The 72,089-nt window shown below is 32.2% G+C and overlaps 3 protein-coding genes and 3 long non-coding RNA genes across 20 annotated transcripts; 3 read left to right on the top strand and 3 right to left on the bottom strand.

Moving 5' to 3' along the window:
* Positions 1-31,466: 31,466 nt before the first annotated feature.
* Positions 31,467-34,457, bottom strand: LOC107910281 (peptidyl-prolyl cis-trans isomerase FKBP16-3, chloroplastic). 5 transcript variants are annotated; one of them, XM_016838082.2, is made up of 7 exons: positions 34,262-34,457; positions 33,588-33,850; positions 32,870-32,953; positions 32,557-32,606; positions 32,411-32,459; positions 32,222-32,296; positions 31,467-31,736 (listed from the first exon to the last, which is right to left on the bottom strand). In XM_016838082.2, exons 1-7 carry the CDS (start codon positions 34,308-34,310, stop codon positions 31,710-31,712), a joined length of 597 nt encoding a protein of 198 aa, XP_016693571.1. In that variant the 5' UTR covers positions 34,311-34,457; the 3' UTR covers positions 31,467-31,709. The 5 variants fall into 5 exon arrangements, with proteins under 5 accessions (XP_016693571.1, XP_016693570.1, XP_016693572.1 ...); XM_016838081.2 differs by having other exon boundaries at positions 31,467-31,693; XM_016838083.2 differs by having other exon boundaries at positions 31,467-32,039; positions 34,262-34,419.
* A 764-nt stretch (positions 34,458-35,221) lies between these two features.
* On the top strand, positions 35,222-38,303 carry LOC107910280 (formin-like protein 1). Of its 2 annotated transcripts, XM_016838079.2 has the most exons (3): positions 35,222-36,062; positions 36,196-36,395; positions 37,416-38,303. In XM_016838079.2, the coding sequence occupies exons 1-3, from the start codon at positions 35,872-35,874 to the stop codon at positions 37,424-37,426; spliced, it is 402 nt and encodes a 133-aa protein (XP_016693568.1). In that variant the 5' UTR covers positions 35,222-35,871; the 3' UTR covers positions 37,427-38,303. The 2 variants fall into 2 exon arrangements, with proteins under 2 accessions (XP_016693568.1, XP_016693567.1); XM_016838078.2 differs by having other exon boundaries at positions 35,283-36,062; positions 36,196-38,303.
* Positions 38,304-40,547: 2,244 nt separating this feature from the next.
* LOC121214874 (uncharacterized) lies at positions 40,548-44,894 on the bottom strand. The gene is made up of 2 exons (XR_005910613.1): positions 42,638-44,894; positions 40,548-42,524 (listed from the first exon to the last, which is right to left on the bottom strand). It is a non-coding gene; the product is annotated as an uncharacterized lncRNA (long non-coding RNA).
* A 5,222-nt stretch (positions 44,895-50,116) lies between these two features.
* LOC107910278 (probable calcium-binding protein CML43) lies at positions 50,117-51,135 on the top strand. Its single transcript, XM_016838077.2, has one exon. The coding sequence runs from the start codon at positions 50,414-50,416 to the stop codon at positions 50,981-50,983; it is 570 nt and encodes a 189-aa protein (XP_016693566.1). The 5' UTR covers positions 50,117-50,413; the 3' UTR covers positions 50,984-51,135.
* Positions 51,136-52,036: 901 nt separating this feature from the next.
* LOC107910277 (uncharacterized) lies at positions 52,037-59,271 on the bottom strand. Of its 10 annotated transcripts, none has more exons than XR_001687579.2 (7): positions 58,997-59,269; positions 58,551-58,718; positions 58,370-58,432; positions 57,929-58,287; positions 54,494-57,822; positions 53,136-53,210; positions 52,037-52,187 (listed from the first exon to the last, which is right to left on the bottom strand). It is a non-coding gene; the product is annotated as an uncharacterized lncRNA (long non-coding RNA). The 10 variants fall into 10 exon arrangements; XR_001687581.2 differs by having other exon boundaries at positions 58,629-58,718; XR_001687582.2 differs by having other exon boundaries at positions 58,551-58,640.
* Positions 59,272-60,884: 1,613 nt separating this feature from the next.
* Positions 60,885-62,145, top strand: LOC107910276 (uncharacterized). The gene is made up of 2 exons (XR_001687576.2): positions 60,885-61,612; positions 61,810-62,145. It is a non-coding gene; the product is annotated as an uncharacterized lncRNA (long non-coding RNA).
* Positions 62,146-72,089: the final 9,944 nt, after the last annotated feature.

Here is a 72,089-nt window from a genome sequence, read left to right as displayed (position 1 = left end):
GTCAGAAAATTTGCCTAATGGGTAATTGAACTTGAAAATTAGACCTAAGATTGAAAATTGAGCCCAAAAACCCAAAATCGAGACCTAAAAACTGATCGAACTGGACCTGGTATGTGAAACTGGGTCAATAGTCCAACCGGTGGTAGGACTAGGCTGGTCGAGTCTGTCGGAACGCCGACACCCCCATGGCGCAGGAAAAATTAATACATTCGGCGATCCAACCCATAGATCCATGTGTGAGGAACAAATCGGGGTGAAATAAGATTTTGAAATTACCGAAGCTTTAAACTGAATAGGCAGCGACGCCTCGACAACGAGTATTCTGTTCTAAAATCGAACCAAGCCGCAACCTTTAGTGACTCCGGCCTCTACGCAATCCACCCAGTTGACAATGAACGGAATAAATCCCCAAAACTATTATTTTTGAAGAAGACTTTGCTTGACGGCTGCTAGACTCTTTAAGCAAAGGAAAAACGGGATTTTATATTTTTTTAGGGTTTTTTTCCTTAAAAAAACTCTTTCTCCTCCCTCTTATAATTGGTATATCTTTATATAATGAATCATAATTCATTAAATAAATTAAATAAATATAACAATGTTTTAAACCGAAAATTATAATTACATTAATTATAATAATGATTTCGGTAAACTATATTTATTTGAATTTATATACGAACCAAAATCATATAATATGTTCTCATTATGTGTACAACAACCTTGTACATATAATATGTTCAATATTTGATTACCCAATTAAATTAATTCTACAATTAATTTAACTCATGTGACAACCAAACACAATACCAACTATATTTTGTTCCGTTCATTTCAACCATAGGGTGTGATTCTGTAGGTTCTTGTAATGTTAGTTGTAATACTAGAACGATTCTAATGTTACAAACAATGAGTGGTATCTAGCAATGCATCATTGTTACCCAAGTTACAAGAAATCATGATTCGACATAACCTTTTTGTGATTAACCTTTCATGCATTAATCCTTAAGTCCTTTATCTCTGGGTTGGACACAATTTATGGAATAGTCATACTTGCATAGTCCATCTCATGTTCCTTGATATCTTGAGTAGACTATGATATACAAATAAGTACAACATCTCATATCAGCTTATTTGAGCATGGATATGCATTTCTAGTCTCACTCAATCAAGTGGCCTAAGATATTACTCCCATTATGTAGAAGGGACTTATCCTATATCGATAAACCAATCCCTCTACATAGATCTTGGTATATCCAACATCAGCCTTTATAGAACAACCAGTTACGGTGTACGTTTGACTGTATCAAAATATACAACTCACGATGTTGGGATAATGATGATCTCAAGTCTGAGGATCATATACATATTAATCACTATGAGTAATGTTGTGACAATTACATAATAATCCAAGAAACATACTCATAACGGGTCAGTCCAATATGTTGTTCTCTAACATACATATTCATGCATTGATTTTCTCACTCCATATCAATGACAACTCTTTATCATCAATCAACTACATGTTAGTCTTAACGCATTATTGTTGTCCTAGCCAACAACAATACTTGACTAAGGACCCATTTTTAAGAATAATCATATTATTCTCAGGACATTATTATAAAACAGTTTATCTATACACACAGAAAAGAAACTGAAATACTAATGGTAACGCCTTATATGAATAAACATGATAAACCAAGTATGTTATTACAACCATCTCATGATTGATCTTTGGGCATACTTTAACAGAGTCGTCACTAGCCTGGACTGGACGGAATCGACTCAGGGTGTCATGAGAGTGTCGCACCTACGATGACACCATCAGAGACAACGGTGCCGACGGCGGTAGTGATGACATTCCAGTGATTGGCGGATGGTCCTTCGGCAGTTGAGTAGTGGAGGAATCACTCCTACTGGACTCTATCGAATAATTTGATTTCAAGTTAATTATTCTAAAAATAATATTATTTTAATAAATTTAATATTATATTTAATTTAATACTTATCTTGATAGTATTTTATTAATTTAATATTAAAGTGATTATCCTAATAATAATTTAAATTTAATATTTATCTTATAGATAAATACTCTATTAATTTAATAGATTTAATATTAAATTTAATCTAATATTTATATTGACAAGTATTATATTAATTTAATATTAAAGTGATTAAGTTTAACCATAGTTGAACTCTCTGAACTCTTTCTATATAAAGAGAGCCTTAGGTCATTATTTTTCACACTTGAATTCAAGAGAAAGTTGTAAAGAGAAAATTCTCTAAAGAAATTATTTCAAAAAAATTCTACAGATATTTTTCTTATTTACAACTTGACCCCCAAGTTTAGAGAAATTGCAATATTGCAAAATTACCATATTGGTAATTTTGTGGAATTTTTTTTATTCGAAGCGAGCCTACGCTTGACAGACGTAAGCTTAAGGATAGCAGAGAAGACTACTTGGTGGAAGCGTTCATCTTAGACAAATCGAAATGTATGATTTTGATTAAGTATTTATTACTTTAGATATCACGACCAATTTCTTATTTTTGGAAAAATTTTAAAACCTTGGTTTTTCTCTTAAACTTATTTTTCGTTGCATTTTTCAAACCCGATTTTTCAATAATTGGTATCATGAGCTAGGTTGTTCTCATCTATAAGTATAAACAGATAATCAAAATAAAATTTTCTTCTTCTTGAATGATTCAATTACATAGAAAGTCACATTATTTAGATCTTATGCATCTTTTGAGTTATATATAGGAATGAATGCGATATTATATATTTTTTATATAATTTTAATTTTTGTCAAGGTTGTGGTTCTTAAGAAATAAATCGTGGACTATCATCTCCACGCATGATTTTTTTTAATTTATAGAATTCTTGTGAGCTAGAAATAGACATATGACTTAAATGTAATTTTTCCAAAAGGAATCTATAATGAGGAGAAGATGAAACAATGGCGGTTGGAATGCCTTATGGTGAAAAACTGTGTGATTTTTATTTTTTTCATTTATTTTTCTGAAATAGAACCATGGAAACCTTGGCTAACGATTTTATTTTAATTACTCATCTCATTATATAATTTTTTGTTTTATAATTGTTTATAATATTTATATTATGTTATATTATAAGTTTGATATATGTATGTACGAGATGACCTATAGTTGATCGATTAAAAAAATAAGAAGTGTGGTAATAAGAATATAAATGTGTTATATTGTTCTATTCACTTCTTTAAGTTATTCGATTGCTGTAAAAAAATGTGGTAATAAGAAGGTGCATGTCTAGGATTGGCTCTGGCAAGGAAAGAAAACCGGTGGAGAATAAAATTTGTTTGTTTTTATGATTGATTTATTCTTGTGAATAAATGACTGTGGATATTATAAAATTGCTATAGCATGCCATGCATTTATTGAAAACATGACATATAGATTAGGTAAGAATGCCACTAGAACTATTGTATGATCATTCTTAAAATCTGGGATAAAAACCTTTCATATTTTCAAAATATTGAGTGGGAGAAGGTCCTTGAACAAAACCTATGACCTCCATTGATGGTTCCTAAGTGATAGCATGATAAAGTTTTGAGTCGGTTCCTATCCTGGCTACACCCCAAGGTAAACTTTATCATGTGTGTTCACTGGATCATATTTCCTTTTAACGACAACTAGTCATACATGAATCTCAGTGAGATTGTCAAATTAAGTAAAATGTAAAAGTTGAAAATTAAATTTATTATTATACATTATATATAAATTATTAAAATAAATATTTTAATGAAAGGATTGTTTTGTTTGTTGATAATACGTTGCGATCAATTTACTCGATTTACATTTAGAGAAATTAAAATACAATTTAAAATATAGTACAAAGGATTTTCACCTTTTGTTTTTAAAAACAAATAAAAGAATATAAGTGTTGACGTTTTCTTATAAATACTTATCTACGTACGCATATAGCTGTTGACATTTGCTCTAAAAAATTTCTATGCTGAACTGCTTGTCATTTTGTTTGACCATATTTTTTCTTTTGGAATTCACTGGATCAAATTTTCTTTTAACAACAACTAGTCATACATTAATCTCAGTGAAATTGTCCCAAGATGACTAACAAATGAAAGCATGCTCATGATGGGTGTTGTGTCAATGATTACACGCTTAAGATCTTCTTTTTTTAAATAGTTTCCCAAGAAACGATGTAACACCCCAAATTTTGGGCCTAGAAGAAATAGGTTTTGAACAATGGAACAGTTAGGAGATTGCACATAAATATTTAGTTGTGCAAGGAAGTGACATAAATGAATGTTTGTTCTAGTGGTTAAGTGATTTAGGAGTGTTTAGAGGCTTATGCAAAATTTTTATTTTAAGTGGATAAAATCCTTGGATCTAGATATTAGGTTCTTAAATTATTGTGGTTAAAATATGATACAAAGGACTTGTTGGTCTAGTGGTAAGGGGCGTGTAGAGTGTACATGGGGTCTAAGGTTCGAGTCGTGGCGCATCAAAAAGGGAGTATTTATTTTGTTGCCTATTTCGTGTGGGTGGTAGAGTTGGATTGAAATACTGCTAAATGGAGTTTGAACTGGTCATAGAGAGAATTGATGAGGGATATTTGGAGAGATTTGAGGAGAGAATATTGGGATTTGGGGAGGTTGTTGTTGTGGAGAGATAATAGTAGAAAATTAAGGGATAGGAAGAGGATGGAGAGTGTGTAGCCGAATTGGAGGAGGGATTTTTGGGATTTGGGGTTGTTGCCGATTTGGTAAGAGTTAGAATTCGGGTTTCATTCCTTTTCTTTCAACCTTGGCCGAATACAGCTTCTCTCCTCCCTCACCATTTTTCTTTTCAGTTTTCTCTCCTAGTCAATTATCCCTTCTTCTCTTTTTTAAACTCTGGTGAATAGCTTTCGGATTTAGCAAGGGCTCGTTGATCAATTGGGAGCGCACAGTTTTTCTCTTCCTCTCCCTCAAGTGCTCTCCATTAGCCGAATACTGATATATTAATCCCGATTCTCTGTTCTTTGTACACTACATCTCTGATCTGTAATCTGTTTTATCATTGTTGGTAAGTGGTTGTGGAATGATAATGAGTCATCTGTTACTTTTTGAGAAACAGTATTGAGTGGTAAGTGGGGTGCAATTGAGATGGTTTGTCAAGTATGAGTCTAATATAAAGATGGTGACTTTTTTGTAGGTGGTGGTCGAGGTTGATTGGCACATTGCCTGGGAACCAAGGGTGTGATGATCATTGATTTTTGGAATAAGAGTGTTCAAAACAAAGGGAATCTGCAAATAGCATCAAGTGTGTAAACACCCCACTGTAACTGTAGAACGGCAAAAGCCAAAAAGTCGAAAATACGGCGTTTGAGACCACACGAGCGTGCGATTGCTCGTGTGGTAAGCCAAACCCACGAATCATGGGCGGTAGACTGTGGAGGCCTCATGAGCATTTTCATGGGCTTAGGCCGTAATGGGCCACATTGGGCCAAAATGGGTCATGTGGGCTCAATGGGCTCATGGGCCCCACACGGATGAAATCCACATTTTGTGGAAAATACTGGACTGGGCTATGTAGATCTCATAGCCGTGGCAAAATCTGGGCTGAACGGGCCGCACGAGCGTGTGGGCCCACTTGGGCCGAGTAATGGGTCTTGGGCCCATTTACAGTGTTATGACCATTTAGGTTATCTGAGTCGCCCGAGGTGACTGAGAACCTTTTGAGAGGTCGATATCTGCATCGAGTCCCTAAAATAGGGTAAAATGATCGAAATACCCCGTAGGATAAAATGACTAAAATACCCTTATAGGGTAAAATGACTGAAATACCCTCATTGGGTAAAATGACTAAAATACCCTTATAGGGTAAAATGATCGAAATACCCCCATAGGGTAAAATGACCAAAATACCCCATAGGGTAAAATGACCGAAATACCCCCATAGGGTAAAATGACCAAAATACCCCATAGGATAAAATGACCGAAATACCCTATAGGGTAAAATAACTGTTATACCCCTAGGAGATGAAATGATTGTTATGGCCTTATGTTATGTATGATTGATTTGGTCTATGATATGTATGACTATGATTGAGCATGACATTTTGCATACACGTATGATATTATGTCACGATATATTGCATGGGGTGGGTTGTTATATTTGGAGGAAGTGTACCGTACTGATAAGGTTGCACGGGTCGCCCAAGATGACTGTGGACCTACTGATGGCTATATGTCGTTTAATTTGCTGGCAGTTTTGTTGCAATACTATTTAGTGCCGCAACTGGTGCTAATCTGGGTGTGTTTGGCTAGGTGGGTCGATTTTATCCCCACATGGTGTTTTTGGCGGGACGAAGTGGTTTGTAGAGGCTGGATTGGGTAGGATTTCTAACTGCATATCTGCACTGATTAATGATTTTGTATTGTTACTGCATCGATTAATGATATTACATACTGTTCACTGCATGACTGATATATGTTACTGTTATGGGCCAAGGCCCCATTGATACTATTACTAAAATTGGGCAAAGGCCCTACTAATTACTGGCATTGTAATGGGCTCAAGCCCAATCATTTATTGTTATGGGAAAGGGCTTAGGCCCACACTGAACTGGATTGTTACTATAACGGGATCAGGCCCAAACTACATTTATCTACTATTTAATTGACTGTTCGCTTGTTAGGGGATTACACACTAAGTTTTCATAAACTCACCCCTCTGTTTAACTGTACAGGTAATCCCAGTTATAGGTGGGTCAATGCTGCGAGGGACTCGATGATGGCCACACAACCGCATCAACTTTCGTTTTTAGCCTTTGATTTATAAGTAACTGAATTTGGGTATTTTTATGTAAAAAGGCCTCTTTAAAGTTATAAACTTTAAATTGGGGTTTTTATTTATTTAGTTTGATATGAACTGCTAGTTGTAGAAAAAGACGGGTTTTCAAAAGGTAATTGTTTTCAAAGACACCACGTTTTCGTAACATTTCCAAAAAAAAACTTCCGCAATAAATGAGATTTTGGAAAATTTATAACGTTTTAAAATTAATTAGCTTTTAATGATTCACGCTTGGAAATGAACAACCCATTTTGGAATCACAGTTTAATAACAAAATGATTAATTGATTTTAAAGATTTCAACGACAACAAGTTTTACGCTAAACACCTCAATGTGACACCGCCAGATTCAGCCATAACTCCTGGGCCGGGTTTGGGGTGTTACAAACGATATTTAAGCTAGAGATGATGGCCAAACGTTAAATGATCATTGGCTCGTGTGGAGTCTTGAGAATTAAGATTCATGAACTGATTGGATGTAATCCATGTTCTTGCTAGTTAATCATGGGACCCCAAGGCGACATGATTGTTGAGTGTGAGAATGATCGTAGCAATGGAAAAATATTTTTCAAGGTTTTAATACAAGATGAATGCATTATATTACATTCTTGATATGTTGCTTAAATGAAAACATTTGCTTGATACAAAGATAGTAATTAGTGAATCTTTTTTGTTTTTCAGTTCAAATATGTCTCCTACTCCTCTTATTAGCATTCTTACTTAGAATAAATTGAATGGGGATAACTTTTGAGAATGGAGACGGAACTTACTCATAGTTCTCAGCTGTGAGAAACACAAATTCGTCTTTGGCAAACCGTGCCCGCTTGAAGCTCAACCCAAAATGAGAAATCATTGAAGAGATTCTAACTTGATTGCTCGATGTTATATTTTAGTAAGCATGAGTAGTATGATGCAAAACCAACAGGAGAATTTTCGTACAAATAAATAAATCATGAAAATTTTGGATGATTTACTCGAAAGCCAAGTTGCATTAGCTCGACAATCTACTATTACAAATTTGATGAACTCTTAACAGAAACCCAACACTCCGGTCAAAGACTATAAGCTTAAGTTTTTAGGATTCTTTGCGGAAGTAGAGGATAATGGGGTTGAAATATATGTGAACACTCAAACTGAAATATTGTTCAAATCATTAATAAAGGAGTTAGCTAGCTTTAGGGTTGCTTACAACTTGAGAAACAAGGGGCTTACCTTAACTCAGCTCATGAAGGATGTAACAACCCATACTCTGTCCAGTCACTGGGCCTGAGCTATAAGGTACTACAAGAGAATACAAATCATTTTATTACTTTTCATAGTCCAAATATCAATTTAAAATCAATTTATTTATATCTAATTCAATACAACATGCAATTCAATCAATTTTGGGTTTACATCGAGCTTAAGAAAGCTTAAAACCAACCCGATATCAATCAGGAATCAAATTACAATAAAAATAAAAAGATAGAAAAATTGTACAAACAAGTGTCACACGACTGTGTCTATAACACCCTTCACTCGTCTCCATAACTGGATTAGGGGTTATGGACTACTATAATAATTAACAAGACACAAATAAGCAATCTTAATTCAAAATTCGCTTAAAAACATTGTTAGAATGTAAACATCCTACATTCATGCTATTCATACAAATACGAACTTAAATTGGGCTTTAAGATTACAAAGGGTTAGACTCGAGCATGGAAAATGACCGAATTATAAAATTTTCAAAACATGAATAAAGTATCAATATATTTGAAATAGGTATCGATATTTTTATGTTTGGTATTGATACCAAATTAAATATCGAAACCAATTTGACATTCTGCCAAATTTGGAAATTTTGGTTTAAGACATTTAATCGATACCTTTTTAGAGGTATCGATATTGGTAAAAATTTATCGATACTTAATAAAAAGCACCGATACCAAATTGGCATTGTGTCAAATTTTAAACTATTCAATTGATTTGGTATTGATACATTGATCCAAACTATCGATACTTTTCTCAATGATGACAAAAATCATAAGTTGAAAGGTTCAATTCATGCTCAAACCACATCCCCCTTTTACAATACATACTTGCAAATATCACACCTTAAAACACAAGCATCTGAAACATTATGATCTCGTATGCAACAAATATAACATTAATCAATCCATAACTTACTCAAACATACCAAAACATAACAAAACATACCATTTCCTAGATCTAACCAAAATGTCATAGGGCACCATCACAAACAACAATCTAAACTAGAATTTAATTTTATTTCTAACCAAGTTCAAGCATAAGAAAAAAAATTATGTAAAGTAACAATTTGACATAATTTCCTACACCAAAAAATGTTCATAAACAAAATCACATCCATTAAATCATTTGCTAACAAGATAATCAATGAAAGTAACATTTCATGACATTCAAATCTCACATTCAATCCATATTACCACAACATCCAACCAAGCCATCACTAATTATTATTTCTATCACAAGTCACATATACCAACATTTCATATCATTCCATCTCATGCCATTCATAATCCACACTCAAGTTTTCATGCACAAACCATTAACGTCCTTACCATTTATCCATAAACCCATATACATAACTTGAACTAACACAAAACATATATGCTTTCATAAACACATATGTACATATTTCAAACACTCCTATTACATGCCACAAAACCAATTATACTAGTTTCAAAGTCTACCAAAATGAAGTTGGATAATGTGATCTCCAACTTGATCCGATTGCCCAATTCCACAAAACAAAATTTACAAGAAAACAGGAAATATGACACGTGTAAGCTTCGAAGAGCTTAGTAAGTTCATAGGTATAACTTACCTTGTAAACATAGTTTAATGTTTACCAAATTCATTAACTAGCATAAGTCATATCAACCAAAACCATTCAATAGGTGAGTTCTATATATACGAGTTATTTAATTGTTTCAACAATACAATATCACTCAATACCAAGTCATGATATAATATCGAAAAACACGAGCATATCACAAGTAATTCAACAAGAAATTTTTACAAGGTATCGAATAAAAATTATTCTGATATTAAACCATCAAGATCCAACCCGATGAACTATATGAACGGATACAGTTACGTGGCTAGCCACCCAAAACACACTAGAATGCTTGACCGAGCCAAACCAACCAAGAACACGCCTGTGCACCAAGTGCCTAGCCCGTAGGCTAACATCCCTCCCATAGGCTTTACATCCACCCCTAGAAACACCCAAGATTCACTGTAAACATAATTCGGTAATCCACAACAAATACTGGACTCTAGTATATTCAATGTAAAATAAACAAGCCAAGAACCATCATCTCATCACAACTAAATCTTATACAACACTCAAAAAGACATATTGGCAGGCCAATTGTATCCTATCCTATGTTCATTCTGGCTCGATACAAGTAATCGTATAACATTTTACAATTCAATTCACTTTCTCACATTGTACCAATTTCTAACAATTCAAATACATATATATACATATATATATTAACATGCCACAATTCAGAAATCAATATAATATTACCAGTTATACCAAATTAAACTGTATGAACTTACAGTGGTTAAACAACAGAAATGATAATATCAGGTACAAGTTAGTAATTTTCTCTTTTCCATGATTATCTACCGGTTCTTGAACTAAACATTAATTTTATTTCAATTATTAGTTCAAGATACTTAATAACATTCAATTTGATGTACATAAATTTCTATTAACATTTTTCAAAATTTTCCTAAATTTTTACACTTAGTTCAATTTAATTCCTAAAATTGAAACAAGCTTAATTTCAAAATTAATCCCTAACCCATAGTTTCGAATTCATTTCCATCCTTAATCAGCCCTCTAATTCTAAAATCTTACAAGAAAACCAAGAAAAGTTAAAGATTTTATCAATTTAGCACTTAAACTCAAAACTATTCAAAATTACTTTACAAAATAGTTTAAATCCATCAGCAAGCTTTAAACTCAAGCATAAACATGAAGAAAAGGTTAAGAACATCAATGTCAAGTTTTTAAAACTTCGACAGTTTCATAAAATAGTATTTGGGCTAGCTAGATTAATCTACAACGATATCAAAAATATAAAATTTACAGTAAACAAGTGAGAATTTAGCTTACATGCAAGGGACTTAGCTTAGCCAAAGCTTCCAAGGTTTAGAAATGGTTTTTTCGGTGAAGTATGAGAGAAATGAGGAAGATGATACATTTTATTATTTTAATTACTTTAATTTATTAAATTAAAACATATATATTATAATATAAGGTAATGTATAATCAAACATTAACATAAATATGACTAAATTTTCATATTAGACTATTTAAATATGCCTTTATATTCAATTTGCACTTTTAAACTCATAGCGATTGACTGTTGCAGTTTTTACAATTTAGTCCTTTTTCTTTAATTAACTATCAAATCACTAAAATTTCTAGACCAAACTTCAATACACCTGTATAGTAACTTCGTAAATATTTAATAAAAATATTGATAGGCTCGGTTTATAGAAACTAGATCCCAATACTTTATTTTCCAAAACCACTTGACTTTAGGGACAAACCACTTGTATTTATGTTCAATTTGCAAAAATTATCAGATAAAAATTAAATATAATACTATATTTGACACTCAAATATTAAATAACAATATTTATGGACTCACTCATTGGATTTTTTTATCCCAAAACTACTGTTTTTGACACCACTGAAAACGGGTTGTTACAACTCTCCCCTCATTAGGAAATTTCATCACTGAAATTTTTACATGTGAAAAGGTTTGTCTATTGTGACTTCATTGATTCCTCAGTTTCCCACGTAGCTTCTTCAATACCATGCTGATGCCACAAAACTTTTACTAACAGTACTGATTTTTTTCCTGAACCCGAGTCAAACCTCAAAAATATGCCAACGAGACTCGGACTTGGAAGTTAGGAAAATTGCTCGAATGGGAAGGACCATCTTGAAAAGGATCTAAATGGATGGAACCTCGAACTGTAGTAATTACAATATAAGAAACTGTAGCTTTATTAAAACTCCGACCCGCTTAACTCGCAAGTTACTAGAACCTTGGTATAGTGAAGTTGCCACACTCCGTGATAGGAAACGAAGCGATAAGACAATTTGAACGCAACAAACTTGAAAAGTTTGATAAGTACAATAGTTCAATGAAGAATTGAGAGAGAAATATCTCACAAATAAGTTTTGTATTAAATATGGCCTAACCTTTAAATGTTTACAAAACAACCATTTATAGGAAAATAGAAAAGAAGATGAATGACCAACATTTGGCCATTAATATAGTTCATGTACACAAATCGTACAATGAACCGAATGATTCGTGAACTCCCTTAAATGCATATAAATGGTTGTTCACTCCCCTTTGATGGTCCATGGACGTTCATCCCTTATATTGGCATGTATTTGGAGTTCATGCACCTCATTGAATGATATTCATGCATGAACTTTAACTTGAAGAGTCACATTTTTCCTTCCTTTGTTGTGCATGAATTCTTAGCATATAAGAAAGCTTCAAGTTCCTTGTATGATCACCAAAATTCTCCCTTCATCTCCTTTGGCCAAACATGCATTTGCATGGTTCATGTATTCTCATGAATAGGCGCATTAATGGCATGCATGTTCATGAACTTGTTGCATACATCTTGTAGATTCGTCCTCCCTGATGTGCATGCCTGTTACCATTCATTGTGCCACATTTTTAAAGACTCATCCCCCTTGTTTTTCATGCATGTGGCCATGCATGTATAAAATATATTCGATCATATTAATCTCCCCTTCAAGCCTCCATCCATGCATATTGCACATGCCTTTAATTAGACCAGACATTAAGTACATACATCCTTGTATTTGATGCTCCATATGAACGGTCACATGAACCCAAAGTAGTTGCATGTATTTGAAAATTCTTTGAACATTCTTTATGCATGCATTCGACTCTAAAGAAGGTACATGAGAAGCCTTGAAGTGACAAGTTGAATAGCCTCTTACAAACACATATAAATAGGAATTAGAACATTGCAAATAATCACACTCATGAATTCGGCAAAGACTCAACCAATTCACTTAAGCTAAAACTAGACTCTTAACATGACAAGTGACTTACACAAATAACAAACACACTTGACACAAACTTAACATCATGATAAAGTGGCTTTCACTCATATGACAATAATAATAAACATACTTATTAACTTGAAAACACAATGACATATGAAACACTTAATTAAAACACAAGATAAAATATGTGAATTAAACTAAAATGCAAACTTATTAAATTTAAATAAAAAGCTTGAAAAGATTAAAAGTCTTAAAGTAGTCGATTGGTTGAATTAGGCCCATCAAAAAATTCATCCAACACTTGGACTAGACTAGTTATCATAAGCTTTGGGCTCGACCCAATTTTGAATGATAAGTTTCATTTTGCACTTGGGCCATTCACGTTTGGGCCAATCTCGACATCTTCGAGCTGCATCATTACATGATGTAACTAGAATCACATCAAGTTCCCGTTTATTCTAAAGTTTTTTTGCCTCTTAAGTTAAAATCGCTATTAGTTTCTCTGAATAAGACAGACCAGGCTGTAATTCAATTTCGCTAGAAGAAATCACATGTGAGGTATCTAATCTATATCGTCTCAACATCAAAATATGAAAAATGTTGTGGATATTTTCGAGTTCAAAAGGTAAAGCCAATTTATAAACTGTAGGACCGATTCTTTCAACAGTTTCATACGGCCCGATAAACTTCAGAATAAGTGTAACACCCCTAACCCACATCCGTCACTAAAATAGGGTTTCAAAGCATTACCGAAGCTTACCGATCAAACAGACATAAATTCAAACATTGATATCATATAATATTCAAGTCAAAAATCAATTAAATTCATACATAATGTCCCTTATTTGAGCCATCGAGACCCAAAATATGTGTTAGAAACAATTCGAGACTAATTCAGAAACTCAGAGCGTTTTTCAAAAAATATTAAAAATTTTCAAAGCTGCAGGATTCACACGACTGTGTGGCCAGGCCGTGTGACTTACATGGCCAATAGACACGTCCATGTCTTAGACCGTGTGGGCATTCGAAATAGGGACACACGGCCGTGTCCCAGCCCGTGTCTACACCCGTGTAACTCTTTGACTTGGGTCACACGACCAAACCACACGCCTATGTGCTAGACCGTGTGCCCTTTCGAAATGGCCTCGCATGCTCGTGTGCTAGCGTGTGTCTCACACGGCCCAGTCACACGCCCGTGTGTTTGGCCGTGTGGACTCAAAATGTACCTTAAACAACAAGTTTACCATTCCCTGCAAGCTTGGACAATAAGAAACTAAAAAATCATTCATTTAACCAATTCAAAACACAATCAAACACCTCCAAATAATATCAAAATAACCAATGTACCCTTATCGGTACCACAATTATATCATCAAAACATATCGTCAAAACATCATTTAAATCCAATTTATAAACATGCCAAAATTTGTCAATTTAGCCTATCTCATATATATACTTAAAACATTAACTTAAATTCACAAGCACATACTAAGCTTTTATTCCATTTACCATACTATACTATAGCTTCAAACACAAGCACATGTTATATATATATTAAGCCAACATTATACTTAAAACCTCATATACATTTCATCCACAAAATAACTAACATTTAGACACCCTAGGTACATGCCGACACAAAAGGAAAAGCATCACCACGTTTGAGTTCAGGGTCGTTGTTGGATGCTGAATCAGCGATCAAAATTAAGTACCTAACCTGCGCACGGAAAAAAAAAACCGTACGTTGAGTAAAAATCAATGGTATTTCTATAATCCGAATATTAAAAGATAAGAAATTACAAATATACAATTGAAATATAAACACATATTAGTATTTAAATATTACAACAACCATATCATATTTCATTTAAATCACAAAAATCTCAATTCTCATACTTGCTATATAAATAGCTTTTCAATATTTATTTCACATTTCATTATACAATTGCATTGTCCATTCCTTATTCATTTCATGAGTATATAACTCATATATTCCATATATTTGCAACATATTTCACATTCTATTTCACATACCATGCCATTTCAATATCAATTATAAAACTTTATTATTCATTTACCCCTATTAACACAACTCGAACTCGGACGGACACACGGATCCAACCAAAACACACCAGTTTGGCACCCAGTGCCTCATCGGATAATTCGAAGTAATAAATTGACACACATTGTCTCATCGGCTAAACCGAAGTAAATTGGCACCCAGTGCCTCATCGAATTAATTTGAAGTAGTAAATTGACACCTAGTGTCTCATTGACTCGAAGTCGAAGAAATCCCTAAACTCTTCCAATCCTATGGCATGCCATCTATATCCGACTCAACCGATACAGTTAATAGGGTTTAATTTCACAATTCAAAAACAATCAATATCCAATATCAATTTTTCATATAATCACATATATATATATATATAAATTCAATTTAATATCAAAATGCCAAATACTTACCTCAATCACTTACCATAAACATTTAATCAAAATACAACAATTAATAACCAAGTTCGGATTATAGAAATACAAACCAGAAATTTTGAGCTATTCCTCGTTGACTTTATCTTTTCCATTTTTAGTCAAAGATTCCGGTACGACTTTAGCTACGAAATTAAAAAAAATTAAAATTCATCTATACAATACAATACAATTCAATCTCATATTTGATATTTCAATTTTTACTCAATATTTGCCTAAATTCTGATTTAGTCCCTAAACCGAGACTAACTTTTATTCTTCACATTTAATTCTTTATTTTCATGCAAATTCCACTTTAGACTAAATTTAACTCGCTATTTTCACTCAAATTCCTAAATTTTGAATTTTTCACAATTTAGTCCCTATTACTCAAAATTTACAATTTATTCTACAATTTAATCCTTTTTCATTTCTAACTTAAAAATCTATCAATTTAATCCCTAATACAAGAATTATTCAACATAGACAACACTTAAAAAACTCAATAATTTCTAAAATTTTGGCATGGGTCAAGTAGTATTTAACATCGGGATTCCAAAAACATAAAAATTACAAGAAAAATAGACTAAATTGACTAAACAATTGAACTTCGAATAATTGAAATCGCTAGCTTTGTGTCTTTCTCCTTCCTTCTTTCTTTTTTTTTCCTTTTTTCCTTCTTTCCTTTCTATTTTCGTCTTTAGCTTGGCTTTTTTTTATTCATTCATTCATTACTTTTGTTTTATATAATATATACAAATACTTAATACTTAAGGTTTTTATATTATAATATATATTTTACATTCACAAAAAAAGCTACCTTATGCCGCCTCATAAAGAAACAATGGCATAATTACTTCTTTAGTCCCTTTATTTTTTCTTTAATCTATAATTCAACTTTCACCCTATATGCAATTTAGTCCTTATACCTAATCACTCTTAATTCATGTAAATTCTCCTAACCAAAATCTATTTAAATACTCAACTAACTTTGTAAATATTTACGAGTTTGATTTACGAAAACGGAGTCTTGAAAATGCACCTTCTGACACCTGTGACTATCGGGTCGTTAGCCTAAGTTTACCTTCTCTGCCGAATCACAACACTTTTTTTCCATAGTGAAACTTTTAAAAACACTCAGCCTCTAACAAAAAATTTTATATCTTTTCTTTTCAAGTCTAAGTATGATTTCTAACGATAAGATGCAACTTTCAAGATATTTCGAATAACACAGACTTTATGTTTAGTTTCTTGAATCAAGTCTGTCTCAACTAACTTGTTTTTGCTCAATTCTGACCAGTGTAACAGAGTTCTACATTTCCGTCAATATAAAGCCTCAAACGATTTCATTTTAATGCTAGATTGATATTTGTTATTATAAGCAAATTCAACCAACTGCAAATATTTTTTCCCAGCAATCTTCACACTCAATGATGCAACATCGTAACATATTCTCTAGAATCTGTATTGCCCGTTCTGACTGTCTGTTTGTCTACGGATGAAATGCTATATTGAAGTGAGTTTAGTACTCAGATCATCGTGAAGTTTACCCTAAAATCTAGAGGTGAATCTCGGGTCTCGATCAGAAATAATAGCCAAAGGCACTCCAAGTAATTTGACAATCTCAGACACATACAATTTAACTAGTTTTTTGAAAGTATAATCTGTTCTGATTGAAATAAAATGAACCAATTTCTGCAGTCTTTCACCAACAACCCAGATCAAATCTTTCTTTCTCAATGTCAAAGGTAGTCTAGATATGAAATCCATAGTGAATCACTCCCATTTCCGTTTAGGAATCATAACAGGCTGTACCAACCTAGACGATACCTGATGCTCAGCTTTCACCTATTGGCAAACCAGATATTTAGCTAAAAATTCAAAAATTTCCCATTTCATTCCCGGCCACCAGTACATCTACTTTAAATCACAAAACATTTTAGTAGTACTGGATGAATTGAATACGTACTAATGTGAGCCTCTGATGATATATCTCATTTTAATTCCAAATTATTCGAGACACATAATATATCACAACATACCATCGACACCAAAACTGAATTCTCTAGACTGATAAATTTGAATCTGTTCTCATTTAGCTAGCAGCTTCGGGTCATCATTTTGCAACTCTCGAATCCTCTGAAGAAACAATGGCCTAGCTTTCAATTATTCTAAAATAGAACCGTCAAGATTCAAAATCAACTAACCGTTTAACGTTCTCGGGCAAAAAGTTATTTCTAACTTAACACATCAGCTACAATGTTAGCTTTTCATAGGTGATAATTAATTACTAAATCATAGTCTTTTAGTAGTTCGAGCCATCATCGTTGTCTTGGATTCAGTTCTTTTTAAGTCATCAAATATTTCAGGCTTTTATGATCGGTATATACGTGACATTTTTCACCGTACAAATAATATCGCCAAATCTTCAAAGCGAAAACAAACACATTCAATTCCGAATCGTGAGTCGGGTAATTCCTCTTGTATGGCTTTAGCTATCGAAAACCATAAGCTATAACCTTTCTATCTTGCATCAATGCACAACCTAACCCACTGAGCGACTCATCACTGTAAACAACATATTCTTTCTCAGATTCAGGCTGAGTCAATACAGGAGATTCTATCATTAAAGATTTCAACTAATGAAAGCTCTTTTGGCAGCTATCTGACCACACAAACTCTTTTTTTTTTCGATCCAAGTATTGTTTACTACCATACATCCTTTTTAACTCAGATCTAAAGAAATCCCAACTTACTCTATCACTGGGTACCACCGTTTTCAAAGTCAACCACTAGTGATAAGCCTCATTTTAAGCAAAAATACGACACATCTAAGATAATCATCAGGGGAACAGGTTATTTCGTCGAAAGCTCGTTGTCTGTTTTCTAGCCAATACTTAGCCCTAGCTGGATCATCATCAATTTTACCTTTTAACTTTTCTAGACCATAGTTTCTAATTTTATTGATAGGAGGTCATCGACTCGTTTAAGTTATTTCAGGACAAGGGGGTGGAGGTTGCTGAGTCGTAGGATTGGCTTGCATGAACTCTAAAACCACTGGCCCATTAGACCAGAAAAAACATTTTTTACTTCACTTTCAGATATTTACATAATTGGTAGATTGTGACTTACTTCCTACTCGAAAGTCGGGACATTACTGTTTACCTTATTAGTGGAAGCACAATTGGATTGTACTGACATCTTTAAATCTATCAGAAAAAAAGGTTAAATCAGATCAAATAAGATCACACTATCACAGGTTTATGTGGTATGTAATTTCTAGACTCTAGACAGGCTACGTTCAGTTCGAGAATCGACTAAATCGTAGCTTTAATACACTAAATGTAACACCCCTTACCCGTCTCCATCATCAGATTAGGGTCACGAAATGCAGCAATCAACAAGTAAAAAATATGCAATCTTAATTCAAAACTCACTTTAAAACATTTTTAGAATGTAAACATTCGACATTCATGCTATTCATACAAATATAAGCTTAAATCGAGCTTTAAGATTACAAAGGGTTAGACTCGAGCATGAAAAAGGACCAAATTATAACATTTTCAAAACTTGAATAAAGTATCGATATATTTGAAATAGATATTGATATTTATATGTTTGGTACCGATACCAAATTAAATATTGATACCAAATTGACATTCTGCCAAATTTGGAAATTTTGGTTCAAGACATTTTATCGATACCTTTTTGGAGGTATCGATATTTATAAAAATTTATCGATATTTATAAAAAGCACTGATACCAAATTGTCATTCTATCAAATTTTAAACTATTCAATTGATTTGGTATCGATACCCTGATCCAAACTAACGATACTTTTCTCAATGATGACAAAAACAATAAGTTGAAAGGTTTAATTTATGCTCAAACCACATCCCACTTTTACAATACATACCTACAAATATCACACCTTAAAACACAAGCTTATGGAACATTATGATTTCGTATGCAAAAAATATAACATTAATCATTCAATAACTTACTCAAACATACCAAAACATAACAAAACATACCATTGCCTAGATCTAACCAATATGCCATAGTGCACCATCACAAACAACAATCTAAACTAGCATTCAATTTTATTTCTAACCAAGTTCAAGCATAACAAAACAAGATTATGTAAGGTAACAATTAGACATAATTTGTTGCACCAAATAATGTTTACAAACAAAATCATATCCATTGAACCATTTCCTAACAAGATAATTAATGCAAGTAACATTTCATGACATTCAAATCTCACATTCAATCCATATTACCACAACATCCAACCAAGCCATCACTAATTATTCTTTCTATCACAAGTCACATATATCAACATTTCATATCATTCCATCTCATGCCATTCATAATCCACACTCAAGTTTTCTTGCACAAACGATTAACAACCTTACCATTTATCCATCAAACCCATATATATAACTTGAACTAACACAAAACATATATGATTTCATAAACACATATGTACATATTTCAAACACTCCTATTACATGCCATAAAACCAATTATATTAGTTTCAAAGTCTACCAAAATGAAGCTGGATAGTGTGATCTTCAACTTGATTCGATTGACTAATTCCACAAAATGAAATCTACAAGAAAATAGGAAAAACCACACGTGTAAGCTTTGAAGAGCTTAGTAAGTTCATAGGTTGAAACGATATAACTTACCTTGTAAACATAGTTTAATGTTTACCAAATTCATTAACTAACATAAGCCATGTCAACCAAAATCATTCAATAGGTGAGTTCTATATATACTAGCCATTTAATTGTTTCAATAATACGATATCATTCAATACCAGGTCATGGTATAATATCAGAAAACATGAACATATCACAAGTAATTTATCAAGATATTTTACCGAGTATCGAATATACATCATTATGATATTAAACCATCAAGATTCCACCTGGTGAACTACATGAACAGATATGGTTACACGGTTATCCACCCAAAACACGTCAAAATGCTTGACCGAGCCAAACGAACCAAGAACACACCTGTGCACCACTTGCCTAGCCTGTAGGCTAACATCCGCCCCTAGAAACACACCAGATTCACTGTAAATATAGCTCGATAATCCGCAACAAATGTTGGACTCCGGAATATTCATATATAATAAACAAGTCAATAATCATCATCTCATCACAATTAAATCCCGTACAATGTGCAAAATAACCTATTGGCATGCCAATTGTATCCTATCCTATGTTCATCCAGGCCCGATACAAGTAATCGTATAACAATTTACAATTCAATTCACTTTCTCACCTTATACCAATTTGTAACAATTCAAATACATATATATATATACATATACATATATATTAACATGCCACAATTCAGAAATCAACATAATATTACCAATTATACCAAATTAAACTGTATGAACTTACCAGGGCTAAACAGTAAAAATGACAATATTAGGGACTAGTCAGAAATTTTCTCTTTTCCACGATTATCTACTGGTTCTTGTTCTATACATTGATTTTATTTCAATTACCAGCTCACGTATACTTAATAACATTCAATTTGATGCGCATATATATCTATTAATATTTTTCACAATTTCCCTAAAATTTTACAGTTTGTTCAATTTAGTACCTAAAACCGAAACAAGCTTAATCAAAAAATTAATCCCTAATCCATAGTGTCAAATTCATTTCCATCCTTAATCAGCCCTCTAATTCTAAAATTTCACAAGAAAACCAAGTAAATTTCAAGATTTTATCAATTTTGTCCCTAAACTCAAAACTACTCAAAATAACTTTACAAAATAGTTTAAATCCATCATGAAGCTTTAAACTCAAGCACAAATATGAAGAAAACTTCAAGAACATCAATGTCAAGTTTTAAAAACTTTGACAGTTTCACAAAATAGTCTCTAGACTAACTAGATTAAGCTACAACAATCTCAAAAACATAAAATTTACGAGAAATGGGTGAGAATTTAGCTTACTTGCAAGGAACTTAGCTTGGTCGAAACTTCCAAGGTGTAAAAATGGTGTTTTCGGTAAAGCATGAGAGAAATGAGGAAGGTGATACATGTTTCTTTATGTTTTATTATTTTAATTACTTTAATTTATTAAATTAAAACATATATATTATAATATATGGTAATGTATAACCGACCATTAACATAAATATGGCTAAATCTCCATATTAGACCATTTAAATATGCTTTTATATTCAATTTACACTTTTAAACTCATAGCAATTGATTTTTGCAGTTTTTACAATTTAATCTTTTTTTCCTAAATTAACTATCAAATTACTAAAATTTTCGGACCAAACTTCAAAACACTTGTACAGTAAATCCTAAAAATATTTACGGTATCGGTTTACATAAATGAGGTCTGATATCTCATTTTTCAAAACCACTTGAATTTAGGGGCAAACCACTTGTACTAAACTATTCGTTCAATTAGCAAAAATTATGTGACACCTTATACCTGACCCAATTGTTGGATCCGAATATAAAATGCCACATTTCGTTGTCGAAGAAACTTACTTTTCCATTTTTATCTTTTTTTTAAAAAAGAAAATGTAGTGGTAAAATTATTTTATTAAAATTTTGGCAGCATTTTTGTCTATTTTACGTAAAACCCCCTGTAAAAATTTACATTTCACAATGTAATCACATTCAATTCATCTCCCAAATCAATTTCCCACACTTCGATTACTCAAAACATACCAATAAACTAGATTTTTATGCTTTACTAGCCTCCAAAACATTAGTTATAAAGTACTAGCAAAGAAAACATAACGAAAATATTTAAATTTAGATTACGACATAGTATTATATATACACCTAGGTACATGCCATTTATATCAACTATAAAGTAAACTTTTCACCAACATTGTTTGAATTGATCTTTGATTCTTCGGATGTTGTTGGAACAACCTATTGAATCTGACTACCTGCGCACGAAAAAATAGACAAACCATACACTGAGCAATTTTTATGCTCTATGGTGCTAATATCATATAAATTATTAATAAGTATTGAACATAAATTAAATTATAGAAATAAATTAAAACATGATTATAAATATTATTAGTAACATCAAAATAAAAGAAAATTATACTATTAATAAACTTTAATATTTTGATATTGACAAACTGAATAAAGAAAATAAGCTTTTTAACTAAATTCAAAATCGCGTAATTAATTTAATTTGCACAGTATGGAAATTCAAATAAATTCAATTTTTGTTTTTGTTTTTCTTTCAATTTGGACCCCGTATTAAAGTTTAGACTCATAACCAGATACACGAATCTGCCACCCCGAGTTGTTTGGCAACTATGGCTATTAGAGTAGTCCACAACCCTCTGGAAATTGGGGCTAACAATAATGACAACTAACCAATTTGGCATTCTCTCCCTTGACCCTCTGGGAATTGGGGAGATCTAAATCCTCTGATATAAAGACTCTATGGCATGCCAACTATATCTGATTTGGTCTAACTTAGTGAAACGAGGTAAAAACCAAGTTTCACGATCTGTTTCAATTCTATTCCATTTTCATATCATTCTCATTTCAATTTCATTTCATCTTCAATTAATCATATATCACCTAATGTAAAATTAAGCTTCCAATACAAACTAATTATTCATTTGCTTGTTCAACAATTTGAAATCTTAATATTCAAATTCAACTCAAAATCATCAATTTACTAATTTTATCATTGAAATCTTAATTTTCAATTGAAAACATAAACTTTTAAATACTAATTAAATCATTCAAATATCATTAAAATATCATAAGAATAAAATTTATATAGTTATTCATAGCAAAATAAATATTAAAAGTATTATGTAATGACAATAAGATATTAGCACAAACCGAAGTTTTAATCGCTTTACTCATTTTCTTTGCCTTTCTGCTTCAAGATGTTCGCTTCGTTTTTAGCTACAATAAGAGAAATTCAATACGAAACAACACTATTTATCCATTCTAAAACTAAAACTAATAAAAACAAACTTAATTATGCAAGATTATTCAAATTGGCAACTTAAGTTTTCTAGTCCTAAATTCGCATATCTTTTGACTCGATTATCCGTTTTCAATTTCGTCTTCACCAGAGTACACACTGCTTCACAAGTTATCATTTAACACCAATATTACACAAAGTGGCCAATGTTCTCTACTTCCCCCTTTAACATAGCCAAACATACTAAGTAAACTTTCCATCCATTTTTATTTCTTTTTCACACTTCTAACAAGCTAGAATTCATCTTCTAATCATTTCCTATCCAAAAATATACCTACTTCACTTAAGGTTTTTAAGCTTCCATCAATGTCCTTTAATGACAACTTTTAAAATACTTGATAAAATAATAAAAAAAACTATTGGTATATATATATGTAAAGCAAGCTTCAAAGATTCAAAATCTAAAAAAAAATTGAAGAAAAATCATACTTTAAGCTTGAATTTGAAGGAAAATGATGAAAAAAGTTCTATTTTTTTCCAACTTTCGTGAGAAAGAAGATGAGAAAGAAATTTATCTTTCTCTATTCTTTTATATGTATATATATTATAATAATATTTAATAAATTAATATTCTTTTAAATAAAATGTAAATAATAATTATTTAATGAAAATATCATTTAAAGCCATCATGAAACTTTTTCTTAAGAAATGGTAAAATTGACATTCAGTCAGTCCTTTCCATCAAAATAAAAATGGGATAATTGCACTTTAATCTCTATACTTTTCCAAATTATTTAATTTAATCCCTGAACTCGATACCAAATTTTTAACTTAACCACATACTCCTACTAATAATCCTCTGTGTTTTCATGTCTAACAGTTTTCTCTAAAAACGATCACAATTTCTTATACTACTATTTATTTATAGATCACTTATTCAAGGACTTCTACCATAAATATCCTTCTCTCTTTTTATTAAAAAAAGTTAGGATGCTACAAATTATAAGATCAAAATTAAATATAATACTATATTTAACTCATAAATATTAAATAATAATATTTACGGACTCACTCGTCGGATTTGTGGTCCCAAAACCACTGTTTCTGACACCACTGAAAACGGGTTGTTACAGTGTCCTTTGACTATATAGAAGGCCCGAGGATATGTGGATGGATCACATGGTTGTGTGGGTCAAAAGTGTAAATATTAAAAAGATGCCGCACGGCCATGTTGCAGGGTCATGAGACAGATTGTGGCCGTGTGCACCAAATTCAACCTAAACATGCAGACCACACAACTATGTGTCATGCCGTGTATCAGGCCATGTCAACTTGTAAATACCTTCCAAAACAAGCTTTTTAAACTTAATCACTTATACCACAAGTAACACTTCATACTAAGTTTCAACCAATTCAAATGCATCAATAAACATCAAAAGCAACACTTATATCAATTAACCTAAGTGCCTAACCAATATGCCACAATTGGCACCTCAAAAAAAATTAAGATAACATATATCATTTAACCATTTTAAACACCATTTAACAAAGATTCAATATCAAGCATATAAACATGCACAAGCCATACCAAAACCTTCAACCTGGCATGTAAAAGCCATTCTTTAACTAATTTACCTCAACCATATTACCTTATCAATTTATAAGCAAAACACCAATCAATTCAACAAGACAACATTTCCATCACTCACATATTTATACAAGATTTTCAAAATGCCAACAAAATCCAAATTAAGCATTATCTAACCAAAGACTCCTTAGGTACATGCCATGACCCAAATTAAACTATCACCAACTCTTGATTTCGAGATTGTCATTGGTGGTGAGTCGATGATTGGCATAATGAGATTAAACATTCAATTGAATGAATAAGTATGTATATGCATATGCTTATAGATGATGGTATGAATTGAATAAGTAGGATATGAAATGAATAGAAAATGGTATGGTAAGTATTAAAAAGTATGGTATGACACAATCATATGAATTTATCAATGAGAATATGTTTCAATTTGGTATTGTAATAACCTGTTTTTTAGTGGTGCCAAAAATAGTGGTTTTGGGACCACAATTTTGACTAGTATGTCAGTGTTTTATTAATTATTTATTATTTATAGGGTTATTACAAGGTTGAATTAAAATTTGGCTAAGAAATTTTAATGTTTAGTTGGTTAATTAAGTAAAAAGGGTTAAATCGTAAAAGCTATAAGAGTTAGTTGCAATTAACTAAATGTGTTAAATGACTATAGGGAAGTGAACTGATGGACTTAAATGGTAAATATACCATACTAATAGATAGTGGACAATTTTGGTTTGGTTTTAGTGAAATATTGATTATTTTTAAAGGTTAATTTTGTAATTAGGTAATTTAGTAAATTAAAACAAAAGATGATAAAATTATCATCATCTTTCTTCATAATTTTGCTTTGAAAATCGATTTTCTCATAGAAACTTAAGGTAAATTGCGGTCAAGCTTTCTTTCCCATGCATGGTATGTAATTTTCGTACGTTTTTAATTATTTTTATGTTTTTGCGATCGTTTTAGCTTAATCTAGTTAAATCGAGGGTTAATTTGTGAAACTATTAAATGTTTTAGATTATGCCATTGATGAGTTTGAGGTTTTTGTGAAGTATTGTGGTAGATTATTAAGCTTGGTTGATAAATGGGACTATTTTGTAAAGTGCTTTTTAGTGATTTTGATTTTTAAGGATTTAATTGTTAAATTTGTAAAATCTCATGAAAATAATTTGATAGTTCAAGTGTAGGGACTAGATTGTAAAAAGGTTAAAATTTAGGGGTAAATTTGTAAATATGATTAAAATGACTTAAATGCATAAATTGTTTGTTTGTTTGGTTTGATTGATTTAATTAAACTAAACTATACTTTAGATCAAGAATCTCAACAAGTGGAAGACGTACAAGGAAAAGGGAAAATTGTCGATTAGTCCCTGATAGTTAAATCACTTAACAAGTAAGTTCATACTACCTCCCATGGTTACCTTTTGTTATTAAATGTTGTTAGTTAATTATATAAATATACATTATTGAATTGGAAATCAGACTTTAAAGTAATAAATTGAATTTTTGAAATATTTTCAATGGAACAAGTAAAAGCATCATATACAAAGTTTCTAAATGATTCCTGTCCTGGACCAAGCTTCAGCATTTTTTGTGGACTCGGATATACATGTGGCATAGTTTTACCCTAAATTGGTAATCTATTGCCATTTTAAATTTTTAGCCTAGACTGGTAACCTTACATGTATTTATTGCCCTGGCCAGACTATATTTCTTCTGTGTTGTCATTGGTTTAGCCCAGATGGGTAACCTAACACATATATCTCTATATCAGATTAACTCATATGAGTTTTATATATTTTTTGGACTTGTATATTGAATTCTTTTACGAAGTTCCATCGAAAAAATACTGAATGTTCAATGTTAAAAGGTTTTACAAAAATAAACATAATCTAAATTTCGAGTATCTATATATTTATTGGTTACTAACTTGGAGTTATCGATTCATGTTGTGAAAAAGTTAATATATGAAAGCTTATATACAATTAACTATTAAGTGTGTATGGTAAGTTAGTGAATTGAAATGTATGGACATACTAAGTATTTCTTATACTTATTTCTATTATTATTTTCTATAGATTTTGGATACGTGGAATGTGTTGATCGGATCAGCGGAGCTCATTTTGCAAATGTTTGGCATGTTTTAGTACTTTGGTTGTAAATATACTTTTGTGCAAAGTTAGTACATATATATGGCATATTTGACATCTTGGTAATGTGTAGTTATAAGGTATGTTTAATGGTATTTATGGATGACTATTTGGTAATGAGTTTGGTATGTTTATTGATAGTTAGATGGTTTGAATGGATGAATTGATTTGGTTGATAAATGTTATATATATATGATGTGCCAATGAGTGCATATTGGTTAGACACTTAGGTTGGGATGTTTTGGTATGTCTTAGGCTTCATTATATGTGTTTTGAAAGCATGTTTATGGTTGACTTTGTTTTGGGTTGGCACATAAGGAATTGATATTGTTTTGTCTTGTTTTGAAAGCTATTTTAGGTGCACACAACCTAGGGAATGAGTTGTCACAATATCGTGTGCCACACACGGTCACACCACATGGCCGTGTGGAATATTTAATTCTGGTGCAAGGTTGTCCCACATGGCATCAAACTGTTACACAATCTAGAAGCATGGTCATGTGATCTTATTTCGAATACTCACATGGTCTGGAGCACGGCATGCGACAGGACTGTGTGACCTTATTTTTATTGATGCACAGGCGGGTAGACGGGATATGATAAGGCCATGTGGCCCAAATTGTGAACACGGTTTGGCCACACGGTCTAGGCTCTGTCATATGGCCATGTGACCCCTGTTTCCAAAACTATCAAATTTTTTTTATATTTTTATGTTTTGTTTCAAATTAGTTCCTGGTTGTTTTCAAACTATGTTTTAAAGTCTCATAAGCTCGACTTAAGGCCTGTAAATGTGTATATATACTATGTTAAATGTGTGGATTGGATATTAATGTTTGATTAATTTATGATGTCATTGAATTGAATGTGTGCCGTAATACTCCGAACCCTAATTCAACGACAAAGACGGGTTAGGGGTGTTACAGGTAGGCTATAAATGAAAGAATTGGTATCCTAATGTTGAATGAAAGAATTGGTATCCTAATGTTGAATGTAGTGGCACGATAAGTTGTGTAAAAGTTTAGTGAATTGGTATGCAAATTGCTATATATATTAATGTCATATGTGAATGGAAACTATCGACATAAATGGTATGTGTGAATGAGTTAAACATTAGATTTGAGTTTGATTTTGTGCATTTGCTATTATAACTTTGACTTGAATCATGAATGTAAAATTGAGCTTTATCGCTTAGCGTACAGTTTGTTTACTCTTTGCGCAGGTTTAGGTAAATCTCGAAGTCCCTGTTGGGATCGCCAATACACCCTGTGGCGTAGTGTAAAAATTATTATGGTGGTCCACAGCCAAGGATCCATGTATGAGGAACGAATCGGGTTGAAATAGGGTTGAAAATATATCTTCTTTATTGAAAAAGTTTAAAGGATGCTGCTGATTCGATGTCGATTCCAAGCCACAATGAAAACGTCCTTGCCTCTATGTAGTCCTCCCTATAAAAAACAAACAACCACTTTCTCTTGAACTTTTTCAGAGAAAATTAAAAACAGTTGCTAGACCTTTTAAATTATTAAGTTGGTAACCTTAACACACTAAGGGATTATCATCCTTTTATCCTCTTTGATATCACATATTAAAAAGGAAAACCAGGATTATTCCCTTATTAATAGAGAAGGCAAATGGAAAGTCTGAAAAAGGAATTATATTCTTTCAAAAAAAATATAGGATTATTCCCTTATTAATAAAGAAGACAAATGGAAAGTTAGAAAAAGAAATTATATTCTTTCCAAAAGAATATTAATTTCCATGTCTTTTATATTTTGACCGAGATTAATTAATATAACTATTTATATTAACAAAATTCGGTAAAATATATACAATTAATATTTTGTATGAATCAAATTCATATATTAATTATATTCTTTTCAAAAGAATACTAATTTTCATGTCTTTTATATTTTGACCAAAATTAATTAATATAAATTTTTATATTAATAAATTCGGTAAAATATATACAATTAATATTTTTTATGAATCAAAATCATATATTAATTATATCTATGTTCTCTATTTGTGTACAACAAGTTTTTACATATAATGTGTTTAATATTTAACTATCAAATTAAATTAATTCAACAATTAATTTAATTCATGTGACAACTAAATACAATACCAAATGTATTTGGATTTTGTTCGTTTCAACTATAGGGTGTGACCTTATAGGCTCTTGTAACGTTGGTAGTAATACTAGAACGTTTCTAACATGACAAGCAATGAGTGACATCTAGCAATGCATCATTGTCAACCAAGTTAGAAGAAGTCGTAATCCGACATAACCTTTTTGTGGTAATCTTTTCATGTATTATATCCTTTTATCCTTAATATCTAGATTGGACAAAAGTCATGGAATAGTCACACTTGTATAGTCCAATATCATATTTCTTGATTTTTTGAGCAGACTACAATAAATAAATAAGTGTGATATCTCATATCAACTTATTCGAGCATGGCCATGCATTTCTAGTTTCACTCCATCAAAAGGCCTAAGATATTGCTCCCATTATGTAGGAGGGATAAATCCTATCTTGATCAACCATATCCCACAACATGGACTGTGGTATATCCAACATCAGTCTTTATAGTATAACCTGTTACGGTAGACGTTTTGACTATATCAAAATATACGACTCAAGATGTTGGGACAATGATGATCTCAAGTATGATCTCAAGTATGAAGATCATATACATATTTATCACTATGAGTAATATTATGACTATTACATAATAATCTAAGAAACATACTTATAGTAGGTCAGTCCAATATGTTGTTCTCTAACACATACGCATGTATTGATTTTGACATTCTATGTCAAAGACAATTCTTTGTCATCAATCAACTACACATTAGTCTCAATGCATTATTGTTGTCCAAGCCTACAATAATACTTCACTAAGGACATTTTTAAGAATAATCATATTTTCTTAGGACTTTATTACAATTTTGTTTATTTAAATACACAGAAAAAGAAACTGAAATAATAATGGCAATGCCTTATATTAATAAACAAGGTAAAACGAGTATATGATTACAATCATCTCATAATTGGTCTTTGGACATACTCTAATAGTCTCGATGTGTGATTCAGCATCCAACCAACGATCCTTGACTCAACAATGTTTGTATAGTCCCTTTTATTTTAATATATGGTATGTACCTAGGTTTGAGTCGTTTTGTGTTATAATTGGTAAAATCGAAAGTTTGAATAGTTATGTTGATTGAATTATGTATATATATGAATGGTAGTGAATTAGAAAGGAGCATATGATGAATTACCAATTGAAATGGTATTGAAATGGTTAGATGGATGAAATGATGAAAATATCATATGTTGAATGTGTTATATTGGTAGTATTGATGCAACAAGATTACATTTAGCATAAGGAAATAGTTAGAATATTGAATTTATTGATTTGGTATGCATATTGAATTGGAAGAATGTTTTGATTAGGTACCAAATTGGACCTCTTGGAAATAGGCGGTCACGTCACGACGTTAGCCCCTTAATATTGTCTTAACGTTGCGACAAGACCAAGCCAGTGAGTTGTGTAGCAATGAGGAATTCTCGAAGTTGCGACATCAACCAGATAATTTACAAGCTTTACAATTTGGTCCTAATTCGATCCCGGTTAATAAAAGAGCTTTTATAAGCTTGTATAAGACCCAGAAATGTGGAAAATCATATTGAAATTGACTAGTATTGTTGTTAATAGCATGTAAAAAAGTATATTAAATTGTAATTTCACTGACAACGAATGTGACATTCCGTAAATCACATCCAACAATCAAGTCGACTATGGGGTGTTACACTTTTACCATATTTATTACATGTTTTTAATTAATTCTCCAATTGAATTGATGTTTTGGGACTAAACTTCTTCAAGCCAGAATGACAGTGAAGTAAAACCCTCAATAATGATGACTAATATTTAAATTCAGTTCAAATATAAGGGGGGGGGGAAATCACTTTTGTTTAACCACTTGTTGGTTATAATGAACATTCAAACCTTTTTTTAAAAATAACTTTTTTATATAATATTTTAAAATTATTTTAACTAATTTAAATATAATTTATTTTAAAATTAAATTTCAATTAAATTCATTCAATTGTAATTTTTAACTTATTAATTACATTTAAATAAGAATTGAATTAGCACCAATCTTTTCTTATACAATATTAGGAATAAAGAATGGTATCACAAAATTTGAACTGTATCAAGTGAGTATATGACAAAAACACCAATCTTAATTTAATAAAAACAAGCCTTTTTCTTTTTTTCTTTTTTTTTTCTCCTCCTTAAGGAACAGTCGCCTTTAAACTCTATGTTCAAATAAAATAGCTGAAATTGCAAAAAGCGAAAGAAGAATGCTTCGTATAAAAGAGTGGTAATTTTTTAAAAAGAAAAGAAGGAATAATTGGAATAAAATACAGAAAAAAAAAAAAGAAATAGAGTTATAGTTCTTCATCTTCAAGTCCAGGTATGTATTCCAAACTCACATCAAAAACGACTGGGCTACTTGGAGCTACCCTTGGTCTTCCTGGTGCAGAAGTTAAACCCTTCGGGAATGCCAGCTATATCACATGTTCATCAATGGTAAAAGTCTCGTAAAGGCCCCTGTATTAGGAGTCGGATTGCATTTTACCTCATTTACTCAAAAAAAAGAATAAACCAATCTTTATACGCTAGATCAAAGAGCAAATTAGTCACTTTTAGTAAAAATTTCATCTATTTATATTGTTAAAACATGCGATATGCCGCCATATAAGGATCAGTTTTCAATAGTAGAAATGAATGTAATTTTTAGCAGATAGAGCGTTTTTTTCTTTTATCTATTGTACATGGACTAATTTATTTATTTTTTAAGTAAAGGGATAAAATACAATCCGACTCTTAGTGCAAGGACCTCCATGGTACTTTCTCCATTCATCAATGCAGGAAATGTTAGATAAGCTACAAATTTTCAATAATATAAAGCTACGTTACCCCGACTCTCTCTGTATAAGTGCGAGATACAAGTATGTATATGATACATGTAAGGACTAGATATACGAATCTACCTACTCAACGCAAAAGAAAAAGAGTTAGAGCAAGGAGCTTACTGGTCCCGGAATATAAAGTCTGCGCTTCCCTCCTATTTTCATGCTCAAAATCCCCTCATCAAGCCCCTTTATCACCTGTTCTACTCATTACTTCAACATTGAGTACTAGAATTCATTCTACTTTGCCTTTTTTTTTCCCAAAACAAAAAAGATTGTGTAATAGAAGAATCCAATCGTACTAGAACATACCTGTCCGGATCCAACTCGAAATATGTAGGGCTGACCTTTCTCCAGCGAACTACAGAATCATCGGGGAATATCAGACTTCTGTGTATACTTCAAAGATGGTATCAAGTCTTATAAAGTTGGATATTTTCTATGAAACTAATTATTACCTATCGAATATTTGTCCGGAAGGAACCATTGCGACGTAATTAGCAGCAACCTGAGATAAAATCAACACCAATATCACTAGAGACAGCTCAGGGTTCATGTGGAACTAAATACCAGAATGCTGGTGAATTGATAAGATCAGGGCACAGCTTAGACATGGATTGCTGAATTCCACAAAGAAGTCCGATTTTATAATTTGAGTACCATTACTTAGAAACCTTCAAAGCCGGTACATACAAGAGACAAATCATATTCCAAGTACTTCAGATAGCAGGAGAATATGGCAAACTTGCAGGAGAAGAACAATTGACACACCTGAAAACCAACTGGAGGACTGGGACCTTCACCAACTTTAATATCCTTGTACTGCAAACCGGATTCCGTAGTTACCATAGGTACCTTCATCAAACACAAAGTATAAAATCATTAGCTACTACCAATCATCAGCTACGGAAATTAATCCTTTGTTCACTGGTTAAATTACCCGCTTATCATCATCACCGGTTTTCGTTCACTGTCTATTGATCTCTTTGTTACTAGGACTCTTTTATTTTCCCTAAATTACCGTTTCCGACACTTGTCTAACACATTCAAACATAAGGCAATACTTAAGAACTAAGTATATATACATGCTGAACACATACTGGTATTCAAAACTCACATCAAATCAGGGTAACATAGTGTTATACTTTAATGTATAAGATGATCAAGCATGCCAACAAGAAGTTTCAAAGCATCAACTGCAATGCCTAGATAAGGTAAACTTCATTGGATATTTAGCAAGGTTATAATTAGGTTTCTTGATTAGTACATTACTAATGTCTTACAGATGCAATGCCTACTTGGCAGATTACACGACACGAATACATGAATGTCTCAAAATTTATATAAAATAACTTGAACATGATATGATATGGTAAAGAACCCAAACACGATAGGATACACGAAATGCTGTTAAATAAGTAAACTAGCACTAGCAGCCTATGGATGGAGTTAAAATCAAAGATAAGGGAGCTATGCAATCTCACCATACATTTTCAAGCTCCTTTTCGCAGGCATCATCGCATAGTTTCGGCTTTTCTTCGGGTGGCAAGCCGGCACCATCGGCATCTGGCGAGTTCAACGAGATGATCGGAACTCCGAAAAGCAACCCCATCACATCCCTTCGTGTAACTAAATCCGGTCCATTGCTGTATTTCCTTGTCTTACAACTTGAAGACCTAACAATTATAGCTTGAGCCCTGATATTTGAGAAGGCCATATGATTGGCATACAGTTTCTTCTCAGATGCAGAACCTAACGCAGTTGCATCAAGTTCAAAATTCAAACAGCTGAACCACCCAAAAAATCTTCAAAAATTTATGTACGTATTCCAGCATATATTATATATATACACACCGACACACATGCGCACGATATACAACCCTCCAAAAATATATGAAAGAAAAATCCTTTTAAAAAAACAAATGAGTACATTGTATCAAACATAGACTCCTATCCGACTGGAAGACATGTAAAGTTAGCAATTTGGGTTTTATATAATGAAATGATGTTAGACTGAAATATATTTTGAAAGAAGGATAAAATGAGAAGGGAGAAAAAGGGGATAAATAAACAGAAAAATGAAATCGCCTCCATAATTCTAAATCACAGTAGTGAGTGGAGATTAAGTAAAAGAAAGGATAGGTTGCGTGGGGTGATACTTACCAAGGGGAAGCAACAAAGAGGAAGGAGAAGAAGACATGCTTGATGCCATGGTGTTTGAGAAAAGAGAGAGAGAAGTGAAGCGGAAATCGAGGATCTTTGTTTATCAATGGATAAGGAAATGTTTGGCGATCAGTGTCTCCTCCAGTCGTTCATTTTCTCTCTCTTTTAATTTATTTTTAAGAAATTTAAATAAAATAGATAGCGACACATCCAAGTCACAATTTACTTTGCTGATGCGTCCATTGCCTCAAATTACTTAATTTAAAAATTATTTAAAATATATCTGAATTTATTTTTCAATAATTCTTTTACGCCTCATAATATAATATTTTGATACACACATTTGTTCATTTCTTATAAGATTATTCTATCCCCACACAAGAGTATTAAATATATGTAAATCTAATCATATTAATAATTTAATATATTTTAATTAATATATACAATCATCCCCTACACAAATTTTATACTAAATAAATGGAAATAACACTTATGTGTATATATATATATATTTTACATTTGGCATTAAATTATCTTTGTTTATTTTCACCATAAAATTTATTGAAATTAATTTATTTAATAACTTTTCTAAAATTATAATATTAGTCCTTATTAATTTTTAAATGTTATATTTATTTCCAAAACAATCGTTTATTAGTGATTATGAATTTAAATAAAAAAATTATTAAATTGAATACTGTTCAAATATTTATTTTTAAACGATTAATTTGACAGGTTTTAAAATTAATAAAATTTAATAGATATATATGTATAACAAATCCGTGGGATAAGAAATTAATTTTGTAATTAAGTTGGAACTTAGACAACCTTTTTAATTAATAAGATATTAAGAAATAACTATTATTGGATAGAAAATTTTTAAAAAAAAATTTATGAGCAGATACATTGTGCGGTTAAGATATCTTAAAAATAAATAAACAAAACACATGTTAAATCTGTGGAATTTTTTTCCCACTGGTTGTGTTGTTAATAATATTGTAGTAATGGAATATGGTATTTCAATTGAGTTTTTTATGTTGTTTCTAGATTACTCCAAATGGAAGAAATTCTGGTTTGGTCTAAAATCTTGAAATTAATTCAAATAAAGTTGTAACATTCTGACACATATAGAGACTTGTTAGATAAAGAAAATGGATGAAGCTAAAACTTATCCTAAAATCCATCTTTCTGTATCTTCACTTTTACAATGGTTACTTTGTGTTTCTTTGGTTTCAATTTAGACTCTCTTTTTTTTTTTTGGTGAAAAAAGGTACAATTAAAACTAAGGGTCTGTTTAATAGGGGATTGGAATTGGTTTTCCACATTTTCCGGTGTTTGTTTGTTGTAAAATGTTTTCCAAACACGGGTAAAATTCAAAGCTTTTTTTTTTTGGAAATTGTCTTACCCATTTCTCTACCGTAAGATATTTTCTCTTTCTCATTTCTCTTCTTCAACCTTCTTCAACTCCGGGGAGGATTTCAGTTGATTCGCCACGACTTCCCAATGCATCCAATGGAAATGTACGATCTCCCTCGTCGTCTTCAACTTTAACGTCATCGGAGAGGGAAAAATCAGATGGCCGAAGCTTGCGATCTCCTTCGTTGTCTCCGATGTCGATCCCGAACCCAGATTCACATGTTTCTGATCGAAACATTGGATCACCATCACTATCTTCGACTGCTACTTCGCCAAATAGAACGTTGATCGAGAAATTAGATGCATCGATTAGAAATTTCAAGGATTTGGTTCGAAATATATGGACTCCATCGATTTCAGCTTCAGCTGCAACTAGTTCATTCAAGTATGATTTCAACCTCTAGTTAATTGTAACCTATGGGGTTCTTGTCAGATCTTTTAGTTTTAGTTGAATTAAGGTTTTCTTAATGTGGTTCTACTCCTTGCTTGAATACTGTCTAAGAGTTTGGATTCTGCAGATTGAATGAGGAGATGATTAAAACACTATTTGTCGCAAAAAAACCGAATCCTAAACCAAAGCAAGCAACTCCATGTTCTGTTCTTCCTTCACCAAACCAAGATAACAGAGTGTTGGATCCCAAAAAGGCACAAAACATAGCAATTTTGTTGAGGGCACTCAATGTGACCGTCGAGGAAGTTTGTGAAGCCCTTTTAGAAGGTAATGAAATTGCCATTTAGGAATCATCACTTATAACTTTTTGGTTTATTGATTGCAATTGTGGTTCAAGTTTTGTTGATTTTAAGACTTAAAAATGTCCATAACTTGCACAAAGGTCACTAAGCTGGTCTGTTGGATATGGAATTGGTATTCATTTGTCCTTATATTCCTTGAACATTACTTAATGAAAGTTTTCTGCTGAAATTGTCACTGAACTTAGTAGTTTGTTACGACTTTGGACCTGTGTTTAATAATTCACAGTAGTTCAAATTTAGATGCTACTTTCGAAGCATGTTCCCTTTTAAGGTATATAAAATTTGCATTTTTACCATTGTTATGGTGCAAACCATTGAAGAATCCTTTGTTTGTCTTTCTACGATTGAAAAAGGTTTTTGATAATTTGCATCACTATGCTTAACTGATGAACCCATCTTAAATGGTTGACTGTTTTGAATGAATCCAACTCTGAGATTACCTTTGAGTATACTGAAGAAATATTCTCACTAGATGTGAATATCGGCTTATATTTTTGGAATTAGTTAGTATCATACAAGACCATAAGTGAAATTCATATTTTTGGGAACCAACACTCTGAGTTTGTATTGCCTACAAGTGAAATTCAACTACTATATCCTTCATCGTGGTTTAGAAATTTCAACACCAAACGTTACAGCTATCTATTTGACTATTCACAGTCTTTATCACATGTTTCTCTTCAAAGTAAAATATGAATGACTAATTAAATGTGCCTTGACTTTAGGTTAGTTCATACCTGACAGCTTGGTTTTAGTTTATAAGCTTGCCTAAGCGTGTGAACAAGAAGAATATTCTTGTAATTTGGTTTTTTTGGGTACAACTACATGTGTTCTTGTAATATGTTGAATATAGTAACCATTTCAATGGTCTAAACAATGCACGTGTGCGAGTTCACTGACATGAGCGCTCTAGCAGTGCTCCTACCGACAGAATATTGCCTCATTTGCTTTAAGACGAGTCATATGCTTTGTTTTCATTTTGTAGATCTAATGTAAACCATGAAAGTGTGGCCTCTGGTAAAGGAGGTTACTGAATACTTCCATGGGAACTCAACAAAAGAAGAGGCCCACCCATTTAGAATCTTTATGGTGGTGAGGGATTTCCTTACAGTTCTCGAAAGGGTCTGCAAGGAAGTTGGGATGATAAATGAACGAACCGTTGTTAGTTCTGCCCATAAATTCCCAGTCCCAGTGAATCCAATGATGCAACCAGTGTTCCCAGTCCCAGTGAATCCAATAATGTCCCAAGCTTTTGCTAGATTTCAGGGCAGACCACGGTATGGTTCTGGTTCTGATGATGAAACTGCATCACCTTAGTTGTTTGCTGAAGCTGTAAGATAGAAGCTACCAAAATTGGGTGGTTTAGGTTTTGCATGAAGCTTGTATGGCTTTTCCTGCAATGTAAGGTCGCAAATATTTATTTATATTCTTATTTTCATATCTGTATAAATCCATGTACAATTCAGAACAGTTTTGTACTATATAATCTATAATATACGAGAGGAAATTTTCTTGGGGAAACAAAAGAAGGCAGTGTGCTGATTTATTTCAAGGGGAGCGATACATTCATCAGGTTCGTGCCTGCAAAATTTAACAGGCTGCAATAATTTTATGTTTTTAATGTTACAAAGAATCTTTAACATTTGACTGATACCATCAAATTGCTTATGCTAGAAGTTGGTGTTGATCTGCCCCAGCTTCACTGTTGCCTTTTAAGGCATATTATGCACTTGGACAATGTTGTTACTATGTGGTGTACTTTTAATTGTGTATTTAGATAATATTATTAATTTCTAGTATTCATTGTGGTTTCGAAGCAATTGTTTTTTTAAGACAATTACAAATAATTTATTTGATATTAGTTTTTTTTCAATTTAACGATTAATATTGTAGCTTAATAATTGAATATTATTATAAATAAATCATTGCAATATATGTAAAAATAATTTAAAAGATAAAAATTTATTAATATATATTAATATATGTAAAAACAACTTTTCCGAAAAATATTTTCAGGAAATCTGCCAAACAGCAAAAAATATTTTACACAGATTCAATCAAACACCAGAAAATATTTTCCAGTAAATCATTTTACAGAAAAGTAAAACATTTTCCAGAAATCATTTTACGGAAAACATTTTACTGGCAATCAAACGGACCCTAAGTTAAACTAGCTCTTTCAAGGGAGAGTCTTTAAATAATCTTAACACGATTCTTCTGTCTGTAACTACATTCTCTTCCTTAAGAATATGTTGAATCTTCCAATGTTTAAAATTTCCCAAGAGCTGATGAATTCTTCTGACCCAAGCAGAATTGGAATATCTGATAGAACCCTCCTAAATGGCATTAACGGCTTCAAGGCAATCTGTTTGAATTAAGACTCCTTCCAAACAACGATCAGAAATAAGCTTCAGACAATCCAATATACCCCATAGCTCACACTCTGAAACTATGAAATTTCCTAAGTATCTGCCAAAACCGAACATCCATCCTCCGTTATGATCTCTCGCTAAACCACCAGCTGCAGCGAAACCCTTCTCAACTCGAACCGAACCGTCCATGTTCAAGCGCACCCAATTACAAGAAAGTTGAGAAATACCACCAGAGTTGAACTTTTTGTGAGAAGGAAGCTTTAAAATTGAGGCATACTATCTAGCCTAGCTAAGGGAAACTTTAAAAATTTCATCAGTGCTCCAAGAGATGCCTTGAAACATAAACATGTTTCGATTCTTCTAAATGTGCCAAGAAATAATTCCAAACAGACACGACCAAAAAGCCCCGCCCAAAATAGGATACTGATTATTTTGAAGATTATTTGACATCCATTTGAATAATGTTTCGAAGTAGAAGCTAGATAATCGTTCTCTTGGAATGAATTTAATCCAAATTTCTCTAGCCACAAGATAGTCTCTCAGGACGTATAAAACCTCTTCAGAATCCTAGTCATAAAGAACGCATGTACTATCATCAGCAACTCCTCTCATTACCCCTTCCGCATTTGTAAGCAAGCGTTGTTTAAGGGCGAGCTAGATAAAGAATCTAACATGTTGAGGTCCTTGAAATTTCCACGGAAGCTGCCAAATCGAATCTTTTAAGTTCAAGACACCTTATCGTAACTTACCATAAGCACTTTTGAGATAAAAAGGAACCACTTGTAATGCCTTGCTAGATAATTTTATCAGGTCCAGAAGATGGATGAGGTGGTGGGACACTTACGATCCTACTAATGACCTCTTCAGAAACCCAAAGATGAAACAGCTCCAAATTCTACGAACCATCTTCAATAACCATGTCTCTAAGAGGGCAATCCATATTAAGATTAGCAATGAAAGGTACCTGTTTAAACAATGGTCAATAATTCAGGATCCAAGGATCTTGCCAGCAGTTAATACAACTCCCATCTTCAACAGACCATATTAAATTTTTGCGTAAAAGAGCCCAAATCATAGAAAGAGATCTCCATAAAAAATAACAATTTCCTCTTGATAAAGTCTTAAGTAAACCTTTTTGAACCCCATACTTCCACCGCAGAACCCCAACCCAAAGAGCCTTAGAGTTTGAGACGAAATTAAAGCCGACCTTCATCATAAAAGAAGAGTTATGCTCATTTAAATGTCGCAACCTCAAACCTCCATTTGGTTTAGGTTGACACATCGAGTCACAACTAACTAAAGTCATCTTCTTACCACCATTATAGGAGCCCCATATAAATTATCGAACTATGCGTTCAATATCATCACAAAGGCCTTTAGGAATTAGCATAGTTTGCATAAAGTAACTTGAGATCGAGAGCAAAACCGACTAAGCCAAGGTCACCCTCCCAGCTAAAAAGAGTTGTCTGACATCCTAGCTTGACAATTTATTACGTACCTTTTCCACAAAAAATATCAAAGTGTTGTTAGAGACCTTCTCATGAAGAAGAGGAACACTAAGACAAGAGCCCAAGTTACTCACTTCCTGAAATCTGAAGCTTGTACATATACGTCTCCTAAAGCTACCATCAACTCTTTTGGAAAAGAAAATATTAGTTTTCTGCATGTTAATCCGGTGACTCGAATAACCACAGAACTCATCAAAAAATATTCTTAATTACCCTGGCTTGAGACTCTTCCGCATGTCCAAAAAGAATCAAATCATCTACAAAAAAGAGATGGGACAAAAGTGAACATGTACAAGCAAGGCGAATGGGAGTCCAACTACTAAAATCAATGGCGGAGTGAATGCTATGACCGAACCATTCCATACATAGAATAAACAAGTAAGGAGACAACGAACACCCCTGGAGAACACCTCTACATGGCCAAAATTTCCACGTTGGAACTCCATTCCACAAAACATGCATAGTGGAACTAGAAATAGCAGACATAATAACATTTTAGAGAAAGTTAGAAATATTTGCAGCCTGAAGGGAGGCATCAATGAATTCCTAGAGCACACGATCATATGCTTTCTCTAAATCAATTTTAATCGCCATCCATTTCTTATTCTTCTGATTGCTCCGCATAGAGTGAATAACCTCCTGGGCGATAATGATATTGTCAGTGATGTTCCTGCCTGCTACAAACCCAGTCTGTTTAGGAGTAATGATTCTTGGAAATACCATTTTGAACCGATTTACAATAATCTTCATAACCAATTTGTAGAGAACAGAGCATAGGCTGATTGGCCGAAAGTTAGAGATAGTTTTCGGGTTTTGAACCTTAGGGATGAGTATGATAAGTGAGTTATTCAAATCCGAATCAATACTCTCCAAAGAAAACCTCTTTAATCCACCTACAGACAAAGGCATCTACATGATGCCATTGACTTTGATAGAATAGGGCATGATAACCGTCACTCTCTAGGGACTTCAACGGGGCCATGTCAAAAAGAGCAAATTTAATTTTCTCATCTGATATTGCTTTATTAAGAACATTCAAATCTCTATCACTAAGGTGCAATAATGCATTTGGAGGCAAACCAATTATTAGACCTGGTTGTTCCTCATACAACCTCACATAAAAATTAACCGCCTCAATTTTTAATTGTTCTTCATCCAAATTCCACTCTCCCAACTAATTCCTTAGTGCAGAAATTTTGTTTTGTTTCCCCCTTTTCAAAGTACGCCTGTGATAAAATTTAGTATTGCAATCACCAAGTAACAACCAACCACACCTAGCCTTTTAGCACCAAAGGATCTCCTCATGGTGTAAAACACTTTCAAGTTCCTCTCTAACTTCAATTTCAACCTGGCTAAGGTAGGTAGATTCCTTTTTATCCAGTGCATATTGAATATTATTGAGTTTCCTAGTCAAATGCCTCTTACGAGAAATTATGTGCCCATACACCTTATTGTTCCATTTCTTAACACACTCTGTAAATTCTAAGTGCGCCAATGTCATGTTCTCTAAGTCCTCCTATTTTTCTTTAACAAAATCAGAGAAAATTGGGTGCTCAATCCAACTTGCTAAAAACCTAAAAGAACGTCCCCTCAAAATGTGGCATTCAAGCTTCAAAGATAAACACAATGGCCTATGACCAGACTTAAGCTGAGGTAAGTATGCCACAATTGAGTTCGAAAAAACAGAAATCTAATCATCATTACAGATAGCCCTATCCAATCTTTCATCAACCTCTCTTCTCTGCCAAGTAAATTGTGGTCCCCTGAAACTTAAATCATCCAATTTAGACAAATCCATAAAATCCCCAAAAAGTGGACACCTTTTCCCCATGCTTCACCCCCTATATTTTTTCGAAAAGAGACAAAATGGCGTTCAAATCCCCAATTGCCAACCACAAAGACCCATCAAATAGAACAAGTCCTTGCAAAGCTCCCAAAGAAATCTCTATTTCCGACTATCAAGGCTATCATAAACAAAAGTGACATAAAACAACCTTTTGAACATATTGCCAACAATTTTAATTAGAACGAACTGAGGATAACTTTTGAGGACCTCAACAGACACAGAGTCCCTCCACCGGTCCAAATACCAACTGAAAAACCGATAGCCTTTACCCAGTGCGAATACTAGAATCCAAGTTTTGCAATGATCGAGTCAGCTTTGCTACCATTGACCATTTTTTCTAAAGGCCAATCAAATCCGATCTGTGTTCCCTATTATATTCATGGAAAACATGAAGAAACTTTAAGCTCGCACAACCTTGACAATTCTAAAAAAAATTGAAAAATTCATAAAAATAATATTAAAAGGGTAGAAGAGAACTAACCGCTAGAAGGCATCCGGTGAATCAACACCAACATCAAGTACATCCGTCTTTTCTTTTAGCAACTATGTATAAGTGTTGAGAATTTTTGCCATGGAATTCATAGCTTTAGGGAATGGAACACGAGAATTACCAGCAATTTTAAAGAGTCCCCCACGGCCTTTAATCTATTAATGATTTTGCCAAAACGGGCTTTCGCTCCTTTACCACCAGAAACAACCTTTTTAGCATTAGCAATGGGATTTTCACAAGACAACGTCCCATCTTTGACCTTATTCGTTAAGGAATTTGGGTCAAAATTTTCTTTAAATATAACTGCCGAATGCCTATTAGGGTCTAAGAATTCTGCATTCAAGTCTACCACAGTCTCTATAGGGCCTTCAAAAGTAGGTTTAATGTACATAGAGGAATTATCGAATGAAATAGTAGGAGAAACATTTTTAAGAATATTAATACCTATTGGTTCCCTCTCAGTCGAATGACCCCAGGCCTGTTCGGCACGCTTTTGAGAAGGAGTGTCCAAACTGTTTTGAATCTCCAGCTACACTAGCCCACTCACAGCCCCTACATGCCCAATCGATTTATCCAATCCCTCACCAACATTTCCAATCTCAAGCCCGACATTCTCAAAAGGCAAATTTCCCCTCAGCCCGTTGGTCCTCATCAAAGATGACTGGCCCATATCTTTATTGTCTTTCATTTCTCCATCCGATGACCCAATTCTTGGCCCTTTTCCTTTACCCTTTAAATTTTTAAGAAAAGCTCCTTGCTAGAACCTAGCCCCCAAAGTAGCAGATTCGTCTTCCCCTTTTTCAACAGAAATTACCTCCAGTGAATTCAAAGCTTCAAATTTAGACCCTTCCAATCTTGTAGCCGTGATTTTCACCTTTTGAGATCGAGCGTCAGCCTGATTCCACTTGGATTTACGTTCAACGATCATCCATGGCCCGAATTATTTCCCCGTCACTGTCGAATTAAATTTCTTGGCCAATGACTTGGAGACTCTTCCTTTATTAGCGTCTGTATTCTGATCTACTAATGTAAAGGGACAAACACCTTTCAAATGACCATAACGGCCACAGGTGAAGCAAACGGCTAGTAAAGCTTCAAACTCAACTCTCTGAACTTTCCCATTAACCAAAATTTGAGAGGTGAACAGCTTTTCTAAATCTATAAAAACTATCATTTTAGCGACTCTATCCCTTACTCCACTTTCGGTTTTGATGTCAAGTTTAGCTACTTTTCCAACAAAATTTATGATTTCTCCTAAAACCCGTCGTTTATAGAGCAACCCCGGTAACCTAGGAAAGTGGATCCAAGCCAGAACAGTGCTTGGGAAGGGTTTCAGAGGATTAAAATCCATCGATCATGGTTGAACGGTAAGGTAATGGCCGAACACAAGCCATGGACCTTGCGTCAAAACCATTTCATAATTTGTTTTGTTTTGAAATCTTACTAGATAGTATCTGTTCTCTACATCCATGAGGTGGAACAGTTCGGTAGGTTTTCAGAGACTGAAAATCTGATTCAAAAGGACTCCGTACCCTATGTTGCACCCCAGCAATTTAACCATAACCGTCGAGTCCATGTCCTTAACCAGTAGCTTCTGAATTTGTTCAGAGAAGTCAATGGTCGGGATTTCGTTGACAGTAGATCTTGAGATATCACCATCTTCAGAATCAAATTCCTCATCAGTACAACCTTCCAGAGTCATAGGAGAAGCAAAAGAACCAACGGCTCTCCCTTCCAACAACTTGTCCTTCCAAGAGGTTCTAGGCACTGGGACAGAATCAACCACCATATTTTCCTCAAGGTCATCACCTATTTCTTTGAATCTGACCTTATTTGTGTTACAATCCTCATTGATTCCATCTCCATCTCCTTCACGATCATCGATTGAGATTACAATATCAGACATAATCTAGAGAGCAAGAGAACCTTAAGATATAATATTATTGTTCTTCGTATTGAAAGCATGAGGTATCACTTGTTTCAATTTAGATTTTGAAAATAAGTGTAATATGTATTCTTATACTTTAAATTTAGTTTGATTTTATGTTATTAATTATGATTTTGTGTTGGCAAGTGCAATTATTGTTGGTGTAAGTTTTACTTTCCAATTACAATAGTAGCTACAATTGTCTTATTTGTTGGTATGTTTGATTCAAATATTTCGGTCATTTGCTTATATTTTTTGAAGATTTTGTACAATCAATTTCAATATTATAATTGGAATAAATCAAATCAAATAAGGTATCTTTTTAAGGATTTTAATGTGATTTACTTACCTTATATATTGAGATATTCAATCAAGAAGATATTCAATCAATTATTTGTATTCTTCCATTAAGGGTAATTTATTTGTTAAGATATGGGCAGAATGAGTTGAAGTTTATTGGAATCTAACTCTTTATTCGGAGTTGTTATGAAAACAATTACAACTGTGCCCGTGGTTGCTCAGGATTCATAACTTAATCTCATGAATGTATATTGGTCCCATCTATAAAGATCGGTCTAATGGAGAGACAAATAATTGAAGATTAGATTGATCTAAATCATGTAATTGGATCCCCCTATTCGGTGGAGATTAGCTTGACTTTCTTAAAAGAACATAATGAAGATCTTTAATTTATCTTAAACTTTATTAGGATATTCTTATTCTTGTTTTATAAGCTATTTTGGTGGAAATTATTATAATTGATATGCATAACAACAAGTCCAAAAATGCTTAAATGTCTGACACTTGTCTAGACTAGAGAGACATAGAGTTTTAGCACTTAATTTGTTCTATTGGAATTGTTTCTGAAAGTGCATTTTGTAAGTAAAATAAGTGAGTCACTTAGACAAACTAAGGTTTTAGGTGAAAACTTACTGGAGAGAGATCTAGATCATAGGTACAAAAGTGAAGTTTAGGGCTTAAATAATTCTTGTACGAGGTTGCAGACAAAAGGGATTAAAGTGCAATTTTACTACATAATGGGCATTTTAGTCTTTTCTCAATGAGTTATGTTTATAAATTTTATATTGGAGATATTGGATATTGAGATTTATTTTGAGCAATTGGATTGGAATTTAGTGGAGAGATCAATATGGGCTACACATTTAAAATGACTTTGACCTTTGACTTTGAAGAATGTCCAAAAAAAACAATAAAAAGAGGAAAAGAGGAGATTTTCTCATCTTTCTCCTCCTTTTCTAATAGCAGCAAATCGGTCGTCCTTAGAAGTGCGAACGTCTAGACTAGAAATACTGCAACAAAAAGATATCAAATAAAGCAGTGGTATCCACAAGTATACGGGTCAATTTGTAATATAGTAAAATGTTACAACAAAACACTCCGAGAAGTATTTCGAAGATCATATCCAAGGGAGGTTGAATTAAAATAAAAATTATTTCCTACACTAATAGGGCTAAACAGTAATAATCTAAAATTATAGTACAAAAAAACCAAATTAAAATTGAATAACAAAAATATCCTAAATTAAATAAAACTATGGAAGACAAATTAATAATTGAAATTAACGCAGAAAAATAATCAAAAGATTAGCTCACGTCAGTGTTCATAATTAACTTTAGAATTTGGGTTTTATGAATTAGCTAATAACTAACCAGTTATTACCTTTCAGCCTTTAACTAATTAATTAATCGACAAAAACAACTTAGCTCTTGACCTCTCCATTTAAATTAGGATAAATTAAGAGGTACTCAGTAAACTATTCTCTTAACCTCGTTTACCTAGATTACTTCGTAGGGTTGTCAATCCTAGGGTTTAAGCACATCTAATTTAAGCCAACTAATTCTAAAACAAATCTTAATTCTTCCGTTAATTATTCCCATATCTGATCGTTAATCTCTTTAAGGAATTTATCGACTCATGGATCTAGATGCAATTTTCTCACTTAGTATGAAAATGACCTGAGAATTAATTTAAGTTTTGTAACACCCCTCACCTGGCCTGGTTGCCGAACTCGAGTTACGGAATGCTACAACAAACATTGGAATATTCACACAGAAATTATAACATTGAATTCAATTAAAACCATCAAATTAATCCAAATTCATGCATAATAGAAGTTATTAGTAAAGTAGGGACTAAATTGAGAATACAAACAAAGTTTAATATATTTGAGCATGATTAAGGACCAATCTAAAAAATTTTTAAACTTTGGAACTAGGTATCGATACCAAAGTAACAAATACCAATACTTTTATGATAGGTATCAATATTATTATCGATATCGATACGGTTTTGGCATTCTGTCATTTTCAAAACATTATTCATTTGGTCAAATATCGATACATTGGTCCCTAGTATCGATACTTTTACCTAGATGGCTAAAATCATAAGTTTTATGTACCGATCATGCTCAAAACTATAACCCAAATTCAATGATGCTTATAAGCAATCATAATACTTATAAAAAACCAATTTTAACATGCTAAATACCACATTCAGTCATTTTCAACCATAATTCCACCACTTCAAAGTTAGCATTCAACTTAACACCTAATCATGTACATTCAAAACATGACACTATGCTACGTGCATTTCATACCAAACTTTATATGCATCTAGAGTACCCTTCATCTCTCAATCAACTTAACCATTATGCATTATTATTCACTATGTTAAACTTATCAAATAATGATTATTCACCATGATAATCTCATCACAATAGCTCAATCATTCACATCAAAACTAAATACGTATCATATGCACATTTCAAAATCAAAACATACAACCATCATATCATACAATCTATTTACCCAAAATACATCTCATTTCAAATTAATGACAAACATTATTTTTCATTTCATAGTTTGAATTCTCAATTAAATTCATAGTAAATCATATAAACTTCATACCCATTTCATATCAATTTATCCTTATACCAAATATATATATCAATTGTCAGTTTAATTGCCAAATAGGGATGGCTTTTGAGTTCGGGTTTGAGGTCTTGGTTTGTTGTTGTCGGAAGAAGGTGGAGATGGCGATTTGAGAGGGTGAGTGAGACCAGAGCTAAGAGAAGAATCAAGAGAGCATTATTTTTTTTTTGAATTTTTTAAAATTAGGATTAAATTAAGATAATCTGTAATGTTGAGGGTTAAATTTTAAAAATACGACTAAATTAACACAATATGTAAAAGTTGAGGCCTGAATTTGTCGTTATACTAATTTTAAAAATGTCACTTCACTCTTTTGTCAAGCATATTGAATGACACTTGACAAAAATAGACAAAAAGAAAAACAAACCCAAATAATTTGGGTGATTATTTTGAAAATTTTAAAAATTAGATGACAAAAAAATTAAGCATAATCGAGTGAAATGCAATGTAGTTTACTCAACAATAAAACCATATATTTTTTAAATACTGAAAAACATTGCAAATTGAGTTTTGAGCAAACTAAAATACAGCTCAAAGCTTGGCTTATTCAACCATAAATAACTTGGTATGAATATATTAAATTTGTGGACAATATATAAATTTTCTTTTAGCCAAATACAATATCAATTTTTAAATATTAACATATATATATGTAAAAATTTAATATAAATGAATATTTTAATGTTAAAAAATATTTAACTGAAATATAGAATTATTATTTTTTGGTATAACTCACACAACTTAACATAAGCAAATCATTGTCATGCACATAGCACAAGTAAATAATTCTTGCAACTCAAATTAATATGTGGGCATTAAGACGAACATCCATGATCAACAGCTCAAACGTTGAGAAGCCATGTAGAATTATTTCATATTGCAAAAGAAAAACATAATATATATTAGAAAAATAAAGTGCAAAGTCTATTAATTAAAATTTTAAAAAATTTAAAAGGTTTAAATAGAAAATTTTTCATTTTAGGGGTAAGCCCTGCTAACCCTTAACTACGCCCTTAGATATTGTAATAATTTAATTTCTTATTTGTTTTTCTATATAATTAAAAGCATTAATACAATAATTAATATAAAGGTAAAAAAGATAATTAAGCTTATAGGTCTAAAAAGCCCTTAAGCCCTACAACTTAATTCAACCTCAATTGTGCTATTGCCATTAATGGTTTATGTTTTGGACCGTTGATTATTAAAATTAACTCATGTTAAAATCATTAATGGAGAGACTTAATTAATTTTTTAAATTAGCGGTAGGGATTCAATTGGAAGTGAATTAAGTCTAGAGGTTTTTTTTTTTGTTGAAGGCATTTTAAACCTATAAACCTTTAAATTAAAATGGTTACTAGATTTAGTATGTCACATTACAAATTTAAAAAACAAATAAAAGCATAACATTTATCATTGTTAAGAATGATAGTCACAAACCCCAAATATGAACAATGAAATACCAAATAAAATAAAAATTGACCCTCAACCAACCTTATCAATGTATTTTATTATAAAGGTGTGTTTGGATACTAAAAAATAATTCTAAGACATTGCATTATAATTAAAAAGAATTTTAATTCCATAAATATATTTTATTCGAAAAATAAAAATCATCCTGCATAATTTATTCGAAAATATAATTAAATGAAATTCTGTAATTAAAATATTACAGCAGCTTAAATGACCATATACGGCAAGCCAAGTATGTAAAGGAAAAAGAAGACATAATGGGTGAGAGGTAAGAAAATTCATTTAGACGACTTTGAATGGGTTTAGGTAATTCCAATGAGAAACGTGTATTTGTGTGGCCAAATTGCGAATTCAAAGAAATTAAAATTGAAAAAAGAGGAGGATCTTTGGAAGGCGAATTCAGACCATGACCGTGTCCGTGAAGTCAAATCACAGCCCACCACCCCCCACGGCACAAGGTCAAATGTTTTCACCCAATAACCCACGACACCACCAATGCTCTTTAAATTTAATATACAAATATTCAATGCGTAAACTATCTAGTTGATCATCTAATTTTTAAGAAACTTTTACTTAGTCATCCAAACATTAAATCTCTAATAATAGTTAATTGTACACACCACATCATGTTAATACTTTTATTTTGGTCATCTAATTTTTAGGTCACTTCTTTTTTGGCTACCCAAAAAACATATTTTTTAAGTATCCATTGGGGTAAAAACAATCAAGGATTAAAGTGAAAAAAATGGTAGAAACTAAAATAATACACAAAAATTCTCAAATTGTACGAAAATTTTAAATTTGAGTTTTGAAATATAAATTTTTAAATATTAATGTTAAAAATTATAGTAGCAAATTGGTTAACCTTATCAATGGATAAAAAAAATTCAACAATTTATTCAATTTATTTTGATGTTTTAAAATTTAAAATTTCAATTTTAAAAAATAGAATTTAGAATTTTGACAATGGGATAAATAATTAAAATTTGATAATTTTGTGTATTATTTTAGTTTTTAGCACTTTTTTACTTTAATGAAAGTAAAATGAACGCTTGGGTATGGCGTTTATAGTTAACCGTCATTAGAGATTGAACGCTTGGGTGACTAAAATGAAAGTGCCCTAAAAGTTAAGTTACCAAATTGTAAGAATTTCATTTTAGGTGACCAAAATATAATTTAAATCTTAGTACAGGGACTTCTATAGCAATTTTCCCTAAAGAGACATGGGAATACGTGTAGAAACGAATGCCCCAAGAAAAGGTGTTAAGAGGCTTGCTGGACAGGACGGCTAACATATATGTATTATATGGTAGGAGAACATATAGTAGCCATTCTCAACCCCAACACACACCTCCTTTCCCTCTTGGTAAGCTGTTGCAATTAATAAGAAACCCCCAACGTAGATAAAACAGACCGTAAATGGCAGCAGCAGCAGATTCTGAATGCAAACGCAGCCTGGATAGAAGGCCCTCGTCTTCGTCATTTCGTCTACGCTGCTCCAGTCTAAACTCACTCCGTCTGCGACGCGTATTTGATATCTTTGACAAGAACCGCGATGGCCTCATCACTGTCCAAGAGATCCATCAGGCCCTTACTCGTCTAGGCCTTGAAACCGATGTTTCAGATCTAGATTCAACCATCAGGTCGTTCATAAAGTCGGGTAACATCGGCCTCACGTACGACGGGTTTGTTGCTTTGCATGAGTCATTGGACCAAAGGTTGTTCGGGTTGGAGATGGAGGAGGTTGCAGAAGAGGATGAATCAGAATCAGATTTGACGGAGGCGTTTAAAGTGTTCGATGAGGACGGGGATGGGTATATATCGGCGGAGGAATTGCAGGCGGTGTTGGGGAAACTGGGATTGCCAGAAGGAAGAGAGATTGATAGAGTGGAGAAGATGATATGCTGCGTTGACCAAAATCATGATGGGCGTGTGGATTTCTTCGAGTTCAAGCACATGATGCAGAGCGTTGTCGTCCACACCTCCTGATTGGATCGGATCCCATCCCCTTCTTTACACAATTTCTTTCTTTCTGTTGTTAATTTCGTTTATGAATTTGTGTGCTGCTCCTCGTCGCTGTCTTACCCAACATTCTTGTACTTTTATAACCCAGTAATATTACGATGAAATTAATTTTACGATATTCAGCTTAATCCAATCTCATTTCAAAACAAATTAATTATGCTGGACAAATTACGTTTAATCTGAAAATAAGAATAATTAATTAATTAATAAACATATGACATTAAAATTTAATTAAAAGATAGCATAACTAAATATTAATATCGAGAAAAAAGTCTGCTAAATTAGCACGCCTTTGTCTCTCTTGTAGTTTTTAGGGTTTTCTCTTGTTTTTTTAAAGTTTTTATCTTGTTTTTGCTTTCCGTCTCTTGATGTGACAGCAACTTGATATTCAGATCTCTTTAGTCCAGCAATTGAAGGAACGAGTTAGTATGGAGATGGAATTTGCAGGACCATCTCTGGAGGAGGAGGAAGATGAAATTTTACAAGTACAAACTGAAGCGGACACGGATAGAGAAACGAAAGTTTTGCAATTGGTGGGATGCTTTTTAACAGCAAGTATTGTTCATTTTCCAGCAATGAGGAGTACAATGGCAAATTTGTGGCACCCCGTAAGAGGAGTTGTAACACCCCCTAACCCCAAACCATTGCCGGAATAGAGTTACGAGGCATTACCGGACATATCAAATAATTTACAATAATTCTTAAGTAAATATCAAACACATTAAGATAAAATCATAAATTCATATAATATTTTACTAATTGACTTCATTCAATTTTTTTATTTTTAGAAAAATTTCGGTAGCATTTCTACTTGTTTTTACATAAAACCCCCTGCAATTTAAAACCATACCAATTGCAAATATGATCAAATCAACCAATTCATGTCATCCTCTCATTTCCTATTCTAAATACTTCTAATCAAACTCAATCTATATGATATCAATTTAAAATTTAACAATGTACTAATTAGGTAAAATAGATAAACTTCTTTCATTAAAATTCATAAACTTTTAATACTAACATTTTTAACCATTTATATTAAAACATAATAACCTTTATACACAATCTATGTACATGCCACCTTTACCAAAGGAAAAATACATCACCAAGTTTTGCTGAAGTCGAGATTAATCTGGATGTTGAACCGGGACCTTTGACTTCTATCGACCTGCGCACGGAAACAACCGTACGCTGAGTATTTCATACTCAGTGGTATTACCATAATTCAAGTTATAACAATATTTAAACATGTAATGCATAATTCGTATATACAATTTAAATTCAATATCTCAACAATAGCAATTCATCAAGCAATATCATATATCCACAATTTGAGTTTGAACAAATCATGAACCTTAGGTTCATTCCTCTATCTCATATCACATTTCAATTCACAATTCAACTTTTTCATTTCATTTCTGTAGCTCGTTTGACCAACTCGTTCGATTTATCATTTCATCATTTACCCTATTAACAAAACTCGGACTTTGGCGGATACACGGATCCAACCAAACACACCAAAATGGCACCCAGTGCCTCATCGGATAGTTCGAAGCAATAATTGGCACCCAGTGTCTCATCGGCAAAGCCAAAGAAAATTGGTACCCAGTACCTCATCGAATCTATCTGAAGAAATATAGTGACACCCAGTGTCTCATCGACTCGAGGTCGAAGTATCCCTGAACTCTTCTAATCCTATGGCATGCCAACTATATCCGACTCAGCCCGACTAGTTAATAGGGTATTTAAATCACATATAATCTCAATTCAATCACAATTTCTCACATTTTCAATTCAATCATTTTTCCACCTTTCAATCAATAATTAATCCACTATTCATACATTTTCACAACTCAATACATTTCCATTCAATTTAATATCAGTCACACTTCGATTCACATTCACTTCCCATTTTCAATCAACAAACAATTCAAATATTAATTCATATCAATTATTTAATTCCCACTCATTTTAATAATAATGATAATAATAATAATAGTAATACTAATACTAATACTAATACTAATATTCATACTTACCTCACATTTCATTTACTAAATACATAAATTAAAATTTAACATTTAAAAATAATAATTTGAATTATAGTAATACAAACCGTGATTTTCTCGAGTTTACTCCTCGATAATCTTCTCCTTTCCCTTTAATGCTGGTGCCTCGGGTTCTTTGTTAGCTACGAAAATAATAATTTATACTATTAATTTCAGCACTAATTATGATAAATAATTGAATTTCTATTCAATTTCTTCCTTATTCTCAATTTAATCCTAACTAAATTCACTTATTTTCCTAACTCAATTCACACTCTATTTCTATTCAAATTCCATCCAAACTCAAATTTAACTATCAAAATTTCAGCATATTTTCCTAATTTCGAATTTTCCTCAATTTAGTCCCTAAAACATAAAACTCATAGTTTCTTTTACAATTTAATCCCTTTTTCAATTCTAACTTAAAATTCATTCAATTTAATCCCTTATTCATCTCTTTTGTTCAACATAAACTATACTTGAAAACCTATGAACTTACAAAATATCAACTTAATTCCATCAAAACTTTGTTTTAAAGCTTTTAAAACATTAGAATTAAGAGAAAAGGGCTAATTTGACTTACCAATCAAACCTTAAACCTTCAATTTTTCCATTTTCTTTCTTTTTCTTCTTTCTCCCCTGTTTCTTCTCCGTTTCGTCCTTTCCTATTCTGTTTCTTTTCTTCTTTTGTTTCTTTTATTCTTTTAGTTTATGTTTTGTTTATTATTTAATAAATATAATACTTTAATAATATAATATAATATAATATAATATAATATAATATAATATAATATTTTCTTATATAATAAGTAATTACAAAATTTTAATACAAATGTATTTATACAATTATGACACATGTATAATTTATTACCATACATTTGTCACCATCTTATTTATTTTATAATATAATAATAATTATAATAATTTAACAATTTAAAAATAATTTAATAATATTTTTTAACACTTAAAAATCTCAAATTTTTATACTTATGCCGCCTCAAATTTGGCAATTGGCATAATTGCCTATTTATTTCCTATTATTTTCTTTTAATCTATAATTAAACTTTTACTTCTATTGCAATTTAATCCTTTTTGCTAATTACTCATAATTAAAGCTAAATTCACCTATCTAAAACCTAATTAAACACACAACTAGTCTAGTAAGTATTTCTAATAATTATTTTCGAACTCAATTTACTAGGACGGAGGCCCGATATTATACTTTTCTGATGCCCATGAATTTTGGGTCATTACAGGAGTTCAGATTAAAGATCTGGGGAAAAAAAGTATTTATTTCAATTTTTTCATATAATTGATCTTGAAAGGGTTATCAAAGGTTCACCTTGGATTTTTAACAATCATTTATTAATTCTTCATAAGTTGCAAAGGGGGGAGGATCCTTTGAAGGTATCATTAATTTACTCACCTTTGTGGGTTCAACTATATAATGTTCCAACCGGTTTTGTCTCGAAAAATCTGGCAATTCAAATGGGAAATTTCATAGGAGAGTTCATGGAGTATGATGGCTCAAGTCTGGAAAAGAAAGTAGAAATTTCATGAGAATAAGAGTCAAAATTGATATAAGGCGTCCTTTGAAAAGGAAAAAACAGATAATGTGTTATGGAAAGTGTTCATATGTTTGGTTTAAATATGAAAGGCTATCACTTTTTTGCTTTTATTGTGGTCGTCTGGGCCATAGTGATTCCTTTTGTGAAGTAAGGATTACGGGAGGAGTGGAAACTAAAGAGATGGGATGAGACTTAGGGGTGAGCATTCGGTCGAATTGAATCAAATTGAATAAAAAATTTTCGAGTTAATCAAGTTTTTGAATCTCATTTTATCATCCTAACTTTATTTGAAATTTTCTCGAATCGAGTCGAGTGAGATGGAATTCAAATCGAATCGAATATATTTGTTCGAGTTAAATTTTAAAAAATAATTTTGGGTCCTTGTAACCATTGTCACCCATCGTAATAAAATATCCACCTTAATCAAAATTTTTATTAACTTTCATCACTTCATAATTTATTTATTAATTTTTTATATACTGGTTAGTTTCTTTGCTTGCCTGTTTCAATTATCTCTAGATTCTTGTCACTATACATTTTAGAATTAAAAAATATGTTAAATGTAAAAAAAAATAATTTTTTAATAAAAGTTATTTTAAAAATAAAATGTGAAATTGATACCAATATAAAATTTTAACACGAATATTTTATGGCATAATTAATAATTCAATTTTAATATAAATATTCAATATGACTAAACAATTCAATAATATAAATAATATAAAATATGAAATTTAATTTAATAATATAAATAGTAGATATAAATAAAATTATTACTATTTATGTTTAGTGATTTTTTTTGGATATTTTGATTTTTTATTTGGGAGTAAAGGGTGATAAGTAAAAGTTTTGGGAAAAAATAACAAGTTTTGGGGAATAAAAGTTTGAAGGAAAGTAAATAGGGAGAGTAAAATTTTAGAGGGAAAATATTAAAAAATTTGGAGTGGGGGTTTGGGATAGATGGGAAGTGGGATGGGAAGGGAATAAAAATTTTAGAGAAAAAGTGGGAGGGAGTAAAAATTTAAAGGGAAAATAAAAAGTTTTGAAGGTTTTTTGGAGTAAAATTTTGAGAAAAAATAAATAGTAGAGTAAAATTTTAGTGGGAAATAGATTTTGGGTAGATTAAGGGGTTAGGAGAGAAGTAAAAGTTTTAGAGGGAAAGTGAAAAGGAATAAAAGTTTTGAGGGAAAAGTAAAAAATTTTAAAACTTTTGGGTAAAAATATAAAATATTATAGTTTGATATTCGAATTATTCGAATTATTCAAATTATTCGAATTCAAAAACTCAACTCAATTCGAACTCGAAATTCGAAAAAAAAATTCGAGTTGATTCGAATAACTCGATTAACTCGAATAATTCGATTCGTTCTTAAATACAGTTAAAGACATATGAGAGCACTCTGAAGGAGAGTTTTTAAGCAAGTTGGACAGTATAAAAAGGGGGCTGGAGCGATGGGCTAGTCAAATTCAGTTTTTTAGAAAAGAAAGAAGTTATCATCAAAATTGGCTTCACTACTAGAAGCAAAAAGGGATGAAGAAAATTTAGCCGACCTGATTGATACAAAGATCCAACTTAACTTCGAGATCGAAAAGGATGAGTGCTACTGGGAACAAAGAGCGAGGGTTAACTGGTTGAAATTTGGGGATAAAAATACAGCCTTTTTCCACAAACAAGCTACACAAAAACGACAGAGGAACCTGATTCACAAAATGAAGAATGATGATGGGAGGGAGACGGAAGAATTAAAGGAAATGGAAATGATTGCTACATCATATTTCAAACAGTTATTTTCCGCTGGCAGATCTGCAAATTATGAGCATGTTTTATCTGGAGTTCATCGATGTATTTCAAACGAAGATAATTTAATGCTAAAAGAGGATATACAAAAGAGGAGATTCAGCAGAATTTGACAGAATTAGGGCCCACTAAGGCACCAAGGGAAGATGGATTTCCAGCGTTATTCTATCAGAAGTGTTAGGCAATTATCGGAGAGGAGGTCACTTCTTTTCGTCTTGATATGGAAGGATGGAGATAGGCCCAGTCAATAGAATAAATATTGTTTTAATTCCGAAAATTTTAAATCCAGTGGATATATCGCACTTTTGGCTTATTAGTTTGTGTAATGTAATCTACAAATTAAAGGCTAAAGTTTTAGCAAATCGCATTCGGAAAGTGTTAGACAAATGCATTGATCCTGCACAAAGCACTTTCGCACCTGGAAGATTGATACCAGATAACGTGTTGCTGGCTTATGAATTAATCCATACGTTGAAACAGAAGAGGTCAGGGAAGAAGGGTTTTATGGCGGTCAAATTGGATATGAGCAAGGCATATGATAGGGTGAAATGAAATTTTGTGGAGGAAATAATGAAGAAAATGGGTTTTGATTCAGTCTGTAACCCAACTATTTAGATGCGTTAATACAGTTTCATATTCAGTGGTACTTAATGGACATAATGGAGACTCCTTTTATCCTTCAAGAGGATTACGACAAGGGGACCCGTTGAGTCCGTTCTTATTCTTGTTCTGTGGAGAAGGTCTCTTTAGCCTTATGAAATTAGGTATGCAGGAGAACAAAATAAAAGGTGTCAAAGCAAGCAGAAGCCAGCCGCATGTTTCACATTTACTTTTTGCGGATGATTGCATACCGTTTGGGGAAGCTACTGACAAATTGACAAATGACAATTGACAATTGGAGTATCAGATATCTCTCACAAGGAGGTAGAGGTTTTCGTCAAAGCTGTTTTACAATCTATACCAACTTACTCAATGACGTTTTTTACTCCCTAAATCTTTTTGCAGGGAATTAGAGGGTATTATTGCAAAATTTTGGTGGCAGAAAAATAAGGGGCAAAAAGGGATCCATTGGTGTGCTTGGAAGGATATTTGCATTGAAAAGGAATTGGGTGGGTTGGGTTTTTATAAGTCTTGATAAATTCAACATAGCTTTGTTGGCAAAACAGGGTTGGCTTCTTTTTAATTATCCGAGTTCTTTATTAGCCCGAGTTTTAAAAGCAAAATATTTTCCAACAACAAACTTCTTAAATGCTCCTTTGAGTAACTTACCTTCACTTACCTGGAGGAGTATTTGGTCAACAAAAAAACTCTTGACAGATGGATTATGCTGGAGGGTTGGTAAAGGAGACCACATTTTAGTATGGAATGATCTATGGGTGCTGAGAATGACTGCAGACAGATTACAAAATAAAAGCAACATTGAAAATATTAGAGTAGTGTCCGACTTAATCAATGAGGAAAGCAGAACATGAAACAGAGACTTGATTGTCCGTACCTTTAACTCGAATATCGCTAGGAAAATACTATAGATTCCGCTTTCAAAGTCAATCCATGAAGACATCCAGGTATGAAGAGGGGAGGCAACTGGTGACTTTTCAGTAAGAAGTGCCTATAAACTATTACAGAAAGCTACAATTGATCCTAGTGTTTATTTACAGACCGATACTAAAAATTTCTACAGAAAACTATGGAATTTACATATGCCCTCAAAAATCAAGATTACAGTATGGAAAATAGCGTGGAATTACATTCCCACTTTCTCCAATCTGAAGCTGCGAAAAGTGATGGTTGAGGATCGATGTTCGAGATGCGGTCAGGAAGGAGAAGATAGTTTCCATGTTTTCCATCTGTGCCCTACAGCAAAGGAAAGATTGAGTCACTTAAATTTTTCATGGATACTCAACAACAGGCATTTGGATATTTGGAGTTGGCTTACCTGGGTTCTCAACCAAGGGACAAACGAACAGTGCAGGGGTTTCTGTTGCGGGCTCTGGTTAATCTGGACAAACAGAAATAATTTATTATATGAAAACAGATCAAGCACTAGCTGGGATATCTCCAAACAAATAAAAAGCTATATTCTGGAACTGGAAGGGAGTAGAGATAGGGAACTCAACGTGGAACTAGCGTGAGGCCTAGATAAAGTTTACAAAGGGCGAAAAAGGCCATATTTTTTTATGCGGCTTTTGACTTACAGAACTCCAGATCTGCGTCAGGCCTACTTGTTAGAAATGAGGAGGGTAGGATCGTTGCAGCAAAGTCAACCCTTTATGAAAATATTGCATCTCCATTCGTGGCGGAAGTATTTGCAGGTTTGCAAGCAACAAGGTTAGGGATTCAGTTGGGCTATCATACTTTAGATATAATCGGAGACTCAAAAATAGTGATTACAAAATGCCAAAATACAAGTCGAGACATATCAGAAATAGGGGCAATAATCAGTGATATTCAAAGCTTAAAGGATCACTATCAAGAAATCAGATTCTATTTTATCCCAAGGTCAGAAAACACAGAAGCCCACCGTCTAGCAAAAGAAACACTCAAGAAGGGAGAGGAACAGTACCTGGAGGGAGAGACCTTAAGATCATCTAGAGGAGAATCGGAGCCAAATCATCTGGGTTCTTTAGAGTAAAAGAAAATGGGAAGTCCTCAGCTTTCGGTAATATGGGGCGATGCTTGAAATGGTTGGAAATAGCACCGTTATGAAAAGCAAATTGACAAGGAAAAGATTTGAGAAGATATGCTTTTACGTTTCAGTGGTCTTGGGCAGAGGAAAAGTCAGAATCATTTATGAGGACCAACTGACTGTTCGGCTGGAAGCAATTTAAAATTTCATTTATTTTCTCTTTTTTTGTTTTATTTTGTGTAGGCCAAACAGATGATGGCCTGCTTCCTATTGTTATTTTGTTTTCTTAGGGCAAATTGGGTTTAGCCCAATGAACATTACTTTTTGCAAATTTCAATATATTCCAGTCAAAATTTTTCAAAAAAAAATATTAATATCGAGACATCAATCATATGTTTGTTGGAATTAGATTCAACCGATTGATTAAAGTGGAAAATGGTAACTCCACCCATTCAATCAATATAAAAAATTTGGATAAAATTGTTATCGAAACCATTTTTTGAAATTTGAAAAATGGGTATCGATTTTGAAAATGAAAATGGGAGTCGCAACAAATCTTTTATTGTGGTGTGATCGGATCACCTTGAAATAATTTTAGGTCTATGAATTTTTGAGAAAACAGGTTCGGGAGTCGATTACGCACGAGGAAGGGTTAGCACCCTCGTGACGCCTAAAAATTGGTACCGAATTGATTGTTTAATGTCTTAATGTCAAAATTTTGAAAAGATTTTAAAATACGATCCTTTTATTTTGAATAAAATGAATTGGAAGATAAAGCTCACTTATTTTAAAGAAATAAATTGTTACACTCAATGAGTTAGAGTGCAACATTTCAAATCCTCAAAATTAAGCTTATCCTTTGATTTTTAAAACCTATGTGTTTTGAGAAGGATATGCGATTATTTGGATCCAATGAGAAAATCAAAACCCAGTAAGTTAGGGTTCGATTTCACAAAATTCCTAAATATCGAACATTGCCTTTATTTTTATCTGTTAGAAAAATCCTCGTTTCGAGAAAATAACATGTCATATCCAATGCGTTAGGACACCACGTGTCGAATTCCCGAGAATGGGTTTTTATTTGAAATTTGTATGTTTGAAAAATTTCGATTATTTAGATTCGACGAGGAAATTAGAACTCAATACGTTAGGGCTCAATTCTCTCGAGGATTCCAAACTTCGAGTATTTTGAAGATTTTTGAATAAATTAGTTTTGATATTTAAATGAAATGCAATTCTTTCGATGAATAAAGCGCCATGAAATGACAATGTATCACACAAAAGGTTAATTCATAATATACATTAGTGAATGACAAATAATCCATAGATGGAGGTAGGCCAAATATAAAACAAGGTCTTCCCCTTTTTCTTTTAAAAGAGACTATACATACACATAATTAGGTTCGAACATGTATATACAAAAACTTGTTAGAGGAACAACTTAAAATTAATAATGATAATAATTGTGAAATGAATATTAATTTAATCTAAGTCATATATGCGTATAAAATGGTTTCTATTATGAAGATTCTTAAAATCTAGTAATACATGTAAAAATACAAAAACATTGAAGCATGAGTATAAATCATTGAGTCAATAAAATGTATAATGATGTTAAATTGGGTTTTGATGCACGATATATGTATATGCATATATTAATACGTAATACTTTTTTTTTAAATAATAATAATCATGCATAACAATTTTGAAATGATGATACATAATGAATTTAAAAACAAATACATAATAAATCTAAGCTAATAATACATGAGAAATTTATAATGCTAATAATACATTGTAGCTACATAATGAAATTTAACACTAATACATATGATTATAATAAGAAAAAAATTTAAAGGATAGTACGTAAAATATGTATACATAAAAAAGGATAAATAAATCTGAATAACATAACAACAACAAATTAATTATTGAACTAATTAATAAAAGGATTCAACCATAATTAGAATCGAATTTACAGGAAACAAAAGAAATTAAAAATAAAATGCGGGGTCAAAATGTGATTAAAATAAAATTAAAGAGCCACAGACAGAATTAAAATAAATAACGCGGACCAGATTACAACGCGCGAATGACACGAGGGACTAAAAGGGAAATAATCCCAACCCTCAAAACGCAACGCTTTTGCGCTGGTCAAAAATAAAATAAAAAGCAAATTAAAGGGCAAAATTTAAAAAAGGAAAAGAACCGATTCGAATCTGGCACAAAAGAGAGGGGACCATTTGCGCAAATCTCCCAATGGTCGCAAAACGCGCGGATCCTTCCCCGGTTCGGGTCACACACGCGGGTTATGTGGCCAATACGGCGCCGTTTTAAGGCCACAAAAGCAGGCCCTAAACGACGTCATTTTTTACACTATAAATATCAACCTTGAAACCCTAACCAGCAGCTATCAGCCTTAAACAAAAAGAATAAGAAAAAAACTTAAACATTTGTCCCCCCAAAAGCTTCGCTGTTTCAAATCCCAGGCCTCTGTCGATTCAACTCCGATTAGCCCAGAGGAGAAGAAGGCTTCATCGGCGCTGTTAAAAGGTAGTTTTAGCTTTTTATTTTATATCTATCCTTATATATGTATAGCTGACAAAAAGGAAAAGAAAGAAATATGAATCGAGAAAAGAACGGAATGAAAAAGAGAAGGAGAAAAAAAACCTTCTTTTCAATTTTTTGTATTGATTTCTGTATTCTGAATGCGTAACCCCTTACAAAATTTCTGCCTTTCGTTTTTATAGGCCGAAGAAAGAAAAAATGTAAACAAAAATAAAAGAAAAAAATCCCTTCTTTTCCTTTTTGTTTTCTCTGCTGCTTGTTTGCTTGTGTCTGCTGCAGATACGGCCGTAAGGAGGCCAGCTGGAGGCTCGTGGTGGCGCTACGTGCGTGAGGAGGCAGGCACGCGTGGGAGGAGCGGCGCTGGAAGCTGCTAGGGTTTCAGCTTCCAATTTTACGTTGGACCACTTCGTGATTGGGCTTGGGGGGAATTGGGCCTACTTGGGTTTAGGCTTGCTAATGTAAAAAAATTGGACTGTATTATTATTTTTTGGACTTTAATTTTTAATTTGGTTTATTTATTATGGGCCCGGGCAAAAATGGGCTATTACAATTGTTTATAATATCATTTAAATTAGTTTAAATTTATAAAATGAATGTTTCCATTTTTATGACTTTTTTTTAATTATTTTTAATCCTGTAAAGAAACGATTGATTCGCATACTTATAGTCTCATCATCCATCCGAAACTTTAAATTCTAATTTTCTTTTACCAATATTAAACAACATTTGATCCCTGAATTTTTTTTATCTGCGTTAATTTTGAAATTGTATAACTCTTTTTTCCAATTTAATCATTAAATTTAAATTTCATTAAGCTATAACAGTTTAAAATTATCACCTAAAATAAATTAAAATTTTAATAGAATCGAAGTTGATTTACCACATTAAGAAAAATTATTAAATTCTGCTATGCTCATATGTTTCTTCTTTTTCTATATGTAATTTGTCAACATTATTTTGGACTTGACAGTATTGCAAGTTGGAAAATCCAAATACATTCTCTTTTCATTTTAGAAGTTGGAGCCCCACGATTCAGCTCTTATAAAATACAAGTGATGATGAATACATCACAATAGTACAAACAATAAATCGATGTACAAATATTATATTTTTAAATAATTCAAAAATAAATTAAATGTCGTTGAATTTTATATTTTAACCCCGCTATCATTAAATCAACCTGACAATAAAAAAGACTTTCGAAAATGATTCCTAGTAGACTTGGTGGCACTCTTACATTTCCAAATCTCACATATACACCGAAACATGATTAAAAATTAAAACTAAAAAATAAAATCATATTTGCTTTCAAAGAAAATGGAATTGACATAATAAAATAATGAAAGTGGGGATAAAATCACGAAAAATTTAGACTAAAATTAAAAACATCCAAAAATAATGTTGAAGAAACCATAACCAGCATTTCTATAAAAATATGTTTTTAATTAAGATAATATTACGAATTAAGTAAATATTAATTTATTGAATAAAAATTTAAAAAATGGTTTTTATCTCTTCCACAAAATTTTAAATATTTCCTTAAACTATAAAGTTTAAAATAATTGAAATGATGAGCGGTTAAATTAAAAGATTTAAGATTGATTTTAGAGGCGGCCTCAATCATTGGTATTTATTTATTTTTGATATTTTTATCGCCCCGTCAAGTAATTTTGTATTATTATAAATTGTTACCTAAGTAATAAATTCACTGAAAACCCTAATATTATATGATATAATAAAACAATTTTATCATTTGAAACTTTTATATGATATATTCTCTATAAAAATTTACTATCTAAACAAACTCCATACTTTCTTAAAAAAAGTCACTATTTATATAATATTATATTATAAAAATTATCTAAAAAATAAATGATAATTCTTTTATATGCATATTTGAAATTTTGAAGCTTTTGATGTCCAAGGTCCAAATTTCATCGATTGTAGAATTACTTAGAGTTTGAATTCCAGATTTTAGTGTCAATAGCCGCCACTATTAGCTGCCACTCATCGGTGATTATTTTAGTTCAAATTTCATCACATTCTTATTTTCAACATTCATTTTTCATTTCTAGCGTTCAATTTTTCAAAAAGAAGACTAGATATTTCTATCTATAAATTAATCTCAAAACTTCTACATCATAATTAAGTATTTTTCACCATTGGATTGTCTTCAATTTTCTATAAGTTTTTTTTCCCTCTTTATAAGCTCTCTTTCACCTTTTATATAGACCAAACAATGCAACAATCAAAGTATTGCTTTGAACGAAATTAAATATGGTGTCTTTTTTTTTTGGTTGTATTGTGATGAGAGAGAGGGAAAGAGAGGGGAATGAATTAAAAAATATATATACTATAACAATATGAAGTTACAGAAAGAGAAAACAAAGTCTATGTGGCATAATTTTTATGTTGCCATTTGGTGCACTAATATGACGACAACTATAGTTAATAGGTTTCATTAAAAAAATATTATAAGTTACCATAAACAAACATTTCCATATGAAATAAAAATCTTTAGCCAAATGTTGTAACAACCTGATTTTTAATGGCATCGAAAATGGCAGTTTTGAAAATCCATTTTAGTAAATCAAGTCCATAAATATTAATATTTAATATTTACGAGGTTAATATAGAAATATATTAAAGTTTGGTCTAGTAATTTTGCTAAATTGATAGTAAATTAAGGTATAAGGACTAAATTATAAAAGTTTATTGCTATAGGTTTTTAATTGGCCAAAGGCTTAAGGACTTATATAGCAATTAACCCAAGGTCTATGTAATACCCCTAACCCGTATATGTCGCCAGATTAGGGTTACGGAGTACTTCCGATCAATTAGAAACCTTTAAACATCATAACATTCAATAAATTCAAAAATATCATAAACCATTCATTCTCATATATTTCATCCCTAAACCGAGCCATTGAAGCCCTAAAAATATCTTGGAGCAATTCGGGACTAATTTGAAACAAAATCAGAAATTCAGGAAAAATAAGCAAAATTTGAAAAAGTGGGACACACGGCCGTGTGGAACCTCCTAGGCCGTGTAACTTTCGAATAAGGGACACACGGCCATGTCCCAGCCTATGTCCTCACCCGTGTAACACTTTGAGTTGCTCCACACGCCCGTGTGCCGGGCCGTGTAACTCATTGACTTGCATACAAAAGACTATCAGATGACACACGGCCATGTCGCAAAGCCGTGTGCCTCACACGACTGAGTCATATGCCCATGTCTCAGGCCGTGTGAACCCAAAATAAACCATTTCTTGCTCAATTTCACTCCCTTTTTGCATTGGTAACTACACATTTCAAATACACATATGGAAAGTGCAATTCAACTTCAAACACACTCTAACATAATCACATATTTTGACACCTTAATATGTTCCATCACAATTCATTTCCAACTTGTAGCTACAAGCACATCTATCTCTATAAACATACATCCATTTCATTATAAGCTCAAGTTGACTCATAGATACTATTTACACTATGACATTTCAAACATATTTAAATAACAAGTAAGAGTTCACAAGTTATTCAAGTGCATAACATATCACAACATATTACTCTAAAGCTAAGCATTTCACAAGACAATACATAAGGTCCTGGTACATGCCATATACCCAAACCGAGAAATTAAGTCTACTAAGATTCCCAGATAATGTGATTTCTAGCGTTGACCCGATCTTCTTAGCCTTCAAAATTTTATCTAGTCAAAACTTGTATATTAATGTTGTATGATTTCTAACATTTAAATTGAATGAGCATTTGATGTATACATGCTACTTATTTTTAATGGTTAAGCTGTCCAAAACTCGTATATTAATATTGTATAATTTATATATATGGCTTTATACATTATTTATAAATAGAGTTATCTGAGTAAGTCCTTGAGGTAATGTTTCCTTTAAGTTTTTATGCCTTTTTAAATGTTAAACTAATAGGAAACTAGGTTGGAATAGTGTTTTGAGTTATGTTATTATCGTAATTGTTAAATGTGTTCTATAATTAATTTATGGTTGATCGGAAATGATAGTATTTGGTTAGAAAAATTTCTATATAAAATGTTGTTCGAATGATGTATAGGCTGTCCATTTTTAGGTTGAATAATGAGGTTGATTTAACACTTAGCAATGTTTTCTAAAGGGTGTTACATGATGTCCATTTTTTGTGTTAATGGTTGAAGTTGATTCAATTCTTAACTACGTTGTTTAAAGTGTGTTACATGTTGTTCATTCTTACGTTAAATAATAAGGATTCATTTAAGGCTTAATAATATTGCCTGAATGGAGATTTATGTTGTCCATTTTCGTGTTAAAATAGGAGATTTATTTAATCATTTTCAACATTGTCCGAATGGAGTTACATGTTGTCTATTTTGTGTTGAATAATGATGTTGATTCAATGATTAGCTCACTATTCATATGGAGGTCACAAAGTTCTCCCGAATTAGATAAAAAGATTGTTTAAATATTTTGTCATTTATGTTGTTTTATTTAGTTAATTAAACATTTTGTCATTTATGTTGTTTTATTTAGTTAATTAAGCTGTTAGAATGGGTTAAATTCAATGTCTAATGTGTTGTTATTTATGTTAATGTATTGAGTTAATAAGTTGTCTAATTTGATGTTATATGTAGTGTTAATGTTGTCTTTTTTTTAACATAATAATGATGTTAAATGTGTATAAACAGGGCAATCCATTTTGTGCATAATGGGGAAATCCCAATAAATGTATTAAAATGTTGTTCCAAATTGCATGTTTAATTATTGTCTAAGATTAAATATTAAGTTGTTGCTCGAAAGTGCGTAGCTAGGAAACTATTGAATTAATGCGTTAAATTGTTATTCAATTATATGCTTTGCTGTCATCTGAATTGATGTATTAACAATTAGAATGTGTATTTTTATGTTGTTCGAATCTGGTTTATTGTTACAGGTTGAGATGCTTGGTAGAATAAAATTGAGTAATGTTAGGAAGAATTAAATGTAAAAGAAGTTGAGTTGAGTATGTGTAACAGCCAGATTTTGGGCCTAGTCGGAACAGTGGTTTCGGGACCACAAATTCGACAAGAAAAAAAATTATTTTTATTATATTTTTATGGTCTACTATTTCATGGAATGATTTTGTGAAAATTTTGTTCGAAAATTTCGACGTTTGGGCACTCAATTTAGTAAAAAGGACTAAATTGTAAAAAATACAAAAGCTGAGTTCTACACGTTAAAAGTGTCCAATTGTTATGAAATTTTAAATTAGAGGTCCTTAAAAGGAAATTAGACCATTGGTTAACTTGTTGGACAAAAATGGACATGAGATAAGTGAAATAGGATATTTTTAAGTTGGGGGCATTTTGGTCATTTAGTAATTAAAAGAATTAAAAAGGCCAAAATAGCCAAAAATTTGTCCATCTTCAAGCCTTGGCCAAATTTCACAAGGGGGGGGGAGCCATAGTTAGGGTTTTCAAGCTTCCAAGCTCCATAGTAAGCGATTCTAAGATCCGTTTTTAATGTTCTTTATGTTTTTAGAGTCCCGGTAACTTGATTTAGCTTATTCTAGCAATAATTTAACCTAGGGTTTACATTTGGAAAAATACCCATAGGTGAAATGTGTTTATTTTTATGTTTTATGGTAGAATATGAAGCTTGAAATTATGTTAAACTTTTGCTAAGCGATTTTAAGTGAAAACGAGTAAAACGACATAATCGGTAAAAATACCTAATGTTCATAAGTAAGTGTTAGAGTGGGAATTCAATGTTGCCATAGAAGGGAAAAATGTTCAGCATGTCATAATACATAATAATAAGGGATGAAGTTTAATTTACGAGCTTTGGGGCAAAGGTGTAAATATGTAAAAGTTTAGGTGCAAAATTGTAATTTTGCCAAAGTTTGAGTCAAGGACTGTTTTGATAAATGTGAGTATTAAATAAGTCAAATGTGTTATTATAGATCAAGAAAGAAGTGGAATCGACCTTAACCGGAGAAAAGAAAGATTAAAGACTAAATTGCTAAATTTTTATATTGTTGCACCAAAGTAAGTTATGTGTAAATAATAGCAATATATTTTTATAAATTGTGAATTATATTTGATATGTAAATTAATATTTAATGTGGAAGGAGAATTTTTCATGAATTATTCAAGTGAAAAAGTGTTTCAAATAAAGTGTTAAGTGTAAATTCCCGGTTGAACTTAGGAATAGAAGTGGATACAAGTGACATCTCACTAGAGACTAGTGCTACAGTGTTATAGTGAGTCTCGGGTGCTGGGTGATCTATCATGTGTTGCAGACACCTAATAGCTACTGTGAGTACCCGTGGACAGTTCCAGTGTTATTGATCAGTGGCAGCTTCGGTTACATTTCAGTGGTAGCTACGGCTACATATCAGTGGTAGCTTCGGCTACATTTCAGTGGTAGCTTCAGCTACATTTCAGTGGTAGCTACGGCTACGTGTCAGTGGTAGCTTCGGCTTCATATTAGTGTGGCACTTATGTGCTAATTCTCTACGTGTCCATGTATATTCAGAGTGTTCAACGGGAAATTGACTAAGTGAAAATACATGAGATCATGTAACGATTAAGTGTAATTGAATGATGAATACATGTGTGGAATTGAATTGAATAGTGATCGAAAGTGAAAAAGTGAAATTATGAAATAGTAGAATTAGGAACAAAATAGTTTTGGATAAAAACAGTTGTGTGACTTTGAAAAATCACCAAAATTGGTGGAAATTGAATTAGAGAGTGAATAAGATATGAAATGAAAGCTTAATGAGTTTTTTTTTACATAAAGAAATATAGCAAGCAAAAGACTTGTATATTTTGAGATATTTTAAGTTCAGTGAGACAGGTTCAGAATGTATTTAGAATCCCCTGTTCTGACTTTGGAAAATTGTTAAAAATTGTAAAAACATAATTACGGGCTAAAATTTATATGTTTAGAACCCTGAATGAGTCTATTTTGAAGTGAAATAAATGTAAGTACCATCCAAATTCTATACGGTAAGATAATTAATTTTTAGTGAAGAGAGGTCAGAACTGTCAAGTAGTGAAACAGGGGAAACTTTAAAGAATAAACTGTGCTTATTGGCTAAGCCAAAAATTCTAACAATTTTATGGTAAGAATATATGTGAATCTAGTTTTAGGGAAAATTAATAGATCATAATTTGGAGCTCTATAGCTCCAGATAAAAATAATTTAGTGACTTTGACTCAGATAGACAGCTTTGAATATACATGTGAGTGAATAGTAAAATTATAGAAAATGTTATTTATAAGAGTGTTATGTACATTAAGGATGTGGAATGTAGAGGAGGAGGAGGAAAAAGAAAATATATGAATGATTTGTATATAAATTTGTCATATGCCGATTATATTTGATAAACATTGAATTAGAACTGACATAATGTTTCATTTCAATTAGTTACTCAGTGATAAAGACGAATTGACGGAAAATACCATGGATGGACCATGGCAATAAGTGATATGTAATTCCGTGTAAGACCATAGCTGGGCTATGGCATCGATATATGTTATGTGATTACGTATAAGACCATAGTTGGATTATGGCATCGAGAAAATAAAGTACTCAATTCCATAAGACATTCACTAATTTGACAAAGTTGGTAAGTGTTACATGGACTCACACTCAAGTGATAGATTTATTGTGATTATTGAAGTTGAATTCAATTAAGTGATTTCACCAATTGGATATTGTATATGGCAAGATGTGTTAGTGAATTGTATATTTATTGAATGATATTTGAAGTTCAGTAACTGATATATGAAATTAATATGAAAAGATTTATGATTGTTATTAGTATTGTTTCTGACATAATGTGGATTCTTTGATGTTGAAATGATTTAACAGATTTATTGAGCATATGAATGAGTATGAGACTCATACGAGTTAGTATAGATATGTACACTTGTCTTATAAGCTTTGAAATGATAAGACTTGTGAATTGTGAATTAATCTATGAAAAAGTATATGGGATAGATTAGCGAATCTTTACAAGATATTGAATATTTAATATATTACAATGGTTTAATAGGAAAAATATGACGATACGAGAATATGAAATGATACGAATCAATTTAGGTACTCGCAAGAAACAAGTAATAATTGATAAATTCATATGGCGAGAAAGTGAAGGATTATAAGTTCATATATGGCTATGAAATGAACAAATGGTGATAGCTATAAGGCTTGGATCGAATGAGTATATATATATTGGGCCTTGTAAGCTCTAATTAGCGATTCAAAGATAATAATTTGAAAGTTTTAATCTGTATGAAATTTTATACCTCAGTTTAATACGTTTATAAATGTATGTGTTTTGGTAATGTCTTGTACCCAATTCCAGCGTCGAATACGGGTAAGGGGTGTTACAATGTGACATCGCCAGATTCGGCCATAACGTTTAGGCAGGGTTTGGGGTGTTACAGTATGCAATTGGTATATTTGTGATTATATGAATACAAGTGATTATTCAATGTTTGATTGAATTTTGGAGTTCACAGGTCAGGAATTTGAAGATGAATATGTGACAACTAGTCGGTGTGACTACAAATACGATATGAAAGGATTATGTTCTTATATGATAATTTAACATATTAAATTGCTTACAAACCTTTGATTTTTATTTTTTTATGTCCCTACATAATTTCTGTTATGTTATAATATTAGTTATAAAAAAGCCACTGATTTGATTGCTCAACGTTCAATTTGTTTTTTTTGGTGCAGGTTAAGTCCAGTCGTGTGCACCCATTGTTATTAGCATTTTGTTATGTTATAATATTAGTTATAAAAAAGCCATTGATTTGATTGCTCAACGTTCAATTTGTTTTTTTTTTGGTGCAGGTTAAGTTCAGTCGTGTGCACCCATTGTTATTAGCATTCAACAGAAAATCTTGCACTCATCAAGTGGGTGAAACTTATGCCATTTTGGTTGGCATGTACCTAAAGATTTTATGCTATATTAAGCTTAGTTGGAGAATTATTTCATACTTCGAGATGTTTTATAAATTGGCATACACGATAGTTGATAATGGTTTGTACTATGTACATGTTTGGTGTTAATGTTGATGTTGCTATGTGAGTTTTTAGATGAGGTTATAATACTTGGGATGTGAATTTGTATATATGTAGTTGGAATAGAATATGCATGAAATGCAATAAATATATAGGTTAATAGTTGAGATATTGGTATATTAATCATGACATGACTATAGGTTTAAAGGTATGATTTGAAGTTATTATGGAACGAATGATGTCAGTTGCTCCAGCAACGAATGTGATATCTCATTGTTCGGACCCAATGACTGGGTCGGGTAATTGGGGTGTTACATTTAGTGGTATCAGTGTTATAGGTTTAGCAGATTCTCATACTAAATTGAGCTTAGAATTGAGTTTAAAGGTACATGTCATTTTCGAGCGAGTCTAGGTTAGGATTTGGATGTTGGTTATTAAATTATTTTTTTCTAGTTTAAAATATCAGGGGAACCAAGAAACGTTGATAATGATGATATAAGTAATACTGGTCACTCTGTTAAAAGTCAAAACATGATTGGGGTCAAAGTTCCTAATAAAGATTTAGCCAGTGCTCGACAAAATAAAACTATGAGATCTCAACAAGAAGATCGAAGTAATGTGGGATTACCCTGCAAGATAGTGAAAATCTTTCAGAGAATAGAGAGACCTGCTCTACAAACTACTTCAGCAACTACAACGAGACGAGCTTTAATAAAAGAACTATAAAAGTACGGTGTCAGAGAGTTTATGGGAGTAAAAGGGGTTGATCCTTCGGCAGTCGAGATGTGGCTAGAAGCAACGAGTCGAGCACTTCAATAGTTAGAATGCATGCCCTGCAAATGTGTTATGTGTGGCATTTTTCTTCTGTAAGGAAAAGCATATAATTAGTCGAAGATTGTTATTCGACATGTGCCTGCTAATTAGATCAATTGGGATTTCTTTTAGTCTGAATTCCAGAAAAAGTATATTGGTGAACTATACTTAGAGGACAAAAAGCAAGAGTTCCTATTGCTGAAGCAAGGCAAGATGACAATTATTGATTATGAGTGCAAATCTTTGCAGCTCAGTAAGTACACTCTAGAACTTGTTCCAACTGAAGAAGAAAATTGTAAGTGATTCCTTCGGGGAATGCGAGATGAGCTTCGAGTTCAGTTGGTCTCGCACAAAATAAAAGAGTTTGTTAATCTAGCTGAACAGGAAAAATTGAACAAGCCTTAGGCCTAGACAAGAAAGATGAGTCTCTCCAAGCATTTGGAAAAAAGAGTTGAGATTATCGGTTTGCAACCCCTGCCTAAGTGAGCTAGAGAGTTTCGAAGTTCTTGAAAATCGATTCCATTGAATGTTAAATCTCAGAAAGATCGGTTTAAGCAACCATCAGAATCTATTGGCAATATTAAGAAGTCGAAAAAGAAGATAACTATTTC

The sequence above is a fragment of the Gossypium hirsutum genome, chromosome D02 (assembly GCF_007990345.1).
Source record: "Gossypium hirsutum isolate 1008001.06 chromosome D02, Gossypium_hirsutum_v2.1, whole genome shotgun sequence".
NCBI classification, from domain to species: Eukaryota; Viridiplantae; Streptophyta; class Magnoliopsida; order Malvales; family Malvaceae; genus Gossypium; species Gossypium hirsutum.
This window is presented reverse-complemented; position numbering and strand designations above follow the sequence as displayed.

Coding starts and splice junctions, on each gene's coding strand:
- LOC107910281 (XM_016838081.2), bottom strand. CDS start 34,310: ATGGCATCAAGCATGTCTTCTTCTCCTTCCTCTTTGTTGCTTCCCCTT. Junction 32,460..32,556: donor TCCGGACAAATATTCGATAG/GTAATAATTAGT, acceptor ATGATTCTGTAG/TTCGCTGGAGAAAGGTCAGC. Junction 32,297..32,410: donor TTCGAGTTGGATCCGGACAG/GTATGTTCTAGT, acceptor TGAGTAGAACAG/GTGATAAAGGGGCTTGATGA.
- LOC107910280 (XM_016838078.2), top strand. CDS start 35,872: ATGTCGATCCCGAACCCAGATTCACATGTTTCTGATCGAAACATTGGA. Junction 36,063..36,195: donor GCTGCAACTAGTTCATTCAA/GTATGATTTCAA, acceptor TGGATTCTGCAG/ATTGAATGAGGAGATGATTA.
- LOC107910278 (XM_016838077.2), top strand. CDS start 50,414: ATGGCAGCAGCAGCAGATTCTGAATGCAAACGCAGCCTGGATAGAAGG.